This window comes from Lissotriton vulgaris, chromosome 1_1 (assembly GCF_964263255.1).
Source record: "Lissotriton vulgaris chromosome 1_1, aLisVul1.2, whole genome shotgun sequence".
In the NCBI taxonomy this organism is placed as follows: Eukaryota; Metazoa; Chordata; class Amphibia; order Caudata; family Salamandridae; genus Lissotriton; species Lissotriton vulgaris.
Window position 1 is genome coordinate 1551621411 of NC_141685.1, and position 72089 is coordinate 1551693499.

Sequence of the window (72089 nt, forward strand, 5' to 3'; positions counted from 1 at the left end):
CTTTTTCAAAATGGGGAGGACTTAGCCCACTTTCAGGGAGTCAGGAATTGATCCCTGCCCGAGGGAGGCATTGATTATCGAAGTCCAACTAGGGATAATGGATTGAGCGACAGTAGTTAGGCATTTGGAAGGGAGCGGGTCGTTGAAGTGGTTGTTCGGCCTTAAGGTAGATAGGATTTTGGAGACAGAGTCCTCGTCGTAGAGTGTGAAGTTAGTCCACTGTGCATGGTTCTTGGGTGCAGCCTGTAGGGGTAGCATGGGTGGTGGAGGAGGCGGGTCATGGGCGGTTAGAGAGAGTGGGGCGGAACTAAGTTCGTTACCTAAGTTTTTTATTTTGTCCGGAAAAAACGAGGAAAATTCCTCAGATGAAATTAGGGACTTGGGGTTTTCTTTTGATGTTTTGGCCAATTTGTTGGATTGGTGTTTGACCAGTTCGAAGAGTTTGCTGGGCCTGTTCTGAGCATTTCCCAGTTCGGCTCTGAAGAAATCTTTTTTTGAGTTGAGGATGTTCTTGTTGTATGTATTTCTGGCCTGGCGGAGAAGTTTTAGGTGAGCGGCAGAAGGGTGCTGTCTCCAAATTCTTTCGGTTTGTCGGAGAGATCTCCTCTCAATGTTGAGGGATCCAGTGAACCAGGGGTTTCTATCTTTAATTTGGGTTCTTTTTATTTTTAGAGGGGCCAGGTCATCCAGGATGGTTGACATGGTAGCAGAGGAGTGATCGTTAAGGTCACAGACCGTTGTGATATGTGAGGGAGGGGGAGGTCAGATTTGCACCTAGCCTCGAGTTCCTTGTGGTCAAGGTTCTTAGTGTCTCTGGTCCATCGTTTAGGAAGCAGCAGCTGGGGGGCCCTTGTCTTGAGGGAGCCTGGAAGTAGGAAGGTAATGGCGTGGTGGTCGGACCAGTCACCGGGGTCTATTAACATAAGCTTGACGGTTTTTTCCTTAGCAATGATCCAGTCAAGAGTAGCTCCTTTCGAGTGAGTTGGGAGTAAACAAGATTGAGTCAGGGCTTGATCGGTCAGGAAGTCTTTAATGGCGTTGACATGAGACTCCTTGGGGTCATTCCAGTGTAAGTTAAAGTCGCTGAGGAAGATGTTGTTCGCACTGGGGAAACTCTATGCTGTGAGGATTTCCAAGAGGAGGTCAGTGAAGGAGTCGTTCTTGCCTGGGGGTGGTAAAAAATGTGGAGGTTGCAAGTTAGGGTGGAATTATTGCAAATTGAGAGGACAAGGTATTCATAGGAGTCAGAGGTATTCGCCAGGATTTCAGTGACAAGAAGGTTAGAGCAATAGATGCAGGCGATGCCCCCTCCTTTCTTGTTCTGTTTTCTGTCCAGCCTCGCAATGTTGTAGTTGGGAGGAACTAGGAGGTCCAGGCATGGTGATGAGGAGTCATTAGCCATGATTCCGTTAGGATTGCTAAGTCGAGCTTACTGTTCATGATGAGAGCAGCAACATCAGCGGCGGGCTTTACTGCCGATCGGCAGTTGATTAAGAGACCAGTCAGGCAGCCGTCAGGGGGGTGTCGGGTGTCGGGGTAGACAGGAGTACAGGCGTTAGATTGCTTCTAGTCACACTTCTATTGCAGAGGGTGGCCGATCTGCAAGGATTGATAGCAACCGTGCCGATGGGGTGTTCTTCATTCATATCAGAGGAACAAAGGGTGACTGTGGCTGCATTGTGGTCCTGTAGGATGGCAAGGATTTCTTTTTAAGTGAAGTCTAGTGGATTTGGTGAGGTGAGGAGAGGGTTATAGGAGAGTGCAAGAGCTAGGGTTTCATTCTCTGAAAGGTGGCAGGTGTGCCTGCGAGGGCGAAGGTGCTTCAGGCATAGAGTTAGAGTGTGTTTGGGGAGCTCTGTAGTGGGTGGGGAAGTGGAGCTGAATTGGGGCTTCAGGCTGGCGAAGGAGAGTTCATCGAGCTGGAGGACGTTTGTTAGATCCAGGATGGAGAAGTGGATGCTCTGGATTATTTTGGTGGCTCTGGAATGCAGAGTATCGATATCCACATACGGGGGGGGCGCGGTATGGGTGCTATGAGGGTTAGAATGGGCTGTGATGGGAGCGGGCGTGATAAGGGTGCTGGGAGGGTTACAATGGGTTGAGAAGGGATCAGGCGTGATAGGGTGTGGGTTAGAATGGGCTGTGATGGGAGCAGACGTGGTATGGGTAAGCATGGGCGAATTTTGCGAATTCGCGATCTGCGAATTTGCGGATTTGCGAATTCGCGATCCGCAACATTCGCGAATTTGTGCAAATTTGCGGATTTTAGTTTTTTGCGTGTTCGCTGGGTTTTTTGCGTGTTCGTGGGGTTTTTTGCGTGTTCGCGGGGATTTTTGCATCTTCGCGAGCCGCTTGCATTGCGAAGTTACCCATGCAGTCGTTTATGGGAGAGGGAGAGAGAGATAGATAGATAGAGAGAGAAAGAGAGGGAAAGAGAGAGGGAGAGAGAGAACGAGAGAAAGAAAGAGAGGCCGGATCTCTGAAGGGCCAGATTCCTGAGTTGCCCCTACAGAACATACAGCTTTTGATTTTTAGCAAAATGCATATGAAAATTGTGTTGTAAAGGTCTCTTTTAGTTTAACCCCTCCTGACAACTCAAAATGGGTGTATTTGCCATCCTCTCCCTTTTTCCTGTTTTTTATATCTGTAAGTGCTCCCTGATGAGGTTTAATTCCTTGGACAGGTGCCTCGTTGCCTACTTGTAACTATTCTCTGACCCTGCTTCAAGAGTCAGAGCAGGGTCAGAGAATAGTTGCAAGTAGGCAACGAGGCGCCAGGAAGCAATTAGCAGCAGGTGTCCAAGTTGAAGTTAATTTGTTTGTAACCCTTTTGTAAAAGGTTACAAAGAAATTAGGTTCAACTTTTGCACCTGCTGCTGTAACCCTTGCTTGGCTGAAAATTCGTCCCTGCTGATTCGCGGATTTTACCGCGATTTCGCGAGATTCGCGGATCGCGAAATCGCGGAAAATCCGCAAATTCGCCCGCGAAACTGATTTTACGCCCACCCTTAGGTATGGGTACTAGGAGGGTTAGGATGGGCTGTGAGGGGAGCAGGTGCGATAGGTGTGCTAGTAGGGATAAGATGGGCTGTATTGGGATCAGTAGGTGGGGTGAATTGTGGGCTAGCAGGGTTAGCTTGACCTGCATCGTAGGACCATGGAGAATTACCAGTCTCAAAGTCTGAGAGGAGAGTTAGGCAGGCGGAGACCAGGGGTTTCTGGACGATTGCGTTAGCAGGGCCGATAGATGAGCTGAGGAGGTTAGGGTGTACTGTAGAAGAGACCTCCGATATTATAGGGGGAGAGGGATGGGAGGGGGGTAGGGGTTTCCGGGCTGAAGTGTTGGTAGGGCTAGTAAAGGGACTGGAGGGGTTGGGAGGAGTAGCGTTGGAGAACCTTTGAGAGGTGGTTAGTGGGTGGTTAGATATACGAGGCGGGCAGGTCATAATGTTGTCGCAGTGGGTGTAGGTCGCCCTGCTAGTGTCATGCACATGGTTTCTGAGAACGGTAAAGAGTTCTGCAAATGTATTGAGGTTTTTGGTTGAGGCTTAGACCAGTATGATGCCGCTTTTGTAGAGGGTGATGGTGAGGTCATCTTGCAGGTTTGCAGAAGGCGCTATTGAGAGTTTAGTACCGTAGGGAATTTTCCTGGTTGAGCGAACATTAAGGAGGTGTTCAAGGGTATTGCGCCAAGTGGGGGTTCTTCTGGAGTAGAAAACAAGGTCATTGATGACTGTGCCGTTGTCTGCACTGAAGCGTAGGTCAGAGATCAGAGTCTCCGGGTGGTTTTTCATGGTGAGGTGCTTGAAGTTTTTTGCAGCTCTTTTGGAGTGGGTAGGGGGGTAAACTAGGGTGCATGTGTTTTCTCCAGTAGCAGTCAGGCCAGGACTGACCGTGTTGACACGAGTTGGGTACTGAGGCGCGACCTGGGTTGGAATCAAAAGAAACCTTTGTGTCCTTAGGGTTGGAATAGTAACTTTGAGAGGTAATAGTTAGGCCAGGTTGAAGGGAGACGAGATTCCTGGAGCTTTCCACGTACCAACAGGTTGCAGGGAGACGAGATTCCTGGAGCTTTCCACGGCCTCCAATTTTTTTTTTCTCTCAGTGCCACTTAAAGATGGCCGCCACCTGAGCGAGTATCACTGCTGAAACAGCCTGGTTGGGTACAGCAGTGGACCCTTGTTTATTTCTGTAGATCTGTCCTCTTACCAATAGGATTTCAATGTGCTGCCATTTTCCAAAGTGTAGTGACGGGGCAGCCAGAGGGCAAGTTGAGAACAACAAAGTGGCAGAGGCAATAAAAATTGTTGTTTTGGCAAAGTATGGACGCAGTTATACAGAGTAAGGCTGTTAAGGCAGGCACACGTATTGCAGCCTCAAATCTTGATCTTGCTGCTTTCAGTGCAGGCGTGGGGTGGGCTTTGTCTTGAGCCAGGAACCTGTGTTGACTTTGCAGTTCTCCATCACCGCGGCTCGGTCCGATTAGTGCCCTGGCTCTGATTGCCCCTGATGCCCCGAGTGCAATTGACATGCGAGCGCTATACAGGGAGGGGGGGGGGTGGCAGCGAGAACCAGATCCCCCAGCTGTGCAAGTAAATATTGCCTGGCTCCGTTTTCTTTGCTACGTTCCGCACTCTGAAGCGACGCGGCAAGTCAGCCTCGCAGCGCCTCGCCCGTATTCGGGTTCGTCACAACGTTGAGGTTGAGGTTAAAGCACTTCACCCGGGTGATTCGGTCAGAGAACCGAGGGTGGCCTGCAGCGGGGCAGCGGGGGAGGGTAGGACTCGACTCACCAGAATCACCAGATCAGGATAGGCGTCCTCGATTGGTCCAATCAGCAGCACAGCCCCCAGTCCTTGTCCGCAGGATACGTTGCTCGATGGGCACCGGTCGTCAGCAGCATCCAGTGGGCTCGTGGAAAGGGATCGACATCCCGTTTGGAGAACCGAGGTAGGAGTGGTCTCTTGGGCTGTTCGGTGCGGTCCTGTGGGGGCCAAGTTTGCAGATGTTGATGTATGGCAGCGGGGCGAGGGAGATCGCATGAGCAGCCGGGTTATAACGAGGATTATTACCAAAAAGGTGATCCCTTAAACCAGAGCTCAGTGGAGGAGCTCCCCGTCTCCGGCGCCATCTTGGCGCCATCTTGGGGATTTTATGAAAATTAGACACCCAGGGGAGTCCAGGTAGGTGTGACATGCATGGATCACCCAATGTTTTCCTACCCAGAAACCCCTGCAAACCTCAAATTTTGCTGAAAAATCCCATTTTCTCACATTTTTGTGTTGGAAAGTTATGGGATCCCTGGTCTGACACAAATTTCCTAAAACTCGGCATTCCCCCAGGTCGCCGCATAAAAATGGTACCTCACTTGTGTGGGTGGGCCAAGTACCCATGGCAGGGAAGGGCCCAAAACTCATTGTGGAAACATCAAAATGATCTATCACAAAACGACCTGGCATTGCAAAAGGGGGCACATGCTTTTTTGATCCTGGCTTTGGGGTCAACTAGGAAAACCTGAAACCCTCACTTTTATGCAAACTAGACACACGGTGGCGTCCAGGAAGGTGTAACTTGCGTTGATGCCACTATGATTTCCTGCAAAGATTCCCCTGCAAACCTCAAACGTAGATGAAAAAAATCAAATTTTTTTCACGTTTCTGTGCGAGAAAGTTGTGGGATCAGTGGGCTAACACAAATTTCCTACCACCCAGCATTCCCCCAGGTCTCCCAATAAAAATGGTACCTCACTTGTATGGATGTGCCAAGTACCCGTGACAGGAAATGTCCCAAAACGCAACCTGAACATATCCCATTTTGCCACTTAAAACTGACCTTTTTTTTGCAATATGCCTATCTGTGGACTTTGGACTCTAGCTCAGCCGGCACCTAGGGAAGTTTGTCTCCTGGTCTGTATTTCCCCATGGGAATCCTGAGGGAAGATTCTCACTACCTTCCCGGAACCGGGGCAGAGGCAGCGATAGATAAAATTGAGTGTATGAATAATCCCATTATTAATCTGCGCAACGCAACTCCAGCAATGCTCAGGGGACTGGCCATACCTAACGTTGCTGCGCCACTCCTTACACCTGCTTCATGCAGGCATAAGGTTTCGTCACAGCGGCCTCTGAAAAGTAACCCAGTGAAATCTTGTAGATTTCACTGCATCACTTTTACGAGGTTTCTTAGGACGGAGTGCCCAACCTGCATACATGAAACCTGACACAGGTTTAATGTGGCGCATCTCCCTATATGCATCATGTTGTAAATAAGTTGCAAGGTGGTGCATGGTTTATGCTGCCGCTGTGTAACAGAAGTGACACAACAGCAGCGTAAATTTGATGCAAGGGGCTTGTAAATCTGCCCCTCTTTGTTTTGTACTGTTACGTAACACAGGTAAGGTCTTGTGGATTTAAATGTTTATATTTGTAACACTCTGTGCCCATTCCATATTGTGTAACAATTGTTGTTTGTTCACTCATTGTATATATGAATTCAATGGGCATTGGGCAAGTGTAAGCACTTATTGTCTATGAATGTTAATATACCTCCTGTTTCCTTAACCGTCTCTGGTGTTAATGATTCTAAATGTATATCAATTTGTCTACATTTATTTGTGTAGATAACAAGCCAAATGGGTGGGAAGCCTGAGTTTAATAAGGAACGAATTCATTTAGAATCGAAAAACTTACAGAACCAATTGTTGCTCATACTGCAAGCTCCCTTGCAGCAGACACTACTGGTAAATAAACACAAACTAAATCAAAAACGTTGAAAACTGGCAAACACATAAAACAATGACAACATGCAGATTGAGTGAAGGACTAAAGGCCTTTTAAAGATGTTGCTACTAAAGCGCATTGGGGCCAGGGAACTCCAAAACCACACATAGCAGTCGATTCTGATCTTGTTCGGAAAGCATTCCGACCACATCGGCTCCGGAATGCTTTCCGGATGTCTCGTATTGGGGGAGTCAGACCAAGGGAGCAATGACAAATCCAAATGCCTACGGATGTGGTTCAGTCGGGCTCCCCATGACTTCAACAGGGTCAGGGTCAAATCAGGGTCTCCAGATGACATTTGTCCACCCTATATCATGAAGGCGGTAGCACAGGCTATTCCTCATAGCATCCTTCCGCTTTTAAATAAATCTCTGGAACAAGGGGCGGTGCCAAGCAACTTCAAGAAAGCGCTCCTAATCCCCTTGATCAAGAAACCCGGACTGGACCTCTTCGACCCCTCCAGCTACAGACCTATTTCTTTGCTGCCTTTTTTGTCAAAAATACTGGAGGCATATGTCTCGAGCTGCTTATCAAAGTTCATTGAGGGTACAGACTATCTAGAACCCAATCAGGCAGGGTTTCGTCCCTGCCACTCCACAGAGACGGTGATTCTAGCAGTCCAGAACACCTCGTACTCCAACGCAGACAGGGACATTCACCAGGCACTCGTACTGCTGGACTTGTCGGCCGCGTTCATCGCGGTGGACCATGTTATCTTGGTCAACCGTGTCGAGCAGGCTGGCCTCAGGGGGCCCGCCCTTGTCTGGTTGAGGTCCTTCATCTCAAACCGTACCCAAGCAGTAAGACTGGGAACTTACACTGCCCCCAAGAGAATCTCTTTGTGTGGTGTGCCTCAGGGCTCGTCCCTATCCCCGCTTCTTTTTAATTTGTATTTGCGCCCCCTGCTTTACTCTTTAAGAGATTACAAGGTCAAAATTTTTAACTACGCCGATGACCTGCAATTGGTGTTTCCTCTGAACTCTCCTGAGGCAGTATCAGAATTCCAACAGGTCATGTGCCATATACAGAGATGGATGAACCTAAATCACTTGAAGCTTAACCCAGGCAAGACAGAGTTGGTCCTGCCTGACAAAAGCGAAATCAGCTGGGGCCCACACTTCTGGCCTTCTGACCTGGGAGTCCCCCCGACCAAATCCAATACTGTTAAGAGCCTCGGGGTCACCCTCTGCAGTGACTTATCCCTCAAAACTCAGATTGAAACGGTCGTATCTTCCAGCTTCTTCCAGCTACGGAAGATTAAGAAAATCTCCCATGTGCTGACTCATTCTGCCTTTATTCTAGCAGTGACTGCTCTAGTTTTATCTCGCCTCGACTATTCCAACAGTCTTTATCTGGGTCTTCCTGTGGGCCAATTGAAGAGGCTTCAATACGTTCAAAACCAGGCTGCTAGACTCATCCTTAATTTACCTAAATGGCACTCTATCAGATGTGGAATGGCCGAACTCCATTGGCTACCTATAGATCAAAGGGTCTTATTTAAAACGGGCTGCATTGTATTTAAGGCTTTACAAGGGAAAGGCCCGAAATTCATCACCAACATGCTGTGTAAACACAATCCGTCACGTAACCTCAGATCTGCACACAAAAATCTGCTGACTATCCCCTCAGTCAAGAGGAAACGCCAAGGGGGCAGCTCTTTCCAATACTTGGCTGCATCCTTATGGAACTCCTTGCCTTCTTCTCTGAGACACAGTGACAATCTGCTTACATTCAGACATGCCTTTAAGACCCTGCTATTTAGACAGGCATACCCGTAGACTGGCTTCTCTCTGGTCATTCTGTGTTGTGTTTCCAAAAGATTTAGTAGCGCCAAGAAGCCCATGGGCGTACGTGCGCTGTATAAATAAAAATGTAACATAACATAACATAACAGGAGCCTGTGTTCCAAACGCAAACACAGACTCCCATTAAAGAAAGGGGTAGTTGGGGAAAATTGTGCACCCTGGGGCGGGCACCCCATGGTGCTTGCTACATTGTGCATGGTTGGAAAGGGTACCCCCATGGGCTATTTCAGAGGGCCGCAGGTGAAGGGGGGCCTGCTAAGGGTCTCCAAAGACTGATTCATGCAGCTGATTAGTTCCGGTCAAAGCGAATCAGAAAGGCTGCCTGAATCGGTCATTGTACCACTGGTTCGGAAACAAAGTCCATAAAGTTGTACGAATCAGATCCGTAAAGGCTCATCCTGTCTGGATGTCTTCCAGAACCGATTTGATAAGCCCTAACAGTTTCCAGGCATCATACTCGGTCATTCGGGACTAGGAACGAGCCAGCCTGAAACAAGGGCCCCAGAACAGATTCAGCAAACCCGAACCCGATTTGAAGCCCTTCCGAAGGACATCGGAATCGACCCCTTAGTATGAGTACAAGGAAAAGAACAGCAGTTCAACAAGCTGACTGCTACATATTTACACCAAATAACAACAAAGCATTCTTTCTGGACCAAGAACTACCTTTCTGCTAAACTTGGTGTAATTCCATTCAGCGGATCAGGCTGTAGTTGTGTCTAAAATCTCAATGGGAATTAACATGGTAAACACACCATTCTTGACCCTCCCCTTTTTCTTGGCACTCACTTCACTGATCGCCCAGAAATTGTCTAAGCACAGCTAAAATTAGCAAGGCACTTTTTTGGGGAAGAGTCTTTGAAGATTCATCAAACGGCACCAAAGATAAAGGCAAGTCAAAAAATACTTTTCCTATGGGAACATGGTCCTAACTATAACTACCTACTGGTGATTGCCATTAGGTAATATATATATATATATATATATATATATATATATATATATATATATATATATATATATATATATATATATATATATATATATATGTATATAATACCTACTGGAGGTCACCAGTAGATTGTTATAGTTAGGACCTATTTTCCATTGAAAAATAATATTTTCATTTGCCAATAACTTTGGAGTCGTTTGATGAATCCTCACGAAATTTTCAAAACTAGTTTGTCACTCACTTCAGCTGCTGTCTTGCATGTTTCAGGGAGAGTTGTCAAGCAAGGGCAGAGAAAAAGTAGAGGTCAGAAATGCATTTTCCTTGTGTTAATTTCCATAGGGACTTAAGACATGGCTACAGCCCAAATTGCTGAATGGAATGAAATTTGGCAGAAAGGTAGATGTTGGTTCAGGGAAGTGCCTTTTTGTGATTTGGTGTAAATCTGTTCAGTAGTTGCAGAGTTAGTAAAAGAAATTCCAAATTGTATATATAGGGATGTGGAAGATCCGCGACTCCTCCTGATCTTGTGCTGAAATCTGATTGGCTGCCACTTCTAACCAGGAAGTGTTGGCAGCCATCTTGGGCCTCAGTTTAAGCCAACTCCCAGAAAAATCTTTTAAAAAAGGAAAACAGGGCAGTGTAGAAATAACTTGACCCTCTAGACCTCTTGAGTGGGGGGCACAGAGAGACACCTCAGGGTAAAAAAGAATGTAAAAATACATTTTTGGTGGGAGTCATACTGGATCCTTGCAAAAACAGAAGCATGGGCTCCCGGGCTTCAGTAATATTGAGCCCCCAGGTGGGCTAGGTCCCGGGGGCATGTGCAATGTATGTAGGTGAGCGGAGCGCCGGGCTGTCCTTCTAGGGCTTATAAAGCCCCAAGGACAGCCACCTTCCCGGTGCATCATTTTTAATGTATTCAGGGGTTGCTCGCTCAGCAACCCAGCGCTCTGGGGACTGCCACCTCCCCAGGGCAAATCTGCAGTAAATGCTGGGTGGCCTGCACATCCCCCTGCAGCCACGGGAGTGCCACCTCCCTGGGGCATGAAAAGATATGTTTGCGGGCTGGCCCGCTGGTCGTGCCTGGGACCAGACTCTGGCATCTCCCCAGGGCTAAATGTAAAATTAATGCAGGGGGCAAAATGGCTCCCTCAGCCCCAGGGATCATAACGTACCGGAGCAAAGTCATGTAATGGAGGGGGCCACATGGCCCCCCTCCTTGAGTCATAGATGGCACTGGGGACTGCTACCCCCCTGGGCCATCTCCAGCAAAATCTCAGGGGTGGGCTTTATTGCTCCTGCCAGGTCACCACAGAAAATGCTCTACTTCCAGCAAGCAAAAGCATTGAAAATGCTCTCACTTGCTCAAAGCAGAATTGCTTCAAGACAGATGAAGCTCCATGTTCAGAAGCTCGCTATATCTGAAAGAAATGCTGACTTACGCAGGATGCAGGGTGCTGGTAGCAAGGGTCTTTGGGGGCCAAGGACCCCTCCTGTTACCGCCAGTAAGTCCCACACAGCATAATTGCTGAGAGCTGGTCTCCACTACTCTGCAAACACAACTACTGGTAAAAAAAACATAGAAACGCACTTAAAAAAACAAATGTTACTGGGATGTTTATTTAGGAAATTGAATTTGAAAAGCCTTGGAATTTACTGAAAAAAACAAAGGTTACAAGGATGTTACAATTAGGAAATAGAATTCAAAAATCTTAGAATTTCACTGAAAAAAGGTTACTCAGATTTTACTAGTACAAAACTATAGAAATTCAGCAACTAACTATAACTTACGGCCCGCAAAACATAAAAAACAGAAAAGGGGGCAGCCTCCTGAGGTGCCACAGGGACCCCCCTAGGGCTAAATAAGCATTTTTGTATCCCTCCAACATTTTTTTTAAACTCTAAGCTTAGTTAATAACCAGCCCCCGGGTGGGCCAGGTCATGAGAGCATTTGCATAAGAAAGGAGGGGGTGCACGGGCCCCACTTCCTGGAGCGTATTAATGCACTGGGCACCACCACATCTCAATGGCTTCCTTATTTAAAAATGGTGGTTTCTTGGACCCCCGTCCCCGGAGACCACCACATGCCGGGGGTAATTGATTTTTATGGTGGGGCCTCTCTGACACCTTCACAGGCTCCGGCAACTACCACCTCCCCGGGGCCATGATGAATTTATATTGGGGCCTCGGAGACCATCACCTCCCCGGGGCCATCTTTTTTTTAACAATTTGGGAGGGGGCCAAGCTGCCCCCTCCCAGGCTGTTCTCAGCCCTTGGGACTGCCACCTCCCTTCGGTCAGACGGTATACATTTTGAAAGGAGGAAGCTAGTTGCCCCCCTCCTGGAGCCATTGATGGCCCTGGTGACTGCCACCCCCCGGGCCAGCTCCTGCTATGTCCCAGGGGGCCTACCCCTGGGAAATGGATGTTTGCTATGGCTTGGTGGGCTCTCCCACTTTTCTTTTATTGAGCCCCCCAGGGGGGCCAGGTCCTGAGGGAATGCATCCAATAATGTTTTAAACAAGAGGGGGGTCGCACAGACCCCCCTGGTCCCCTGGGACTGCTACCTCCCTGGGGCTATTGTAATATAGATCCGGGGGCCCTTGCAGACCCCCATGCCATGTGGACCACCACCTTCCTGGGGCTATTTAATTTCACAATTGGAGGCTTCATGGAACCCCCGGAGTACTGCCACCTCCCCGGGGCAAAATTCTATTTTTGAAAATTAGAGTGGGGCATGCGGCCCCCCTCTTGACCATTCTTGGCCATAGGGACCATCACCTTCCTGATGAAGGCCCTACTGCAACAAAGGAAGGGGGCTTGTGTGGCGTCCCTTGTGGAGCCCTGGGGACCAACACCCCCCTTTGCTGGCTGCTGCTTTGTCCTGGGATGCCCACCCCAGCAATTAGATGTTTGCTGTGGCTTGGCAGGAGCTTTACTGCTTCTACCAAGTCACAGCAAATGCTCTGCTTCCAGCATGCAAGAACTGACAAAATAGTATACTCTTGCTTGCTGGAAGTGGAGCATTCATCTGGTTCTCTGCCCACTGTCAAGTGAACAGGGAAACCGACAAATCGCTTTCAGACACAGAGAGCGGCATGTTTAGCAGCTCCTTGTGTATGAAAGCAATGCCGGCTCCCGCAGGAGGCTGAAAGCTAGCAGGAAACGTGGGGGCCTTCAGTCTCCCCTCGCTGCCCAGAGAAATATGGCAAGGTGCTGGTAGATGGTGTACCCAGGGACAAAATCAGCCTAGGGAGAGGACCACGTGACTCCCTCCCCTATAAAAACAAAATAAAATTGAAGACTGGGCTCTGAGGGATAGGGCCCCTGGGGTCAAAATCAGCTGGGGAAAGGGTGTCACGTGGCCCCATTCCCCTGAGGGGGTTCTTTCTTGTCATCTGCTGCTGAAACCAGAGATCATATTCTAAACTTTTAAAAACTAGAAGTATGTAAATTGCCTTGAAACCTTACCCGTTTGGCCCTGCCCCATATACATTAGCGGTAGGCAACATCTTCCCACCCTTTCCCACTGATTTTGGAGACACATTACTCATACCTCGGAATACGATCACATCCCCACCAAACAAAGAAGCAGTTACTTCTGCAAAGTACAAATCATCCAAATGTATTTTCTCTGCCGTACAACTTTGCAAAGTTATCTGGTGAAGACCATGTTGGAAAAATCCTATTGGCAAAGTTACAGACACACAAGGTCACTAGAGACATTTTCTCTCGTCCTTTACGCAGCTGTAGTCTAGGAGACACACTATACATTTACCCAATGAGGTAGAACTTACTAATTAGCCAGCAGACTGTACTTCACTTGAGTTTAGGTGTTGCACAAAACTGCAGACTCTTCTAATATAAATATGCAGCCAGGATTCATTCTGGCACAATGCTCATTTTATTGAAATTAAACCTCAACAAATGACAGTTAGGAAATACATTTTTTAAAAACATAGAAATTCACTGAGTTTAAAGGAATGTTATGGTTAGGAAATAGCATTTAAAAAAACGTAGAAATTCAATGAAAAAACATAGGTTTCAGGGACGTTTTAGTTAGTAATTAGCATTTAAAAAACCTTAGAAATTCATTGAAAACACCATAGGTTTCAGAGACATTATAGTTAGTTGTACATTTCACTCATACAAAACCAGGGAAATTTGGCTGTTATAGTTAGTTGAGCTAACTATAATTCGCACCCCCACAATGACATCACTGATGACATCTGAAATGACATCACTGATGAAAAAGGTTACTGGGATGTTATAGTTAGGATAAAGACTTTTAAAAAAACTTAGAAATTCAGTGAAATGCCAAATCTTATAGGGATCTTATAGTTAGGCTGACATTTCACTCATACAAAACAAGAGAAATTTAGCAGTTATAATTTCCTGAGCTAACTATAACTTACACCCCCTCAATGCACAGCTTATAACCTCACATATTATGTCACTCATGACATGGTTCGTGACATCACTGATGACCTAATGGATGACATATCAAATGGCATCACTGATGACATCATCCACAGAACTACAGACACACCCACTTATATCCTATACAATATCACACACACCTTCTCCCACGCAACCACTGACATAGCCATTCATAGACCCAACAAACACTCATACATCTAATCACAAATCCACTGACACATCAACTCACCCTCAAAGCCACTAATGCAACCTACTTACTGACCAAGATGCCCACTCACATCCAGTCATGTAGAGATACAGACACCCATAGCACACCTACCTACTCTCCTTTACAGGCAGTCACATAGCCACTCACTTATCTATATAGTTAATCACACACACACACACACACACACTCACTTACTCATACATATACTAACACATGTACTCAATCACCTATACAGTCACTGAGACAAGCACATCAACTCCCATACAACCTCACTCAGTCACTTATTCACCCATACTGCACTCACACACCAATTCACTCATACTTACAGCCTCTCACACATGGTATACATCCATTCAGTAGTTTCGGAGATATTTAAAGACTTTTCCAGTCCTATATCTGGGATCTGCGACCCCTCTCAATCTCATGCTGAGATCTGATTGGCTACCCACACTTCAAACCAGGAATTTTTTGCAGCTAACTTGTGACTCAACTCAACCGTGTCACAGAAAAAACATTAAAAAAAGAAAGGGGGAAATGTAGAAACACCCTCTCCTCCTTGGCCTCTTGGGGGCTGGCCAAAAAAGTATTTCTTATTACATTTTGGGCAGGAGTCATGCTGACTCTGCAACTCCTGCCAAATTCTTTTTTTTAAATCAAGCACAGGCTCCCCTACTTCGTTAAATATAGGCCCCATGAGGACCAGGTCCTGGGGCAGTTTTTATAGTATTGTGGGGGGTGCCCATGCAGCACCCCCACACCCTGGGGATCAACACCTCCCTAGGGTAAACATCTGTAAAGTGATGCGGGGGTCCGCACCCCTCCTGCAGCCCCAGGGACTGCCGCCTTCTGGGGCTAAATATTAAATAAGTGTGGGGTGGCCTGTGTGGCCTCCCCAGCAGCCTCGGAGGTCACCACTTCCCTGGTACTAATGTAATGGGGGCCCCATGCACTCCTCTGCCCTGGACCGCCACCTCCTCAGGGATTTTTATTTTTTATGTGGGCCTCATAGACCCACCGGGCCCTGGGGACAACCACCTCCCAGGGCAAAGAGTTTTTTTAACAAATGGGAGGGGGGCCATATGGTTCCCATCCGGAGCTGTTTTCATCTCCGGGAACTGTCACCTCCTGGTGGCAGGATCTTAGTCAAGGAAGGAGTGCGGCCAGTCAAACCCCCTCTCCTGGAGCCATACATGGCCCTAAGGACTGCCACCCCCAAGGCCAGCTCCTGCAATTTCATGGGTTGCCCACTTTTGGGACATTGCTGTTTGCTGTGGCTTGACAGGAGCACCGCTCCTACCAGCCATAGCAAACAGTGCTCTGCTTTGACCAAGCAAGAGCATTTTGCTCTTGCTGGCTCAAAGCAGAGCACACTTTGCTTTTACACACAGGGAGCTGCATGCTAGCAGCTCCCTTTGTGTAAAAGAAAAGTCTGCTCCTGCAGGAAGCGGGGAGCTGTAGGGACCGTGGGGGCCTTGAGGCACCCCATTGACCCAATCTTTAAAAAATGGGTATGAGTGGCTGTATGGGTGAGTGAATGGTTGTGTAAGTGGCTGTACAAGTGAGTGAGTGGGTGTGTGAGTAGCTCTATGCAGGAGTAAGTGGGTGTGTGAGTACTGGTATAGTTGTGTGAATGGGTTATGCGGGAATGTGAGTGGGTGTACAAGAAGTTGTATGGGGTGTAAGTTGGTGTGTGAGTGGTTCTGTGGATGATATAATCAGTGATGTCATTTCGAAGTCATCCGTGATGTCACTGACCATGTCAGGAGAGATAAAATATATGAGGTAATAAGCAGTGCATTGCGAGGATATAAGTAATATTTAGCTTAGAAAACTATAACTACTGAATGTATATGGTTCTGTGAGTGTCAAATCTGAACCTAATTGCAACATTATTGCAACCTTTATTTTTTTCTGTGAATTTCTAAGGTTTATAAAATGCTATTTCCTAACTATAATGTCCCTGTAACCTTTGATTTTTTAAGTGAATGTCTCAGGTTTTGTATTGTTATTTCCTAACAATAACACTCCTGTAGCCTTAGTTTGTTTTGTGTGAATTCTGAAGGTTTATATTTTTGTATTTCCTAATGGTAACCTCTGTGAGTAGGTGTGGGAGTGGCTGCATAGGTCAGTGAGTGGGTGTGTGATTGGCTGTATGGGTGTGTGAGTTGCTGTATGAGTCTGTAAGTGGGTATGTGAGTAGATGTATGGGTCAGTGCCTGGGTGTGTGAGTGGCTGAATTGGACTGTGAGTCAGTGCGTGAGTGTCTGTGTGGATCGATGAGTATCTCTTTGGATCTGAGAATAGGTGTTTGATTGCTGATGTTATTTTGTGACTGGGTGTGTGAGTATGGGGTCTTTGTGAGTGGGTGTCTCAGTGACTGTGTGAGTCTGTGAGTGCATCTGTAAATCTGTGAGTGTGTGGGTGAATTCCTGTATGGGTCCATCACTGGGTGTGTGAATGTTTGAGTGGGTCTGTGAGTGGGTGTGAGAGTGTCTGAGTTGGTCTGTGAGTTGGTGGGTGAGTGACTGAGTGGGTCCGTGAGTAGTTATCTGAGTGTCTGTGTGGGTCTGTGAGTGGGTGTGTGAGTGTCTGTGTAGGTCTCTGAGCTGATATGTGAGTGTCTGTGTGGGTCTGTGAGTGGGTGTGTGAGTGCCTACATAGGTATGTGAGTAAAAGGGTCTGTGAGCCGGTGTGAGAGAGTCTGAGTGGGTCTGCAAGTGGATGTGTGACTGAGTGGGTCTGTGAGTGGGCACATAAGTGTCTGGGTGGGTCTGTGAGTATGTGCATACGTATCTGAGTGGGTCTGTGAGTGGTTGCATAAGTGTCTGATTTGATCTGTCAACAAGTGCACATGTCTCTGAGTGGGCCTATGAGTGAGTATGTGAATGTCTAAATGGCTCCCTAAATAGGTATGTGAATATCTGAATATCTGAGTGTGTCTCTAAGTGGGTGCATTGGTATCTGAGTGGGTGTGTGAGAGGGTCTGTGAGCGTCTGTATTGATGTGTGACCAGATGCACGAGTGTCTGAGTGGGTGAACAAGTGGGTGCATGAGTCCTTGAGTAGATCTGTGAGAGAATGCATAAATGTCTGTGTGGGTCTTTGAGTGGGTGCATGAGTCTTTGACAGGGAGCGTGAGAGTCTCTGTGGGTCTGTGAGTATGTGCATGAGTATCTGAGTGGGTCTGTGTGTGTCCATTAGTGTCTGACTGGATGACTGAATGTGTATGTGTCTCAGTGGGTCTGTGAATATGTACAAGAGGCTCTGAGTGTGTCTGTGAGTAGGAGTGTCTGAGTGGGTTTGTGAGAGGGTATGTGGGTGAGTGAGTCACAGAATGGGTGTGTAAGTGGGTGCATAAGTATCTGAATGGGTCTGGGAGAAAATGCATTAGTGTCTGAGTGGGTCTGTGAGTGGGTGCATGAGTGTCTGATTGGGTCTATGAGAAGGTGTGTGGGTTGCTGAGTGGGTCTGTGGGAGTGGGTCTGTGAGTAGGTATGAGAGTGGGAGTGGGTCTGTGAGTGAGTACATTAGTATCTGAGTGAGTGTATGTATGTATATATTGTTTTAAATTTTCAGCAGAATTTGCGAATCAACTGAAACATTATATGTGGACGGCCACGCTGAGCATTGCGATGGATTCGCAAATGCCGCATATTGGTAAAAAAACATTTTGAACATCTTGTTCACATAGGGGGTCACTGAAAGACCCCTTTTTTCCTCCTATGGAGTCAGGGTACCGTCTACCACTTTACAGTTTAATGTGTGCTTCCAGGCACGGTTCACTGATATGTAAAATGGCAGCAGCAACTTTTTACTCATATTGCAGTGAGTTAATCATGTCATTGCTGTAGGCACGTGGATTAGCAAAGCACTGCATAAGGTTGTTGACATATTCGCGCCTCTAGCTATACTAATTTATTTTCCCATTAATAGCTCAAAAAGTACTGATTGGATTTACACGAAGTAACAAAAGGGGCTTTTTTTAGACCAAGAGCTATCTTTCTGCCAAATTTGGTGTAATTCTGTTCAACGAGTAGGGCTGTAGTCGTGTCTGAAATTCCTATGGAAAATTGCATAGGGAAAATGTGTTTTAGGAACCACCCTTTTCTCTCTGCCCCCACTTGACAAATCGCCACAAAACCTACATCCCAGCAGCTGATCTGAGTGTCATATACACAACAGAAAATGAGAGAAGGGTCTAAGGGCAGATTTAACGACTGACCAGGTACACGCCCCAAACACAATATCATGACACCAAATTGTACCTAGGAGTCAAAAAGAATAAGTCATTCAACATGGATCACAAGACCAATACCATACAGATAACACCAGTGGGAACACACCATGCAAGCTGGTATACAATGCTGGCCAAGTCAAGGCTCAAGAGCATGTGGAGAAAGTTCCCATCAGAAGCCACACTGTACCGCCCTCTTTCTCATCATTTGGGTTCTCCTTACCCAGGAGACAAAACGGCCGGTCTGATGTTACCGTGACCGATATAGATGTGAAAAGTGGGTAGTATATGTTATTCAAATGTTGAGGTGGCTACTGAAAAAAAGCAGTGTGTGGTGATAGGAGTGAAATAGTGGAGGGTTTTGTTAAAATTAGGTGAATCGGGTAGAAAAACAATTTTTATTAGTATCTCCCAATCCCTAAGGTTAAAAGGCAAGTGCAAGTGCGGGTTTGAAATAATAACCGTACTTGATAGTGGTCAACATGTTTCTGCATTAAGAGAAAAGAGTTTCAAATGCATTCTTCAGGACCTGTTGTTTTAGAACTACTGCTTTACGTGAATAATAATAAAAAAAGATATCACCTGAGAGTCCCAGGTTGTGTGCTCAACCATATACTGTTACCGCATCGTACCACACGGCATTGGATCCAACAGAAAGACAAACAAACAAGAAAAATAAAAGAACATGAGTGTATCATATTCCCGCGGTTTGTTTGGAATATTTTATCAAATAGAACCTCAGTGCAATGACACCACATTCACACATACCGGAAAATGAATTCCAATATAGACACTCACCCATACGTGGTGGTTGAGGAGCTTCACCCCACCTGGCTGCGGCTCAGGTATGAGGAGTACCGCTCTAGAAATGAGTTTTTAAAAAATTGAGTTTAAAAGGAGAAGGAGGCAATCATGGCTCAGTATAATCCATCAAATGGTACATGGATTGCTTATGAGTAACCCTGCTTATACTGATCCTGTAGAATCAGATATTTGACTATTAACTCAGTTAAAGTCTCAATGTTTTGTATAATATAGTATAGTTCATTGTATATGTAAAGTGTCACGGTAGTCCAGTAATGCCTCAAGACGTCTGTCTTGTAGTTTCACAAAGAAAGAAAGACAACGTATGGAAACGTTATATTGACGATATCCTGGTGGTTTGGCGAGGCACGGAAGAAGATCTCGTGTCGTTCCATGGATGGTTGAACAGCAGGAACGTATACCTTAAATTCACCATTGAATACAGTCGGACGTCACTGGTGTTTCTTGACCTGATGATTCACGCAACTCCGAACGGCCTTGAATCTGAACTCTATCGTAAGCCGATGGCCAGGAATGCCCTTCTGAGATACGATAGTTGTCACCCTCGGGCATTAAGAGATAACTTACCTTTCGGCCAGTTTCTCAGAGTGCAAAGGAACTGTTCCAGCAAAGAGGCCTTTAAGATCCACTCGCGAAATCTAGAACAACAACTCAGTGAGAAAAACTACCCAAAGAAAATTATTCGTCAGTCCAAAAAGAGGGCATCTAACAACAACAGAGAATCTCTACTTGAGATACATCCTCCCAAAGAAAATACCAACCGTAACGTCTTTGTAAATACATTTAACAGCAGATCCAATCAAGTACAAAGGATCATAAAAAAACATTGGTCGATCTTGAAAACTGGGGGTGATGATATCCCTTTACCACTCTTTGCCTTTAAAAGAGGACAAAATCTCAAGGACCAGTTAGTCCACACACGCCCACGGAACAAAGAACCAAGACAAGTGGGCACGTTGTGGGACCTGCCACCTGTCGTAGGCCACCATCCCTGCGGGGCTTGCTCAGTATGTCCCCAGACTTACAAATCAACCAGCATAGACATAGGGACAAACAGACCATGGACACAAACTAGGTTCACCAACTGTAACAACAGTAACTTTATTTATTTGATAACATGTCCGTGCCAACTTCGATAGGTTGGCATGACGACTAGAAAAATAAGGACGCGAATACAAGAACACAAGAGTACAGTACGGTGTCGCAAACAGGCTACTCGCCTAACTGCACATTTTTTGGAGAAAGGACATGGCCCCGACGAATTCTGTTGGACCGTCTTAGAACAACCACAGATTCCCGAATTCTGCACTGACATTAGTCGCTTTCAAAATTGAACAGAAATGGGTCTACAGACTGAACAGTGATAAGGAGGGACTCAATGAGCCGATACCTTGGATGTCCCTCTAAATTACCATGATACACTGTCCAGCATATAGACCCAATAGACTTGCTCCTGCCTTTGGCCTTTGGTTTTCGCCTTTAAATTACATACACTGAATACTAACTAATTGAACAACCTATTATTGAGGCTTTGGACATATTAGACGGCGTTAATACACTATATATTATGGTGGATAATAAATTCCAATGAATGAGTCCTATTAGTCCCATTAAAATCTCTGTTTGTCCTAAAACAATAATTTTTCTACACATAATAATGTGCCTCCCTATAATTCATTATAAGTGGTTAGAAAACGAAAAAGTAATTACAACAGGCTTAACGTTACGTTTTTCAACACACAGAACAGGTTTATTGTTTGGTTTTTACACAAACCACGGCGAAACGTCCTTTGAACTACAATTCCCGGCATTCCTAGAGTCACGTGACCATAGCCGATCACGTGACTCTATCGTCCGAAAGCGGACGCATAAACACGTCTCCATTCAGACAACCGGTGCCCCCCCAGACAGTTCGGACGACTGTCAGGAGACACCGACGGTCAGGTAAGCCGGCTGCCCTGTATCCGCGTGCCTAAACACGCTAGCGCGCGAACTGCTTGGCAGACGACTTTCGTCAACTGTACTCTATGGAGACGGCAACATAAACGCATAGGCAACGTAGCACAAGCGTGTTGGCTTGCATACCTGTAGACTTTGAACCGAGCATATTGCAAAATGTGCCGAATAAGCCAGGGATTCATGTTTTTGTGTATATGTGTCCAGTGGGTTGTCTTTCTTTCTTTGTGAAACTACAAGACGGACGTATTGAGGCATTACTGGACTACCGTGACACTTTACATATACAATGAACTATACTATATTATACAAAACATTGAGACTTTAACTGAGTTAATAGTCAAATATCTGATTCTACAGGATCAGTATAAGCAGGGTTACTCATAAGCAATCCATGTACCATTCGATGGATTATACTGAGCCATGATTGCCTCCTTCTCCTTTTAAACTCAATTTTTTAAAAACTCATTTCTAGAGCGGTACTCCTCATACCTGAGCCGCAGCCAGGTGGGGTGAAGCTCCTCAACCACCAAGTATGGGTGAGTGTCTATATTGGAATTCATTTTCCGGTATGTGTGAATGTGGTGTCATTGCACTGAGGTTCTATTTGATAAAATATTCCAAACAAACCGCGGGAATATGATACACTCATGTTCTTTTATTTTTCTTGTTTGTTTGTCTTTCTGTTGGATCCAATGCCGTGTGGTACGATGCGGTAACAGTATATGGTTGAGCACACAACCTGGGACTCTCAGGTGATATCTTTTTTTATTATTATTCACGTAAAGCAGTAGTTCTAAAACAACAGGTCCTGAAGAATGCATTTGAAACTCTTTTCTCTTAATGCAGAAACATGTTGACCACTATCAAGTACGGTTATTATTTCAAACCCGCACTTGCACTTGCCTTTTAACCTTAGGGATTGGGAGATACTAATAAAAATTGTTTTTCTACCCGATTCACCTAATTTTAACAAAACCCTCCACTATTTCACTCCTATCACCACACACTGCTTTTTTTCAGTAGCCACCTCAACATTTGAATAACATATACTACCCACTTTTCACATCTATATCGGTCACGGTAACATCAGACCGGCCGTTTTGTCTCCTGGGTAAGGAGAACCCAAATGATGAGAAAGAGGGCGGTACAGTGTGGCTTCTGATGGGAACTTTCTCCACATGCTCTTGAGCCTTGACTTGGCCAGCATTGTATACCAGCTTGCATGGTGTGTTCCCACTGGTGTTATCTGTATGGTATTGGTCTTGTGATCCATGTTGAATGACTTATTCTTTTTGACTCCTAGGTACAATTTGGTGTCATGATCTGAGTGTCATACCAATGTTGAAAGATTTGTGAAGATTCTTCAAACTGTGCCAAAGTTATTGACAAAACACAAAATACTTTTTCTATGGAAACTAGGACCTAACAATAACTACCTTCTGGTGAACTCCAGTAGGTAAATTATATATATGTATATTGGTACTTCAGTTTGCTCCTTTTGTTCTCCCTCTTCCTCAGGTAGTTGGAGCCCTGATGCCAGTGGAGCACGCTGGACGTAATGCTCAATATTTCCATAAAATAAGCGCTCACTCTGGGGATTTGTCAACCAGCTGTTAGTTTATTTCCAGTTACGTGTTTAAACTGCCCCGCAGTCTTGATCACACGCTGGATTATGAGTCAAGCGTGCAATATATACAGGGAAAAAGAAGTCAAAAGGGGACAAAAAAAATTCCTTCCCCTTAGTCAATACAAATGGCATCCATGTTTGAGTGACAGGATATACCTTGCAAAATTGATTTCTAACAATAGGTAGTCCAGTTACTGGTTTATATTTCATTCATACATGTGTGTATATACCGTATAGTCACTACTCTTTGCATATTCCTGTGTCTATTTCACTTTCTTAGATTTAGCAGGAAATCTTTTAACACAGTGATTATGGTGGCCATTACTAAGAAGTAGGGGTAGGCACAAAATACGTTCCGCTCGCGGATTTTGCGGATTTTCGGCAATTTTGCAATCTGCAAATCTCGCAAAATTGCCGAAAAATTCGCAAATCCGCTCACGGGCTGATTTTGGTCAGTTGAGCACAAACCGGTGGTGTCTTCTCGGATAAATATGAAGGGCAGGGTTCATTCTGGCATGATGCTCCTGTCACAAAAATCAAACCTCAACAGGAAGCACTTACAGATATAAATAAAGCCGGTGCGCGAGTTGAAGCTCAAATTCAGAAACGCATTCTCGAGGCAGGGCAGGTGCGCCTTCTCCCCATATCTACCGTCGAAAATTTGCTGTGATACTGGATGGAGGCCTTTGCATCCTTGACTTTCACTAGCGCAATCCCCGTGCAGTTCCTGTGACTAGGAGCTTCTTTCTCCTCATTTGCTGCTCTGATCGGTCTCTGACATTTTGTACACACAAGAGGCATGTGAAGCCCGCCCGTTTGGCCCGCCCACACACTCGCGGTGTTCACCATCTTCCCGCCATTTACCCACTATGATGGACAGCTCACTCAAGGGACCCCTGCGCCCTTTGGTGCGATGGCATAGTAACACACACATGGTCACTGTAGACAACTCTTCTGGCACTTTACGCAGCTATAGTGTAGGAAAGGCACTATACATTTACCCAACGAGGTAGCACTCACTGATTAGCCAGTAGAAAGTATTCAGTCTCCACAGTATTTCATCAGCCCAAAAACAATCGTGAGCTTTGTCGAGGCTGGGCAGGTGCGCTTTCTCCCCATATCTACAGTCGAAAATTAGCTGTGATGCTGGATGGAGGCCTTTGCATCCTTGACTTTCACGAGCGCAATCCCTGTGCAGTTCCTGTGACTAGGAGCTTATTTCTCCTCATCTGCTGCTCTGATCGGTCTCTGACCTTTTATACACACAAGAGGCATGTAAACTCGCATAGAAGGCCCGCCCGTTTGGCCCCACCCACACACTTGCGGTGTGCACAGTCTTCCTGCCATTTACCCACCATGATGGACAGCTCACTCAAGGGACCCCTGCGCCCTTTGGCGCGATGGCATAGTAACACACACATGGTCACTGGAGACAACTCTTCTGGCACTTTACGCAGCTGTAGTGTAGGAAAAGCACTATACATTTACCCAACGAGGTAGCACTTAGTGATAATCCAATAGAAAGCACTCAGTCTCCACAGTATTCCATCAGGACCAAAACAATTGTGAGCTTTGCAGAGGCTGGGCAGGTGTGCTTTCTCCCCATATCTACAGTTGAAAATTAGCTGTGATGCTGGATGGAGGCCTTTGCATCCTTGACTTTCATGAGCGCAATCCCCGTGCAGTTCCTGTGACTAGGATCCTATTTCTCCTCATCTGCTGCTCTGATCGGTCTCTGACTGTTTATACACACAAGAGGCATGTGAACTCGCATAGAAGGCCCACCCGTTTGGACCTGCCCACACACTCGCGGTGTGCACCGTCTTCTCGCCAATTACCCACTATGATGGACAGCTCACTCAAAGGACCCCTGCGCCCTTTGGCGCGATGGCATAGTAACACACACATGGTCACTTTAGATAACTCTTCTGGCCCTTTCGCAGCTGCAGTGTTGGAAAAGCACTATACATTTACCCAACGAGCTAGCACTTACTTTTTGCCAGTAGAAACATTAATTTGTGCAAATCCGCGAGTTTGCGGATTTTTCGCGAACTCGCTGATTTATTGGGCAATTCCGCGCGAATATGCAGACCGCAAATCCGCAAAATTCGCCCATGCTTACTAAGAAGTTAAAAGCGAGTGGTGTTGCTCCTCCTCAATGTAATATTAACTCTGGAATTATTTTCGAAATATGTATTCCCAGTTATTGCCGGGAATCGCAGTACTGATATCACTGAGTGAATGGACCCATACATCCATGAAAGGCTTAGACAGACAGATCGAGTTCACCAAGAAATGCGTACTCTTAAACACGATACTTCAGCTGAGGCAAAGGAGAAACTAGAGCCACATTTCGGCGAGGGCTAAGAAAATATTTCGAGGGCTAATTCTTCAGGCAATCAGCAGAGTGAAGATGCAGGGGCTCTATGAAGGGGTGAAAGAACAACAAGGCCTTGTTAACTAAATGGTCTTTTAAAGACCTGGAAAGTACTCGGTGCGGCTGCAGTAAGATTGACGTCAGACCACAACAGCTCCTCTCACCCCCATGTGAGCCAGGCAGGCGGCCTGGTGTTGCTCTGGCACTGCGGGTGTCCAATGTCAGAAGAAGTTGTAATGCAACTGGTGCTCATATAAAGCACTTTGATACCTCCGGCTCTTGTTGGCGCTATATAAAACACTCCCCCCTAAAAATATAATACTAATATATGCCAGATTTTCATGATAGCTATTTAGCCAAATAATCACGCATCAATTATAAATGGAACATACTGGGGTGCCAGAAAGCATCACTGTGGCACAGAGCAACTCCTGTCAGCACTCCTACTTACAAGTGGCGACCTGATGCATGTACGTCTTCCAGTCCTCGCCTACACAGAATACCCGGCACTTTTCTAAAGCGTTAAAATTAGTTACATGCATTTCTTTGTGTTTTTTTAATTTTAAGCAGCAGAGAAGCTTGTTATTAAGCATTAGAGTGGTTCACACTTCCTGGCTCTGTAAGATCATCTGTTTTACTTCCAGTGTTTTTGTGTATTTTAATTTCAAAACCCAAACAGGACAAACTGTTGCAGTCGTATAGTTGAGTCACATGCAGGGCCCAATCTTCTTCACGAACTGCGTTCCCTCTGTTGTTATTCGAGGAACGGAGCTTGTTCATATAGTTCCAGAACTGGGACAGATTTTTGCCCCTTAGCAGTGCGAACATTTTTAGCCACTCATTCTGATCTTTTAGTCTCTTAGCATCCCATGATGATTTTTTGAAGGCCTTGCGCAGTAAGGCCATGTTGTTGGCGGAGTGCTCAGTGCCATTCAATTTATGCAGGCGCACAGCCCTCCTTAGGGCTTTTCTTTGAGTGGCTAGCACTGGGTCGAAGGTCCGCTTCGGACGTAGCCCGTGGGGTCTATGATGAGCCTCGGGACCCGTTAAGAGGTCTTGTAATTTGCTGATAGCGTTATCCCACCGGTGATGTAGATATGTGATAGCATTGTGCTTGAAATTTGGAGTTTCTCCCGTAAGCCAAGTACCCAGCCTTGGCAGAACCCAATGTGTCCCATTTGATTCTTCTGACTAAGGTGTGGAGTTCGACCTGCATTGAGAGCCCCACCACAGTTATTTTAGCGGCGGTTGGCACTAGCAGGTGCATTGTTACCGTTAACAGGTTATGATCGCTCTCGTGACGATGGGGAATTTCCATCCGGATTAATTTATTTCCCAGAAATGGTGATAGGAAAATATAATCAATAGTTGAGATGTTCTTAAATGTTGGTAAAAAATGAGCCGCAGGGTTCTGTTCCAATATTATTTGCTTTGCTGAGCGTAGATTGTAATTAATTAGAAATGTAAACATGGCTTCTCGCTCTTTGGTTTTGATGGCTGGACAGGCGTTGGTTACCAGGGGCCAGATGTAGGTAATTCATATTTACCGACTCTTAAATACCGAATTTTACCGATTCGGTATTTAAGAGTCGGTAAATATGTAGGGGGAGATGTAGGTATTACAGATTCTGTAAATACCGAATCGTTAAGATTCAGTATTTACCGAATCTGTAAATACCGAATCGGTGTTGCCCATTGATTCCTATGGGCCTTAAAGCCCATAGGAATCAATGGGCAATACTGATTCTGTAATTACAGAATCGGTAAATACCGAATTTTGCAAGGGTGCAGGGGGTGTCACTTTGACACCCTCTGGCACCCCAAAAATAGGCATGTGCGCCATGTGGCACACAGACATGCCCTAAGGGCATGTCTGTCTGTCACATGGCTAGGTGTGCATGCACACATGCGCATGCACATCTGAATTCGGTATTTTAACACCCAATTGGATTGGGTGGTAAAATACCGAATTTGCAGGGCCTTTGGGACTCAGAAGAGTCCCACCTACATCTGGGAATTACCGAATCGGTAAAAATACCAATTCGGTATTTTACAGATTCTGTAAATTTACCGATTCGGTAAATTTACAGAATCTGTAAAATCTGGCCCCCTACATCTCAAGATGCCAAATACCGGTCGGAAACGGCCAAATTCGGCCGTTTCCGATCGGGATTTGCCACCTACATCGGGTCTTTGATGTTGAAATCCCCTAATAGCAGTACCTCTGTGGATGCAAATTCCAATAGAAGATCTTCCAGATGTTTAATCAGTAGATCGGTTGCAGTTGCTTATGTGGTTTTCGCTGTATTATGGTAGCAGTTGATTAGGAATATGGAGAAGGCCCTGCCAGAAGGTGAAAGGCCGGTATTTAATACAGTCGGCCCTGTCATTAAGTTCCGAAGGATGGGGGTAGCCGCTATCTTACACCTGTGTTGATGAAAATAGAGAGGCCCCCGGAAGGCCTTCCATGGGAGTTGGCCTGAGTAGCTGGTTGAAAAAGTTCATAGTAGCCGAAGAGAGGCGTTGGAGCTAGAGACCAAGTCTCCTGAAGACAAATGATGTCACTTTTGTTCAGATATTCCACGGCTGATTTAGAGGCAATCGTTGACTTTAGCCCAGCCACATTCCAGGACATGATAGTCAGGTTAGAATCAGACCAGTTGGCTTCCCCGTTAGGAGGAGCACTGCTGGGCACGTGCAGTTGCAGGCTCTGGATCATGATGCCAGTAGCGGCTATCAGTAGTGTGGAGGACAGGGCGGCTCGGTTTGCAGCTTACCAGGCGATGGTTGTTGTTACATGAGATGTTTATGAAATTATCCACTTTCGTCGCTGCTGGGAGCCAGACATGAGTTGCACCCCGGGACCACTTCAGAACGCTAATGTGCTGCCTCGCAGGGGCCACCAGAAGGAGAACGTGGAGATATTTTTGTTGTATAGGCACCCTAATTTCTATGCCCCAGTTTTCAAATAGGCTTGCTTCCCCGAGGATTGCATCCCTTATAGATTCCTGGGACCACGTTGTTATGGTGGCCTCTAAACCCCCTTTGCCTGGTATTGCGGAAAACTTGACCGATGTAAGGTTCGAAGAATTGACCCCGGACAGCGCTGGAACGTTGTTGAATAGCGGGATAAGGTTGTTTCTATTGAGGATGTCATGTGGGCCCTTATGAACGTAGTGAGGTAAAAAAACAAGTTCAGCATCATTTTACGGACTTTGAAGGTTCTGACTCCTGGTTGGTTCGCTTGAAGATGCAAGCGCCTTCAATTGTTGGGGTCATGCTTCAGATGAATAATTGTTCCCCCCCTCTTGACTTTTTCACTCCCGGGACATATATAAATTGGGGCTGTGAAAGCCTCTGCATTTGTATAGAAGAGTCCCCGCAGGCTTTGGTTGGAACCTCTGGCAGATAGCACGCAGAACAGCCCGTCGCTACAACCTCTGTTGCAATTTGGAAGTCTCCTTTCGATACTTTTGCCATTCCCTGGCCTTTGATTGGGCTGTTCCGTGCGTCTGGCATTGCTGCTGAGGGCTGTGCAGTATTGTTCTGGCTGCCAAGGCCTAGGTCATAGGTGGCTATTCCTTTAGTTTTATGTGGCAGAGATCCATACGTTGCCGTTGTGGAGTGTAGTTCGATGACTCCTAAAACCGGGGGTGTTCCCACAGGCGCTCCCAGTTTCAATAGCCCCGGTTTATCTGTGGTATCCTTGCTGCCCACTTGAATCATGCTTGTCCCGGTAGTTTTCGTTGTGGGTTTTGAAGCCAGATTGAAAATGGGAAAATAAGGAAGGACCCTAGGTTTGATAGCTGGCGTACTAAGAGCCGCTGGCCCATCAAGCCCCACTCTCCTTTTCGCTAAGCATTGTTTTTTGGATTGTTTTTTCAATTTCTTTCTCTCCCTCCTTGACAACGGAGGTTTCATCGGGAGATTGGAGGACGTGTGGATCATGTTTTTGTGGGCTGTGTTAGTGGGGTTGGGCCGCGGGATCGCTAGTTGCGTCGGCGTCAGGCTGCTGATGTCGGTGCGTTCTGGGCCCACTTTGGGGTTTCCTGGGCTTGTCCCCAATGACAAACAAGCCGAGCTATTAAGAACTGGTTCAAAAGATGGGGAGATAATTTTTCCCCCTGATGGTAAGCCAACCAATATAGCAGTGTGTAAGGGCTCCTCCGAGGAGAATGAAATTTGAAGCACTTGAGTGAGTTTCACTGTCCCTTTCCATTGATGTTACTCTTCACACTATCCAAGAGTGCTCCCAGGATTTCTGGGAGAGATGAGAGTTTATTAATTAGTGGAGAGCATGAACTGAAATTCAAGTTATCCAGTGGCCCTGCAGATCTTTCAAGAAAGCTTAGCCTGGAGCCAAGGTCAGACTGAAGCCAAAGTTTGAATTAGGTCAATCTAAAGTTCCATTTTCTGAGATTGCCATAGCATGACTGTGGCGATTGCGTCTTGCTTTACATGAAGGGATGTCAGCGAGACCGAGATAGAATTTATAGATCCCTGGGAAGCAAACACAGGTGGCTCTTGATCCTCTTGCACAATACTAGAAGAGTTGGAATGCGAACTGAGTCCTGGTGTGTGAGCAAAGGATTCTTCGATATGGGCTTCTAAAGAAGCCAGGAATCGATTAGATGACAGGGGACTTTAATACTTTAGGCTCCTTTTTAAAGATAGAGGGTCCTTCTGACTGATTTGGAGATCACCTGAGCCTGTGCTGCGTTGTGGTGAGGGCTTCGGTGTTAAGTCTTCCACTTTGCAGTTGTCAGAATCTTTTAAAGGTGTAGACAGCACGCTGCTGTAGACTTGGGCTTGGACTTGTAACTTGGTCATAGTATTTATTACAGTGGTGTTTGTAGAGTCTGAGCCCGAGACTGGTTCAGATAGATTCCCCAGGCCAGTAGAGAAGGCACTTGGTGAAGCAATGGAGCTGTCCTGGATCGTGATGGCGTCGTCCTGGGAAAACGTACGCAACTGGTGGGTCTCATGTGAGACAAGGGCTTTGGGCGAGGATGGGTGAAGATTTTCCGAAAGTGAGCTTTTAAAGTGAACAGGGTTGGAAGAGGAATGGTTATCATGAACCAGGATATCTGCGTTTATGTCCGCGTCATGCTGTGATGTTGAGATGGGGGGAGAGCCTATTTGAAGAGCAGTGTTGCCGAAAAAGTCACTAGTCCGAGGTTGCATCAGTGGGCCACCTGAGTGAGGCATTTTGTCCTGGGGTGGCGGCAACTGCTGCTGCTGGGCGGCCCCGGGGGAGACGGCACGTAGAACAGTGCCCTTTCTCCAAGGTAATTTCCTAAGCGGCTTGGAAGTCTCCATAGTGATCCCGCGGATATTGCAACTTTTTGGAGGCGGAGCTTGCACACTCCCTGGTCCCCTCCAGGAATAATGGCGGCCCAAGAGTAATGGGGAAAGAACTACAGGGACTAAAATCCACCAGAAGATAGGGCTGCAACAGCCCAAGAACGGATTCGTCAAGGTTGCTGACAGCGGTGTGGGTAGAAAATTGCCAGTTGCCGCACCTTACCGGGCCTGCAGCCAGTCCTGACCGCCCAGGTAGATGCCCACTCTCTGATGGAAAGGAAGTTTTATTAAATAGATGTGTGAAATGTTACCAGTTATCCATGGAAAACATGGCTACTCGTTGCCAAATAGATCCGGGTTACCCAGTACCCACTCGTCAGGCCCATACTCAGACTCTACCCACAGCACCATGTAACAAGTACAGTAACGGAGAATTAAGGGCCGATAATTATACATCCCTTTATCCTGTTGTAATGACAGCCCCACTTTGTATTTCACATACCCAGTTACTCCCGGAAAAAGACAGTTTGCAAATGGCAGAGTATAAAAATCTGCAAGGCTCCCCCCCCTAAATTACAGGTGCAGATTCAGCAAGGTTGTCCACTACTCGGTATAGACAAGCACCAGATACAAATATTCTGGACCTTCCCCCAGCAGTAACTCCATACACCGAGGCTTCCTAGGCTTCTGATAGGAGGGGTAGTATCATGGCACACATTACGGAATAAATACCAAAATGGGTTTAACTGAAAAGATCTTTGCCGAGCTTAAAATGGCCAGATGAGTAGGCTGGATAGGGAGAGGACGTAAGACCCTATCCGGAGACTGTGTGGTTTAAACTTTTAACACCCAGCAGCTCGTACATTCCCTTTTATCAGGAGCAGGCAACCACGTCATCACAGAGCAAGGCATTAATCGAGTCCCATTGGGATATTTGTATCAGCCTAACGGTATAAACAACGACGAGAATTTGGCTAATAGGCACTTTTCAGCTAATCAAGTCCCTGCTTATAATATCCCAAATCATAATCGTTTTGATATTCTACCTTGCCTGGATGAATTGGACTGACTGCAGCTAGATGATATTAGATGGGCACCGATGGAGAACAATTGCCAAAATTACATTTATACATCACACAAGTTAAACAAGTCAACTTACCTAGTAGCCCTGTTATTAATCAATATTCCAATATTCAGTAAATACCATAGAGGCAATAGATAATCCACCAAATGCCAGAGATATAGAGACAGCGAGTGACCACTGGTGCTGTCAGTGAGCACGACTTCTGTGTGAAAGGAGATACTGGGCCTGGCTGAGCTGTAGGCGGCTGTGCTAAGCAAGGAACGGAGGAGGAGCAGAGCTGGGGAAAGAGCCTGGGACCCGCAAGAGTGCCTGTAGCCTGAAGCTGTCTTGCAGCCTGTCAGAAGCCGTCCAGCCGCCCCAGTGACCGGTAGTCCTCCTGCCACCGCACTTCCACCGAAGAGGCCGCCGAGTGGAGGACTAGTACCATCCCCAGGAGGCAGTGCGGCGCCACGTCACCTTGCGCGCCCGGAGGCGCCATAAATCAAGCAGCACACCGGGGAGCATGTGAGTCCTTTCTTCTTGCCTGCCTGCAGAGTGCCTGTAGCCTGAAGCTGTCTTGCCGCCTGTCAGAAGCTGTCCAGCCGCCTCAGTGACCGGTAGTCCTCCCGCCGCCACACTTCCACCGAAGCGGCCGCCGAGTGGAGGACTACCATCCCCAGGAGGCAGTGCGGCGCCACGTCACCTTGCGCGCCCGGAGGCGCCATAAATCAAGCGGCACACCGGGGAACGTGTGTGTCCTTTCTTCTTGCCTGCCTGCAGAGTCCCTATAGCCTGAAGCTGTCTTGCCGCCAGTCAGAAGCCGTCCAGCCGCCCCAGTGACCGGTAGTCCTCCCACCGCCGCACTTCCACCGAAGCGGCCGCCGAGTGGAGGACTACCATCCCCAGGAGGCAGTGCGGCGCCACGTCACCTTGCGTGCCCGGAGGCGCCATAAATCAAGCAGCACATCCGCGTCGCGGGAGCGCGCTGCATCGCCCGGGGCCGTTCGGGGGCCGAAGGAGGCTGGGCTGGGCCACCCCTCTTGTCCCTCGGCTGCCCCTACACCGCTGGACCTCATCTCTCTATAAAGTAAGAACTGACTACACTGCTTTGCGGGTTTACTATCTCCTATTAACCCTATGTCAGTCATCATGCCCCCCTCTAAAACAGCTAAACCACCCAAAACCAACATACAATCCCTGACTGCTATAGACCGTATTTTACAAAGGACTATTGGAGTAGTGACACCCGCTATCGAGCACACCGAAAGATGCTTGTCGCTACCCATAGGCTCATTGCCCCCACTTTCCATAATTAATTTGTCGGATACCACTAACAATTCTCAGGATTCTTATCTTCTACCATCATTTGTATCCCTCCCATGCATTCCACCTACTCCACCGTGACACATGTACAACTCCTTCAAAAGGATACTAGCATCATGGAACTCCCTTCCCTGCACTCCACGGCGCTTTCTCCCTTACTGGATAATGACATCAGTGCCTCTGTAGGGGTAGTCAACAAGGTTACGTCCCCCCTACACCAACTTGTTGTTCAAGACGAGGAGGGAGATATCAGCATCCCTCTTCAGTTACGTGAACAGATCTCCGAATCCTACTATAGACTTACCAGAAAACGAGGCTCCATCAGAAGGGGCTTCGTCATTATTGACACAACCACTCACTCTCTCACCTATAATGACTAAGAGCCAGGTTTTCCCCCAGAAAGAGGAAACGAGGGGTGGACCCATTCCAAGGTAGAAGCGCTAAATCCAGGAAGAAAACAGATACTAAACCCGGGAATGTCAAGAATACCCAAAAAGAATCTACATTAAATGAGCCAAACACCCTAAATAAACCCACAGTACAACCCCCTCTAATAAAAGAACTGGTAGGGAACTTCGAGCATTTGATCAAATCTTTAATTCTACCGATAGTACATAGGTTAAAAAACATCTCTGAAAAGCTAGGTGAATTAGAGAATACAGCTCAAACCAATGTAGAACTCACTAGAGAACTTATTAAACAGACATCCAAGAACACAGTATGTAGGAAATCTACTATTCCTCCAGCTCCCCAGGATAAAGTCATTAGATCGGAGGGTAAAACAACGAAAGGACAAAATAACTCTAAATCTACCTGTGATAAAACCGTTATGGCACAACCCTCACAGTCAGACCTAGCCCCAAAAAAACGTATACCTTTACCTCAAACCCAACAAGGCCCAAGAAACACAGGGGATAAAAGCACTAAGGTAGATGCCGCAAACAAAGACTCTAATAAAAACAAAACAGACTGTCATGGGGCCAAAAATAATCCTAATTCCACAACTGGAAAAAATAATTCTATGGCCCAAAATAGGCCAGAAACCAGAATGCGGCGCGAGATTCAAATCACGCTCCCTCCTGAATCAGCTCCATTTGTCACTGTGCTGACAGGGGTCCCGAGTTACTTCCAACCCAATACAAGGACTACGGGAGCCTCAAAAACAAAACAATGTATTGGCTAAAAAGGAATAGACCCCTTCCCCCAAATATCAACGGAGAGATCTTACATGTAAGAATGGCCAAATGGCTGTGTGTCAGACCAAAGGACATCAGTGGAGATGTTATAATCATCAACTTTAGAGACTACAGAGTAATGAACCATCTAAACGAGCGGTACCAGGAAAAGGAGAACTTAGGTATACAGCTACAGCAATTAAATTACTTCTACCCTAGGACACTGATACTTCCCAAACACCAACAGGAGTCACAACATCAGAGACACCATGAGGCCTATCACTATTAACACACCTTAACAAATAGACATCACGCTCTCCTAGGCTTCGAAGGTGTAGATTGACGTACCCAGGGATTCTCTTCCAAGGTAACCTCCCACTTCCAATTACATTCTCTAGGTGACCAACCACCAGTTCACCCTAAACCGGGAGTCTCTATGAGAAATGTAATGGAGCCACTCACCCAAACCACCAATACTGACCCACCTCAAAACCTCCCAAATAGCTTGACACTCCCGCCAAGGACTGAAACCCCGGGCTCTGTTATCACATGGAATGTGGCGGGTCTAGCTGGTAAAATTGAAGATACCCATTGGCAGTCAATAACAACAACCCATTCTATCATTGCCGTCCAGGAAACATGGGCAACCGAAGCACTCCATCTTTTGGGTTATAAAACATTCTTTACACCAGCCATACCCAGTAGAAAAGGCAGACCGAAGGGAGGATTATCCCTGTACATATCAATCACTACTGGTCCGACCGTCATAAAAAGCTACCTGGATAATAACTATTACCAAATTCTAATTTCCACTTGGGGTCTCCAAAAAAATGTAATCATAATAAACTTTTATAACAACATCCCACCACCAGAAGTAGAAAAGGTAATTAAAAAACTTTCCAGTACTCTCAATTCCATCGAAGAATCCCTAACTGGGGATATGAAAATTATTTCGGTAGGTGATTTTAACTGCTCCATATGCCCTATGAGCTTAAAAGGGGTCTGTGGCTTAGAGGGAGAAGACCATAGGGCGACACACCATCACTTCTGCCACACAAAGATTGGTGATTTAATGAATAATATAATGGAAGATTACTCCCTGGCTTTCATTAATGAGCTCTGTAATCCGCCTAAAACATTTACCCCAACCTTCAATGGCAGAGGAGCAAAATCAATTATCGACTTTGCTCTATTTTCAACCCGGTATGCTACCCAGGTAACTAATTGGCTGACCCTTAATACAGCTATGAGTGACCACTACCCTATCTCGGTCACTTATAACTTTGACCTTAATAGCCGACCTCGAACTCTTTACACTCACTATGATCTTAATCCGACCCTTGGGCAAAAAAATGGGTTTACAATTAAATGGGAGAAAGTAATCCCAGAAAACTTTACAAAAAGTCTGGTGAGTTCTACCCTTAACAATATTAATGTTTGCTTGTCCTTAAAAGAAGATTGATTCTCTGTTCTTAGATCCTTTGGTAACATTTGCTCTTGTATTAAAAAGCTCCTGATAAGAACCCCTGGTAATACCACTAAGGGTTCCCCGGGCTGGTTTGACGGAAATTGTACAAGGGCACTTACTGCTCTCAAACACATCCTGCACGCCAATTCGTTCACTAGAACACAGATTAGATCCGCTAGACAGAGTTATCGCTCCGCTTTAACTTCCAGAAAAAAAGATCTTAAAATTAAAGCCTGGGCCACTTTGCATGCGGCTTGCGAAAAAAAGGACAACGTTGCCTTTTGGAAGGCCGTAAAGGCACCATTCTATCAAGAGCATTTGGGCCTCTCCATAGACAATGCAATTTCAGCACAGGAATGGGTGCAACATTTTCAGGCCCTTTATAGTATCTCCGCTTCCCTAGAAGGTTCCATTCATTTAAGACCTCCAACTGAAAATTCGGGAAGCACCTATCCAATAGACATCCATTTTGAATTAGAAGACGTTCAAAAAGCTCTAAAGGAAAGTTCAGCGGCTAAAGCTCCTGGACCCGATAGTGTGCCAATTGATGTTTTTAAACATTTTCCTGACCTCTGGGCCCCAATACTTACAAATGTACTTAATTCCTCTAATCAAATTGGTTTTATAAAGACCTGGCAAGAGGCAGTCCTGGTTCCCATATATAAACAAGCATTAGAAATGCAATAGGTCTCGCAGCATTAGAGTTAGTGCTTTTAGAATTGTTAATGGTTTTTTTTGTAAATCTTTAGCATGAGGTTGAGGGTGAGTGAGGGTGAGTGAGGGTGAGTGAGGGTGAGGGTGAGTGAGGGTGAGTGAGGGTGAGGGTGAGTGAGGGTGGGTGAGTGTGAGTGGGGGTGAGTGTGGGTGAGTGTGGGTGAGGGTGAGGGATTGAGGGTGAGGGGTTGAGGGTGAGTGAGGGTGAGGGGTTGAGGGTGAATGAGGGTGAGTTATGGTGAGGGGTTGAGGGTGAATGAGGGTGAGGGAGGGTGAGGGGTTGAGGGTGAGGGGTTGAGGGTGAGTGGGGGTGAGTGAGGGTGAGGGGTTGAGGGTGAGTGAGGGTGAAGGTGAGTGAGGGTGAAGGTGAGTGAGGGTGAAGGTGAGTGAGGGTGAGGGTGAGTGAGGGTGAGTGTGGGTGAGTGTGGGTGAGTGTGGGTGAGTGAGGGTGAGGGATTGAGGGTGAGGGGTTGAGGGTGGGTGAGGGGTTGAGGGTGAGTGAGGGTGAGGTGTTGAGGGTGAGTGAGGGTGAGGTGTTGAGGGTGAGTGAGGGTGAGGGTGAGGGGTTGAGGGTGAGTGAGGGTGAGGGTAGGTGAGGGGTTGAGGGTGAGGGGTTGAGGGTGAGGGGTTGAGGGTGAGTGAGGGTGAGGGGTTGAGGGTGAGTGAGGGTGAGGGGTTGAGGGGGAGGGGTTGAGGGTGGGTGAGGGGTTGAGGGTGAGGGGTTGAGGGTGAGGGGTTGAGGGGTTGAGGGTGAGTGAGGGGTTGAGGGTGAGTGAGGGGTTGAGGGGGAGGGGTCGAGGGGGAGGGGTTGAGGGTGAGTGAGGGTGAGTGAGTGAGAGTGAGGGGTTGAGGGTGAGTGAGTGAGGGTGAGGGGTTGAGGGTGAGGGGTTGAGGGTGAGGGAGGTTGAGGGTGGTTGAGTGAGGATGAGTGAGAGTGAGGGTTAGTGAGGGGTTGAGGGTGAGGGGTTGAGGGTGAGTGAGTGAGGGTGAGGGGTTGAGGGTGAGTGAGGGTGAGGGTGAGGGGTTGAGGGTGAGTGAGGATGAGTGAGGATGAGTGAGGGTGAGTGAGAGTGAGGGTGAGTGAGGGGTTGAGGGTGAGGGGTTGAGGGTGAGGGTGAGTGAGGGGTTGAGGGTGAGTGAGGGTGAGTGAGGGTGAGGGTGAGGGGTTGAGGGGGAGGGGTTGAGGGGGAGGGGTCGAGGGGGAGGGGTTGAGGGTGAGTGAGGGTGAGTGAGTGAGGGTGAGGGGTTGAGGGTGAGTGAGTGAGGGTGAGGGGTTGAGGGTGGGTGAGTGAGGGTGAGGGTTTGAGGGTGAGGGGTGTCCCCAAACAGAAAGTTCCAAACTTTGCCATTGGCATATTCTAAACCTCACTCTTAAACATTACATACCAACAGTCACTATGCAATGCTGAACAAACCCGGCAATTGGTGAAAACGGCCAACTTTCAAAATCTAGAAAAGTTAATGCCCTGTAACAATTTTGTAAAACCCCGGTCAAAATCGCCCAGAAAACAACCCTGAATAAAAAATAAAACTGACAACTAAATAGATTCCTACTTGCCTCCCTACTGGGTCCATAGACTGACACCAAAGGACATCATCAAGAATCAAGAGGATGTTGAGCGTCGTTCCCGATACTCTTTCAAAAAAAATTGCGAATAAACGTGAAAGGCTTTCACGGCCGGCCGGTCGTGAAACTGAAAGCATGGCCGGCCGGCCGTGAAAGCCTTTGATGTAATCAACACACCCCACACACCTCCTTTGTAGTACAAATTGGAGCCTCTGGAGGGGTCTTCCTGCCTCGCTCTCTCGCACCCAGCCAGGCCCAGCCCTTTAATATTCAAGGGTCCAGACACTGCAGGAAGGAGCACGCAAGGCTGATGCAGACCCCCTAGGCAGGGCTTGTGAAAGAAACCAAACAATGACCTCTCCTGGTTCACATGCAAACCCATCCCGCGAAGAATTTGGAGCATTTCTTGCCATGGAATCCGAGGCCACTCAACATGAAAGGAGGGCTTGGGGACTATTCAGTAGAATGAGCAACGCTGACCCTCTTAAAGCACAAAGCAATTGAATTATAGTTTTATTGCACTGGTTAGAGGAAAGTAACTCGGCATGCTTTCGACAAAGATGTACAAATCTGCATCACAAATGTTTCCGAGCCAGGGAAGGACAGTACAGCAGAATGGAGCATCTTCTTGGGTTCCCACAGCAAAATACTACAACATCCGTTTATAGCTGGAAACGGTATGCTCGGCCCATCATACTCCCGGGGTCGATAAAACGCGTACCATTTCTTCGGTGAAAATAAACATTTGTTACATGGCGCCAAGAAACCCCCGAGTGCGCTTAAGCTTTACAGATACAATTTATTTACACAAGAAAGAGTATTTTGGCGAAGGAAAGAACGAAATACAGAAAATATAAAGACAGTGAGATCAAAATGAGAAAGAAAGCGAAATAAAGACGTGCAACCAGACAATGAAAGAAAAAGAGAAACGGCAAGGTGAAAGGCTTTCACGGCCAACACACCCCACACACCTCCTTTGTAGTACAAATTGGAGCCTCTGGAGGGGTCTTCCTGCCTCGCTCTCTCGCACCCAGTCTTCTACGTGATAACGTCACCTTGCTGTGGAGACACTATTAATTGGGGCTTTTTACACTGTGACTCTTTTACTGTGGCCTTTGAAACACTTATCTTAAATTTCAAAATTTGGTCCAATTAGCAGACAGGCAAAGACGGCACATCGGAAGTAATGTCGCTACTGGACCGGATACACGGGCCCGTTTCATTGCACAAACCCGAGTTATTTCTGCGGAACAAGGTTGCCCTGGGTAGACCGCATTACACTGACGATACACTGCTTATATTGCCTCGCTTGTGGAGTGGGGTTGGTTCGTAGGCCTCTGCTTTGAACTTTACAAGACTTTTAGCAAGGTGTTAAACTCTAGTTTTCCCAGGTCCCTTTTCCTAATTGTGTCACTTGCCTATACATTAGTAGTGCAGCGGTATTCAAGAGGGCATGTGTGAACTCTAAATCCGATATTGCGGTTTTGGAATTGTTGAGAGGTTGGGGGACGTTAGAAGAAGACCTTCGTTTAGTGTCCACAAACGGAATTCGACGGAATCATTGTGTTTACGTAGCTTTGCTCTTTTAATATGCGAAGCATTATGTTTAGCCAAGCATGGAAGCGACTCCAAAACACTCGCCTGCAATACAGACCACGGACAAACATTGTGTTACCTTCTGTTCTGTGTGTCTGCGGTGTGTAATGCGTATTCAGGAAGACTGGTACACAGATCCCGGCTTATTTGCTGAAAAACAGGATATGATCGTGGTACACGGTGGGCCGTTAGCAAGGGGTGCTTGATAGCTCACAGGAAAAAACAAGCTTCTCAGCAGTGGCCGCAGGCTGCCAGTGGGAGGGAACGAGCGAGCATATGGCGAGCGGCGGGGGAGTCTGGTGCGAGGCGCGGGGGGGGATTGAGCACACAAAATAGGCTTGCAGACGGCGTTAGACGGAAGGAAGAGAGGGGAGGGGGAGGAGAAATGCGACACGGCGGGAGGGGGCGGAGCGGGTAAACAAAGACGGACGTGCACGCGCACGCGCTTTTAAGGTCAATGCGCATGCGCATAAGCTCAATTCGCATGCGCATTGACCTTAAAAGTCACGGGCACTGCAAGGAATCGCCACGATTCCTTGCAGTGTAGATAAAGAGTGGATAAGTCGCAATAGTCTCGCTTGCTCGATGCGCATGCGCATCGACAGGCGAGACCTAAAAAGGCGATAGAAATGACCCTATCTGCTACCGGCCTATCTCGCTTTTAGATGGCTTACGGCAGGCAGGATCATTCTTACTCGAATTCAGGAATGGATCGACAAAAATTATATTCTATCCCCATTACAATACGGATTTAGGCGAGGGAAGGGAACGATAGAACAAGGTCTAAATCTTGCCCTCATTACCTCAAAATATATACATGTTAAAAAAACAATCTATATGTAACCTACGTAGACCTTAGCTCTGCGTTTGATTGCGTAAGGCATGATACTTTGTGGCAAACCTTAGGGGATATTGGGCTAGACAACAGGATCCTTAATTTTATTAAAGAACTTTATTTTGGGGCAGGTGCCCGTGTGAGATACGGCAAAAAAGGAGAATGTTCAGATTTTTTCCCCATCCATAGAGGAGTAAGACAGGGGTGCATTCTTGCACCCCTGCTTTTTAATTTATATATAAACGATGTGGGCTCTTTCCTAGTACAACACTATAATGACTATCCAGTAATCAAGGGAAAACCCATACCCATACTCCTCTACGCCGATGATGCGGCAATTTTATCGCAGGCTAAGAGGGGATTACAAGATTCTGTAGATACATTCTCACACTACATGAGTAAAAGGGGGCTTCACATAAACCTGGTGGATACTTTTTGTTACCTAGGTGTACATTTTGACAGACGAGGCACCTGGAGACCCGCGTTCAAAGCGAGAGCCCTAGCGTTCACTAAAGCAACAGGAGCACTCTTAAATTTCGCAAAAAAGATAGGATCAAGGCCACCTAGGGAGCACCTCCAAATTTATAAATCAAAATGCGTCTCCATAGGATCCTACGGAGCAGGCCTATGGGGGTTACATCCTCTGGAAACAATCCAACGAATAGAGAACAAATTCCTACGATATCTGCTGGCAATGCCCAATAGCACATCTACATACGTGCTCCATGCTGAGCTTGCTATACAACATATCTCGGATATCATAAAGGTGGCACCAATTTTACTCTGGCATAACATCTGGACCAATGCTGCCACAACACTAAACAGAACTGTAATAGAGGATTGCTTGTTGTGTGAAGGGGTAAAAAACATTACATGGTTCACCTACATAAAGAGGACTGTATCTGAAATTGGTCACCCGCAATACTTCTCAAACCCAACTACAATGGATTTTGTTTCCCAATCCAGTCTAAAAAAACATTTGGTGGAACACCTTGAAATGAATAGATGGAACAAATAGAGGTGCAAGATATCAGTTATTAATCATGACGATGTTACATTGCACAGAAACATCCAGCTGTATCTTGTTGTAGACCAACCCTTTTTCTTCCGTAGGCTACTAACATGTTTTCGATTTGAAACATTTTTTAGATTAATAACGCTTCCAAGGTGTAACGATTGGTCCAAAGATAAAATTATCTGTCCCTGTGATGAGATGTCAACCCAATCTAACATCCATTGTATTCTATATTGCACTTTATACGCATACCCAAGGCGACAAATATTAAGACCTCTTTTGCTATTGTGGGGAATAAGAAAGTCACAAGAGGCATACAACAAATTAAGGACTTTGGAAGATCACTACACTAATAACACTGTAATTATGTATTTAAGAGCAATAATGAGACTAAGACGGACCATCATATTTGAATAACTGCTGTTCCCTTGATAATTTAACCTTATCAATCATTATTTTTAACCTACATGCCCCTACTGAAATCTTATGCTCATTTTTTAAGATACCAGTTAACATGGATTTTATTATCGGTCTTCTGTTTTTAATTTATAATTGTACTTATGATGAATTTTAATGATTGTGATTGTTGTATATGCTTTTATGAATTGTTTTTACACTTCAAATAAAGCTTTTTGAACTGAACTGAACTGAACTGAGTGACCACTCCTTTTTCCCCAATACAATCTGCTGACCTAACACCGTCCTATGTGAGGGAAAATACGGAACCAGTTAATACATGCAAGAGGAAGGGTACTTGTCAGGCCATGTTTGGGAACTTGGCAGCTTAAAAGCTAAGGTGACTAACCAGATGGGGATGGATTTTGTTGGGAAATATGATATAATTAGCATTTTGTGGGGCCGTGTCGGGCAGGCAGGCCTCAGAGGTACTGCCCTGAGCTGGGTGGAATCATTTTTGTCTGACCGAACTCAAGCAGTGAGACTGGGCACCTTCACAGCCCCTAGAATTAAGAACGACTGTGGTGTCCCTCAGGGCTCTTCCCTGTCTCCCCTTTTATTTAATTTATACTTGCGTCCCCTTTTGTACTCCTTGAGGAAATTCAAAGTGTGGATCTTTAACTACGCAGATGATCTGCAATTGATTTTCCCCCTAGGGTCGCCGGATGCTGTCACTGAGTTTAGGGAGGTCATGGCTCATATCCAGAGATGGATGGGCCTTAACCACCTAAAACTTAACCCAGGCAAGACTGAACTGATCTTGCCTGGGAAGAGCGAACTCAGCTGGGGACCTCAATTTTGGCCTCCAGAGATGGGAAATCCCCCCTCCAAATCCCGCACGGTCAAGAGCCTTGGAGTCACCTTTAGTGAAGACCTCTCCTTGAAAAGTCAGGTAGGGTCAGTTGTTTCCGCATGCTTCTTTCAGCTGCGCAAGATTAGAAAGATTGCCCATTTCCTAACCCATTCTGCCCTGATACAGGTGACCATCGCCCTTGTGCTGTCTAGGCTGGACTACTCAAATAGTTTATATTTGGGCCTTCCAGCCGGGCAGCTCAAGAGGCTGCAGCTGGTTCAAAAATCAGGCGGCCAGGCTGATCTGTGGGCTTCCTAAATGGCAGTCCATCAGGCCAGGCCTGGCAGATCTGCATTGGTTGCCGGTAGCCCAGAGGGCGGCTTTTAAAACCGGCTGCATTATCTTTAGGGCATTACAAGGCAAGGGCCCCAAATTTATCATCAACTTGCTTGCCAGATACGTCCCCTCTCGCAACCTCCGTTCTGGTCACAAAAGCTTGCTCATGGTGCCGGTTGTTAGGAAACAACGTCAGGGCGGCAGCTCCTTTCATTTTCTTGCTGCCTCCCTCTGGAACTCCTTGCCAGCTTCTTTAAGGTCACACGAGGATATTCTAGCCTTTAGACTAGCCTTTAAGACCTGGCTTTTTAGGGAAGCCTATCCTTAGATGTTCTAAGTTGTCCTCCTGTTGTTGTGTTGTGCTTCTGAAAACTTCCTACAGCGCCATGAAGCCTACGGGCGTACGTGCGCTTTATAAGTTAAATTTAACATAACATAACATAACATTCAAGAAATATGGGCGGTTGAGCCGATACATATAAATGGCTACAAAACATTGCACATGGCAGCAATAACTTTAACTCATGGGGGAGCTAAGGGAGGTATATGCACATATGTTTCAAATCTTATAATTTTAAGTAGGATTGTTTCGAATGCCAAAAGTAGGTACTTCCAGTCCTTCACGATAGAGGTCGCTAAATCATTCAGAATTGTTCTGATAAACTACTTTAATAATATTCCCCATGATAGGATGGAGGGGGAACTCAAGAAACTATGTTATTGCCTACAAAGCATTCAGACCACCCCGACAAGAGAGGCAGAGGCATTTACCATTTGGGGAGGAGAGTTTAACTCGGCCTTATGCCCACACGTGGAAAAGGGTGTTTGTGGGATTTTGTTAGAGAAAGACTTGGGTTTGTCACACTTCCATCATACGCCTCTTGAAGACTTTTTAAATGAAATAATTTTTCCAGCGGATTTGGAATTGGCAAACAAGCTATGTACACCACCAACTTCATTTAGTCCTACTTTTAACGGTCAAGGTACCTTTTCAATTATTGATATTATTTTAGTATCAAACAGACACTCGTCCAGAGTTTATGACTTCCGCACTCACTCGATTTCTTTGAGTGATCATTTCCCTCTGAGTATAGGTTTAACCATATCTAGCAACATGATAAATATAAGAGATAGCCAAACTCACATTGTGGATAATACAACCTTGGGCAGGCTAAATGGGTATGCACTCAGATGGGAAAAATGGGATCTTGTCACGTTCACCAGAAAGGTTACGGTACACTGCAAGGATGCTACTCAAGCGTGTCTCCATGAGTCCACCCCCCTTAGCGAAATTATAAAAAGTTTTAGCATAATCTCAGAGTATATTAAAAAAGCTCTCTTTTTTAATATTAATTAAAAAAACACACAAAAAAGGATGCTTCGACTCCAAGTGCACTAAGACCTACACAAAATTAAAATATGCCTTACATAACATAAATAAAAATCGAGATCAAATTAGAAAGGCCAGAAAAGATTATCAGTGTGCAATGAAGGAACGGAAAGATGCCTTAAAAGGCGAGGCTTGGCATGCCTTACGTATAGCTACAGAAATAGCGACTCTTCTGCTTTTTGGAGAGCAATTAACGCACCCTTCTTGGCTAATAAAGAATCGGCCAAGCTGGAGATAGTTATTACCGAGGCTGAATGGGTAGATCACTTTACTAAGTTTTATAGTGAACCAGCGGGCTACGTAGCCGAGAAAATTATCTTAACAGATGAACCAGAGCTAGCGCTAATCGGGCTAGACCTACGTTTCGAACTGTCAGAAGTTAATTGAGCTATTGAGTCAAGTATAGGAGGGAAAGCCCCCGGTCCTGACAGTATCCCTGTGGATCTTTTTAAAGCTAATATTCCATTATGGGGGCCGTTTTTAACTCAAGGCTTTAATGCAAGCTGCTCGACCTACTTCCCATCATCATGGGCAGAGTCGACATTGGTACCAATATTTAAACAAGCATTGGAAATGCAATAGGTCTTGGATTTTTTTGAGTTAGAGCTAATGGAATTGTAAATGGCAATGTCTTTTAACAGTGGTTTTTTGAGTGTATGCATGTGGTGTGTAGTGGAATTATGTGTGTTGGATTGGAATATTAGGAATGGTGGTATGCTGTGCTTTAGATGAATATGTTTAAAAGTAAAGGGCACCATATTGCAATTGCTACAATAGTTAATTGTGGATGCGTTAACAATTGATGTGTGCACTGGTGGGTGGTGGTGTGTGTGCCTGTTGAAATTGTGCACTGTTGGCTGCTGGTCTGTGCGCCTAGTAAAAGCATGCACTGACGACTGGTGTTGTGTGTGACTGGTAAAAGTGAGCAGTGACGGCTGGTGGTGTGTGTGTGTGTGTGTTTGATGAAAGCATGCACTGACATTTGGTGTTGTGTGCGTGGTGAAAGCCTGTACTAATGCCCTGGTGGTGTTTGTGCTTGATGAAAGCGTACATTGATGGCTGGTGGTGTTTGCGCTTGGTGAAAGGGTGCACTGACGGCTGGTGGTGTGTGGTTGTGTGTTGTTGTGTGTGTAGTTGTGAGTGTGTGGTGGTGAGTCTGTGGGGGTGAGTGTGTAGTGGTGAGTGTGTGGTGGTGAGTGGTGATGAGTGTGTGCTGGTGAGAGGCTGGTGTGTGTGATGTGGGTGAGTGTGGTGTGTGTGTGTGGTGTATGTGGTGTGGTGTTTTGTGTGTGGTCTTATGTATGTGTGTGGTCGACTTAGTTTGAGTGTTTGTCTCCTGCACACTCACACAGTGCCCCTACACACTCATACACTGCTCTACCTGCACACTCACACTGTTGACCCTGCATAGTCACACACTGTTCATTCTGCACACTCACACACTGTGCACCCTGCACACTTACACACTGTTCACCCTGCACACTCACACACTGCTCACCCTACATACTCACACACTGCTCACCCAACACACACACTGCTCACCCTGCACACACACACTGCTCACCCTGCACACTCCCACACTGCTCACACTACACGCTCACACAATGTTCACCCAGCACACTCACACACTGCTCACCCTACACACTCACGCAAAATTCACCCTGCACGCTCACACACTACTCCCTGCATACTCACACACTGCTCACCCTGCACACTTACACACTGCTTACCCTACACACTCAGACACTGCTCACCCTACGTAATGCGAAAAGACGTAGCTCTGCCCTTTGAGTTTATATGTGTAGAGAGAGGTCTGTGTGTGGTGGATAATTCTCCCATACCGTTTGTAAAGTGCTCGGTGTGTGCTCCAGGCACCCGCGGTGTTCCTTTGCTTCCCCCACACACAGCCCCTCTCACGATAGAGGTTTTCTCCTCCTGAGCTCAGGGCCCAGCAGTTGTGTATCCGCCCAGAGGGCCAGAGCCGTGGGAGCTGTTTGTTTCCTGGTTTCCAACAAGTGAGGGAGAGAGAGTCCTTGCTAAGAGCACGCGGTTCGCGCTGAGAAGCCACCCAGTAAACACCGAGCCGGGCAGCCTGGAGGGACCTTGCAGACTTGAGATAATGGATGCAATGTTATGGAATGATATATTTACTTCTTAAGCGCGCGTTTACGCGAGGGTGTCTTGGCGGTAACTTGAAATGAGCTAGAACCACTAGTGCTCATCATGCGGTCATACAGAGGCGCTACCTTTAAGGTTGGACAGCCCTGAAATATCCTGATCACACACCTTGTGGTGTCTGGGGGGAGTAGGGATATCCCTATAGTACATCCCAGTCCAGAATGCTGTACACAAAGCTACACATAGATTTACAACTACATATTGCAACTCTTGGATAGATGTCATGTGCATGCACTTGAATTTGCTGATAATTTGTTGAAACAAAAGTAGCAATTTATAATAGGTCATTTTCACATAAAGCACTATATTGTGGAACAATTACGAACTTTCCTTATATTGGTCTGGGTGTCATTTTAAAACAAAGGCTGGGCATTTCGCGCCAAACTGCTTAGGTCTGTAACCACAAGGGGCCGTCGCGTGCAGTTTCTGGAAAGCTGTGGTTTGTGCCTAACACGCACGGTGTGGCTCTGTGCAGTGTATACACCTGTGCTGTGCACCACGTGTACATCAGCTGAGTCGACCATTAGCTGCAGGTGCCTTCTCTAAGGGTCTGCACGCCACTGCAGCCACGCATTGCTGCAGTGCCTGTCCCCACCCCGACCTCTTCACCACCATGCAGTGCTACAGTGAAATATATAAAGAAAGGACCCAGGGGGGGCGCAGGCGGGCTCAAGCCGCGCAGAACTGCCAGACAGGCCGCACACGAAACAAGGAAATTTCAGAGTTCTGTTCACTTGCTCTCATGTATCTTTTAGGTTTAAAGCATTTTATTAAAACATAAAAAAACATGGGGAAGGGAAGTAGGAGGTCAAGTTTACATACAGTGCAAAAAGAGATATGTTGCAGCAATTCTGGCGGAAAGTGGGGAGGTCGGTAGTCCCGGAGGGGAAAAGAGGCATATGCTACAAGGCAATAAGGTAGTGCGAAAAACCCTCCAAAAGTCCCCGACCTCCCAATCAGAGCTAAGCATGAGTAGCGTCCCGCAACACAGCGAAAACAACACAGTCCCTCTAAGCCCCCCGTCCCCAGAAAAGAAAAAAGAAGAAAACAATACCCCAACATCCCCGTCCAATAGCCCGTTGTAGAAACATTCACCCCAAGCCGCCTACCCCCAACCCCCAGTCCCCCCGATCCCATCCCTCTTAATCCGCTGGAGCCTCCGGCGGCGTCAGCCTAAGAAGGCGCAGGTACCTCGGACATGTGAGCTCACGAAATTCCGTGGACAGCAGTGCCAAGAAAGGGTGCCAGAGCTCCTCGAACTGGTCTACATTTCCAGCCACAGTGAGCGACATCTTCTCCATACCCAGTACTTGCCAGAGTCTATGTAACCAGCCAGTGATAGAGGGGGCAGTGGGGGTGCGCCAGTGTACAAGGATATTTTGAACCGCTGAGCCTAGCGCAATAGCAATCTGCCTACCCCTGCGGGACTTCAGCGGGTACATCAAGTCGTTGGGAAGGCCTAGCAGGACGTATGCTGGGAAGCGCGGGAGCTCCACCTCAAAGTGCCTGTCCACCTCATCTAAGACCTCCTTCCAATAAGCAGACAGCACCGGGCACCCCCAGAGAATGTGCGATAAAGTACCCTCCTGTCCGCAGCCTCGCCAGCAACCCTTGTCGGTGAGTTTGTGCATCTCGTAGAGCCTCTCCGGGGTGTAATACCAGTAGGTGGACACCTTGGTGAAGGTCTCCGTCAGCCCAGTGTGATACGCAGAGTGCCTCGCCCGATATGCGATCTTGTCCCACTCCTTGTGGCTCAGGGTTCTGCCCAGCTCCCTGTGCCAACGCTCCCTCCCCGGGTTGTGGTAATGAAACGGCGGGGGTTGGAGAAATTTATACAGATCGGTGATAAGCTTGGCATCCGAGGTCCGAGTCACCAGCCACCGCTCGTAAGGTGTGATTTGACGGGCTGCGACGTCGCGCACTTGGGGCTGGAGAGCCCAATGACGGACCTGCATATAACGCAGTCTGTCCACCTCCGTCAGACCAAATTCCTGTCGGAGTTGTAGGAAAGGGAGCACGCCCTCTGGCCCGTAAATCTGAAAGAGCACCCTGCAACCCGCACTCACCCAGTGAGAAAAAGCTCCCGGTTCTAGGCCCGGAGTAAAGTCTGGGTTACCAACTATGGGTGTAAACGGTGATGGGAAAGTGGTTAGTTCGCGGAGCTCACAAACCGCGTCCCACACTCGCAGTGGGACCTGGGTGACAAAGGAGGCGTAGAGATTAGCCGGGCGATGTGCGCGCCGCAGGAATGGAACCTCTTGAAGGGTGCGACCTGCAACCGCCTGGTCTTGGAAAAGCCAGTGCTTGTCCGACTCCCACCTGCTCCATTCCACCAAATACCGGAGTTGCGCCGCTTGAAAATACTTCCGGAGGTCCGGAACACCGAGACCCCCCGCCTCCGGGGCAAGCGTGGAAAGAACCCGCTTCATCCGAGGCTTGCGGCCCTGCCACACGAAACGGGAGATGTCAGCCTGCGCTTGCTGTATCCAACCCACAGGGGGCTGGAGAGGTAGAGCGCGAAAAAGATACAAGATCTGAGGCAGTACCGTCATCTTCACCGCTGCGATACGACCCAGCCACGAGAGCAGGCCCTTGCCCCATCGGCCGAGTTCCTTCTTAATCTTCTTGCTAAGGGAAGAATAGTTGGCTTCGACCATTTCAGGCAGCGAAGGTGCAAGCAGGATCCCCAGGTACGGCACCGTGGAAGAGGACCACTGCATAGGGAAAAGACGCTGGAGGTCTCGCCTGGTGTCCGCGGAGAGCGACACATCCAGGGCAGCCGATTTGGACATGTTCATTTTAAAGCCGGCCACGCGTGCAAAGGCGTTCAGTTCCTGGACACAAGCAGGGAGCGACCGCTTGGGGTCATCCAGGGTCAGCAGGACATCGTCCGCATATAGGCTGACAGTATGGGTGTACTGACCCATCTTAACCCCAATAGCGTCCGGATTGTCGCGGATCCTCTGGGCGAACGGCTCCATATAGAGGGCGAACAAGAGCGGTGAGAGGGGGCAGCCCTGTCTCGTACCACGCTCAATGGCAAAACTACTAGAGCTGTGTCCGTTGACCCGCACCGATGCCGACGGTCTCTTATAACAATTGAAGACCATGGTGCGGAACTTCTCGCCGATCCCCAGTTTCCCGAGAACCAGCTCAAGGTACGGCCAATGAACCCTATCAAAGGCCTTCTCCGCATCGACCGACAGTAACATCCGTTCCCCCGGGACGCGTGAGGCCTTTTCTAACACGTGCGTCACCCTCTTAGTGTTGTCGACTGTCTGCCTACCGGGCACAAACCCAGCCTGGTCCGCCTCCACCAGGCCCGGTAGGTGCAGGCCAAGTCTGGCCGCCAGGATCCCCGTGTAGAGCTTAAGGTCCACATTCAGAAGCGAAATAGGCCGATATGAACCGCACAGGGTCCGATCCTTCCCGGGCTTCGGAATAACCGACACCGTCGCGGAAAGGAGGTCCGGCGGGATAGCCCCCGGCTCAGAGAAGGAGTTGAACAGGCGAGCCAGGATAGGCGCCACAGTGGAGCAGAAGGTCTTGTAGAACAAGGCTGTGTAGCCATCCGGGCCTGGGGCCTTACCGTGCTTCAATCGTGCAATAGCGGAGATGACTTCCTCCACATGGATGTCCCTCTCTAGGTGGTCCGCCTGGGCGGGCTCCAGAGCCGGGAGGGTCATAGACTCCAGATAGGCCTCAGCTTCTCCCGGTGGGGAGGGTTCCGCGGCGTATAACGCCTCGTAAAAGCTACGGAAGGAATCCGCCACGTCCACGTCACCGGTAACCGGAACCCCATCTGCACCCACTAGCTCCTTCACCACATTGCGTCGCTGCGCAGCTCTGAGCCGATGGGCCAGGAGCTTACCGCATCTGTCCCCGCCCGTATAAAAGGCATGCTTCAGACGCAACGCTGCGTATTCCGCCCGATCTAGATCTAGCGCAGAGAGGAGTTTCCTCGCCGCTTTCAGCTGCCTCCAAACTCGAGGAGCTCCCGTTCGGCGGTGAACCTGCTCAAGTTCCCTGACTTGCGCCGTCAGTTCATCCCTCTTACATTGCCGCTCTCTGTTCTCCGCCGAGGAAATGGAGATAAATTCCCCCCTGAGGACCGCTTTCAAGGCTGCCCATTGCGTCGCTAGAGACGTGTCGGAGTTGCTATTGTGGACCAGATACTCCTGAATGACCTCCCCCACTCGCTTCACCACCGACTTCTTATGTAGAAGAGTATCCCGAAGCCGCCACATCCCTCTGGAGGGGGGGGCTGCCGGCCAAGCAAAGACTCCGGACACTGGTGCATGATCGGACAGGGACAAAACCCCTGTCTGCTGCCGTGGCGGCCGAGCGAAGCGGTCCGCTCACCAAGAGATAGTCCAACCGCGAATAAGTGCGGTGCGCATGGGAGAAGTATGAATAGTCCCGATCGGTGGGGTGCATAGTGCGCCAGAGGTCATGCAGATCCATCTCTGCAATCCGGTCTTGCACCGCTCGGGAAAGCTCCCCCGTCTGCGGGAAGCGTTGGGCAGACCTATCCATAGCTGAGTCGAAGACCATATTTAGGTCTCCCCCCAAGACAACATGGCGATCGGGCGAGGCAGTGACGTCCACCAACACTGATTCCAGGAAACGATCCTGGTGGTCATTTGGGCTGTAAACGGAGCCAACCGTGAAGGCGATACCCCCAAGCCGCATGCGATACACTAAGAGCCTCCCCTTCTGCTCGGCATATTTGTACAATACCTCGCCCCTGAAGGAGCTGGCTAAAAGAATGGCTACACCCGCAGTCTTGGTCGCCGCCGAAGAGAAGAATTGGGTGGGGAACTTGGCGGAGCGCAGCCTGTGACAATCTTTGGAAAGTAAATGAGTTTCCTGCAAAAGGCAAATGTCTGCTTGCGTCCCCTCTAGCAGGGAAAGGATCGCCCTACGCTTCACAGGGTTGTTCAGACCCTTAACATTAAGGGTCACCACCTTCAAGGACGGCATCGCTCCCAGGGGATCGAAGCGCTATGCAGCAAGCGAGGGATCAGTGGAGGGGGCGCGCGGGGCAGGAGTCAGGGAAGGCCAGGACCGGCCTCACGTGTGTTTGGGCATTATCAGACTGGACCCCACCAACAACAAAACAACTCTTACACCCTCCCAAAACCAACCCATGGCAACTAGCCAAAACCACGAACAAATAAAAACACCCCATTGTCTCAGTCCAGCCCAAACGGGCAAGTCTGTAGAAAACAATCAAGTGGACGTTCAGCCACTCACAACCAACCGTTCCCTCCCAACCCCCAGCCCCAACCCAGCATCGTAGAAGCTAAGCATCTCTCCCCCCGGAGTGAAATCAGGCCGTCAAGGCCACGCTGTCGGAGGCAGGCAAGTTCCTGGCCGCCGTTCTCAGGGCTTCCTCCATATCTGCCCTGATGGTAGGGGAATCAGGGCGGCTCACAGTCGCTGACGATCTTCTCCTCGTCGATCTCCTCCGATTCCGTCTCTCCGAGCGCCTCCACGTGGGCGTCGCTCCGTCCTCCTCCGTGGCCGTGAGTCCCAACACCCCACAGATGTCCTGGAGGGAGCGCAGCTGGTGTAGCACTCCGTTCCATCGAAAGATGAGGCGGAAGGGGTGACCCCAGGAGTAGGGCGTCTCGTGCTCCCGCAGAAAGTCTGTAGCAATCCGGAAGGACCTGCGCTTCTGCAGCGTGATGGCGGACAGGTCCTGATAGAGCGCCACAGGCCGCTCTCTGAAAGTGAAAGGCTGCTTCCTGCGGGCCTCCGCCATGATGCGCTCCTTCAAGGGGAAATCCGGCAGGAACGCCAGGATGTACGGTGGGGGTGCTGAAGACTGGCGCTGTCGGCCCACTCTGTGCGCTCTGTCTATGCGGATCGGGAATTCTGCGTCCTCTCCCAGAATCTCCCGGAACAAGTCCTGTAGATAGGCCACCAGGTCCGTCCCCTCGTCCGCTGATGGGACACCCCGCACCCGGATGTTGTTCCGTCTGGACCTGTTCTCGAGGTCTTCAGAGTGGGCCTGGAGCTCGACACACTGTTCTCGGAGACGGAGAACGTCCTGCTGGAGATGGACTATCTCCTCGTCACGGCGCTGGGCCGGCGTTTCCACCGTGTCAACGCGCTCACCAAGGCCCTCTACCTCCTTGCGCACTTCTCGCACCTCGCTGGCCACCTCCTTCTTTAGCGTTTGGAAGTCGTCCTTGAGGGAGCTAAATAAGTCCTCCATAAAGGACCTCGTGACCGGTGGTTCGCCGCCGGTTGCGTCTGCCGAGGCCCGGGAGGACCCCGGCGACGGCTGCGTCCTGTCCCTTAGCTGCTGGGCCCTGCTGAGCATGTCCGGCAGAGTACGATCGCCCCTTCTCGAGCCTCCTCTCCCAGTCATCGTGGCCACTGCAATGGGCAAGGTTCAGGGCCGGCCGCTGTAGATGCGTTCAGTCGCCTGCGGGCACCAGATGTGAGACCCCGCCGAGGACAAGGGTGCTGCGTCACAAGCGACAAAATGGCGGCTCTGGCCGGGGCGAGACAATCGTTGTACCGACCAAGGTGGCAATCAGGGGGGCCAAAGTCAGGGTCTTTCAGAAGCGCACCCCTTGGGCGATCAGGACATGAGCCAATGCGAAAGTGGGCACCTGCCCGCCAAAGGCACGGGTGGAGGTCGCCAGCTCCAGCTCCTCAGGGAGAAGATGGCGGCAGGGCGGGGCCCAACAGAGCGGCCGGTGCTGGCGAGACCGTCGGCGACCTCAGGGGCACCATAAGCAAGGAAAGTCCACAGCCAATGTCTCACAGTTCCGCCAGTGGGTTCGCCCAGGTCGGCCGCCGTTTAGATGCCTCCGTCCCTCTCCGCCAGGTCCGGGGCCCACGCCGTGCCATGCACCGTTGTCGGTAGCGAGGGGCCAAAGTGCCAAAGTGCCAGCTAAGGTCCAGGGCCTGTTGCGCGTCGGTGATACCGGTCACGTAGGCTTCGGCCGGGGAGTGCTGTTATTCTCCGGAGCACGTCGGGACCGAACACTCGGGATTACCAGCTTTCAGCACCAGGCCCAGCCGAGGCGCCTGGACAGCACTGCAATACGCTCCGCCTCCCAGGCTCTCCTCCGTGCTCCGAACTTTAAGCAAGCTTTCGGGGTACTTCCCCCGGGGCGATAGGAGTCAAAGTAGTATCAATAGGTGCGCCAGGAACTCCGACACATTCCTCTCACCCGCAAAGCAGCCGCGGGGGGAGAGAAGCGCTGAAATCGGGGCTCGAGCTGAGCCGGGCCGGAGGAGCTACGGGAGGAAGCGTCCGCTCACCCCGCCATCTTGGCCACGCCCCTCATGTATCTTTTCAAAAGTTTTGAAAGTTGATATTGCATTGTTAGGCCCCGGAGTATGAAAATGAGCTGAGCAGCCCTCCCCTCATCTCACTTTTATAAATTAAGAGAATGCAGCAGTCGCTGCCTTGGCCCCACGGACACTGATTGCGAGTGCGACATAATTACTCAATAGTAATTTCCGACTATGTGTTACATTTTCATGCAGTTCAAATCGGTGTTTCACGCACACACTCAATTATGATCATCATTGCAAATTTATTGTCCATTATATTATTATTATTGCTGAAGAGATCAACAAAAAAAGTATAAAAAACTGCTGACAATCATAACATTAAATTTGGAAGCATAGACTGGTTCAGACTTCTTTACACTGAACTTCTGTCTTAATTTTACTAAAATACCAAAACAAAGTGCCATATCCCACACCTTTTTACTGTTTTCTTTAATCTCGTACCACATTCGTGTCACAATTCGTGTGACACTGGTTGAAGTTTGTGAATTAAAAAAAATGAGTAAAAGACCGCACTCTTTTTGCGGCTTGTTCGGATGTGTCAGACTCAGTTCTATTCACATTTTACCCGCCTCCTCAGCTTGGAGTTAGAAAATGTTCCCTCGTGGAAAGTAACGCCCTTCAAAGAGCGCTTTTGAAAGGTCGCGCCTAATTCTGCTTTAACTGCTGTTGTATACAATCTAGCTGGCCCGGCTGCGGCGCTCCTTCGAAAACATTCCTGCGCACTGTCCAATCTGAGAGCGCACTAGAGCTCGAGTGATGCCAGGCGCGCGCCACTATAATTGAAGAGCAAAGAGTAGCCGGAGGCATCTGAAAAATGCACGGCGAAGAGCGGGACGGTTCATGGAGGCACGTCTGCGCTGCGAGGGGGCCTGGCCACGAGAGCACACTGCAAAGAATGGTGCACGCGCGCCCAGCATCTGTCTTCAATTACCGTGGGCCCTGACAGCTGGTAATTAAAGATATATGCCCTTCTGCTGTGCGTGTCTGCACGGAATATGCAGGAAGCAGAGCAACTCTATGGCTTATGGCCAATTGCGTGCTGGCTTGTAAAAACACAGGCAAGCGAGGCCCAATTGCCATGCAGTTGCCATAAATATCGAGCAAAAATCACCAGCTTCTCTGGAATTCGTAGGTTAGATTTTCAAAGCCCTCATAAAAGGACTCTTAAGCCACGCCCACTTCGTGGGACGTAGGCTGAACCCTAAAATGGGGATAGAGAGAACCCGATGTGCAACAGGCCAACTTCCTTATTGAACACTACAGTCAAAATTGTGGGCCGAATTATTCTAAATAGACTACATGAATGGGCTAACAATAATACTATTATTAGTGACTTACAATATGGCTTTCGCAAAGGAATGAGTACGGTGGAACAGGGACTCAATCTGTCAATCGTGTTAGGCAAGTACACTAAGGTCAAAAAGGAAAGGTTATTTTCAGCATTCGTTGAGTCAACAGAGGCTTTTGATTGCGTTCTTCACAAGAAGCTCTGGATACTTTTAGAGGGATTGGGGTGGACAAATCACTTTTACTTTTTTGAAGCAGCTCTACTCAGAGGCAAAGGCAAGAGTCCGCTATGGGGTAGGGGGGAGTGCACAAAGCCATTTGACATTAAGGGCTCCATTAGGATGTCGGGCGGATCGCCACCGCCAGGGTGGCGGTGGCAATCCGCCCGACAGAAATGTCCGCCCGCCACCCTTTCCCCCCCCGCCACATAACAATGGCGGGGGGGACCGCAATGTAGGGAAACACCGGCCGCCACTTGCGGCCGGGGCGGAAAATGATTAATATGGTGGCGGTGTCTATAAAACACCGCCAACCATATTACAATGGCACCAGTGCAATGCCTTTCCACGGCAGCAATGCTGCCACGGAAAGGCAGGCGGTGTTCACTTTGGGGGCCCCCTGTGGGCCCCCGGAGTGAAGGCCAAGGGGGGTGGCACACGGGGGGGTACCTGTGGTACCCCCCTGCATTTACATAATCAAAGCGGTAGGCACCGCGCGGTGCCTGCCGCTTTGATTATGTAAATGCTGCAAAGCATTTTTAGTATTGTGGCGGGCGGAGCACAGAGTTCCACCCGCCACAATACTAAAAATACAGGATGTGCCCGCCACTGTGGCGGGCACATCCTAATGGTGCGTGCAGGACCCCCACCCTTAGGGCGGGCGGTCCCGATTTCCGATAGGATGGCGGGCAGGCAAAGCCCGCCCGCCATCCTAATGGGGCCCTAAGAGAGGTGTGAGGCAGGGATGTGTTCTGGCACCCTTCCTCTTTACTTTGGATATAAATAATTTAGGGCAAGTATTACAGGAGGGATGCTAGGAACTACCGCTGGTGGACAAACCGCGTTAATGCATGCAGACGATGCGGTCCTTATGGCCCTCACCCCATTGGGGCTCCAACGGGTAGTTTCTAGCTTTGCCAAATTCAAGAGTGATTTGGGTCTCTCTGGTAACACTTCAAAAACGTTTATTGTGAAATGTGGGTCAGGTAGTAACAAGAGAAGAGATTTTTATATTGATTCAAAAAAGTTAGAAAGTTCAAAAACGTTTTCATATTTAGGTATTTTAGTTGATCAAGGGGGGACTTGGACACAGGCCATTAAAACGAGGAGACTATTGTTTACCAAGGCACTTACAGCCCTTTCAAATTTTAGTAGGAAATTAGGTAAAAGATCGGCAGATGAATTGCTAAAAATATACAAGCCAAACTGTGTTTCTATTGCTACGTATGTGGCCGGCGTTTGGGGACATGCCAACATTAAATCCTTGCAGGTAGCCGAGAACGCCTTTCTTAGGTTCTTGTTGACCATCCCCTCAAGTACTCCTACACATATATGTCACACAGAATTAGGTCTGCCATATCTGACGGACATTATACAAATGCATCCAGTATTACTCTGGCACCAGATGTGGACCACATAGGAAACATTGCTCAATCGACAAATAATGAAGGATAGCAGTGGGTTAGACGGGCCATGCACATTGAGTGGCTACGTTATATAAAATAATTTACATGCAATCTTGATTACCCTGAATATTACACTGGTCGCTAAAAAAGATCTTAAAACTAGCTGTTTCCGTCTGCTTGAAGCAAACAGAAACAGTTCTATTATGACTAAACCAACTGACCAGGCGCATTATCTCACCCTGATGTCAACTAGCATTCAGCCTTACTTGAGGATTGTTACAGGAGATTATGACAGATTTTTTCTAGTGCGCTTCAGATTAAACACTTTTCATAGAACAATTAGTTTCTCTGAGTTGAATGATTGGTCCAGATCTTTATGTAATTGTCCATTTAATGACACTACAGTAAACACTGCACATATTCTTTTTTGTGTAAATTCTATTCTGTGCCACGAAAGAGATGGAATTGTCCAATCCTAAAGTCCCTTGGCCTTAGACAATGTCGGCCAGCATTATTGAATCTACAATTGTTAGAGAATGTCTTTTTTATTACCTCTATTTTGGATCACTGACATAATATCGATGTCAAAAATATAGGACTACAAAAATATCGAGTAAAAAATATAAAATACAAAAATATAGAATCCCTATCTCCAAACAGGTAAGTACAAAAATATCGAATCAAAAATATCGTTGTAAAAAATATAGATAGTCAAAATATCGAATTTTTTAAATGTCTTAAAAGTAATTTAAAATTAATATAATAATAAATATAATTAACTTAAACATACTTAAAATACTTAAATAACCTTAAAATTAATAAATAATTAATGTAACTTAAAAATAATAGTAATAATTAATACATATATATATATAAACATAATATTAACAAAAAATATACAATATTTTTACCGCAGGATAGCGAGAGGGTTAAATTTACTATTACCACTCCAGTGAGGGCAACAGTAGAGAAAACATTGGATAGCTTAGGGGTAAAAAAATTTATTCCCACTCCAGAGAGTACAACAGTAGGGAAAGCGTTGGATAGCGTAGGGGTAAAAAATACTATTCCCACTCCAGAGAGTACAACAGTAGGGAAAGTGTTAGATAGCGTACACATAAAATGTACTATTCCCACTCCAGTGAGTGCAACAGTAGGGAAAGCGTTGGATAGCGGGAGGGTAAAAATTACTATTCCCACTTCAGAGAGTGCAACAGTGGGGAAAGCGTTGGATAGCATAGAGGTACAAATTACTATTCCCACTCCAATGAGTGCAACAGTAGGGAAAGCGTTGGATAGTGGGAGAGTAAAAATTACTATTCCCACTCCAGAGAGTGCAACAGTAGGGAAAGCATTGGATAGCGTAGGGGTAAAAATTACTATTCCCACTTCAGTGAGTGCAACAGTGGGAAAAGCGTTGGATAGCGGGAGAGTAAAAATTACTATTCCCACTCCAGAGAGTGCAACAGTGGGGAAAGCGTTGGATAGCGTAGGGGTAAAAACTTACTATTCCCACTCCAGTGAGTGCAACAGTAGAGAAAACGTTGGAAAGCGTAGGGGTAAAAATTACTATTCCCACTCCAGTGAGTGCAACAGTAGAGAAAACGTTGGATAGCGTAGGGGTAAAAATTACTATTCCCACTCCAGTGAGTGCAACAGTAGAGAAAACGTTGGAAAGCGTAGGGGTAAAAATTACTATTCCCACTCCAGTGAGTGCAACAGTAGAGAAAACGTTGGATAGCGTAGGGGTAAAACGTACTATTCCTACTCCAGTGAGTGCAACAGTAGGGAAAGCTTTGGATAGCGTAGGGGTAAAAATTACTATTCCCACTCTAGAGAGTGCAACAGTAGGGAAAGTAAATACTTCATATATGAATAAAAATAAATTAAATTAAATATTAATACCAATTACAAATAGTTTAATATAATTAACAATGTTATATAATATATTAACTAATCAATTAAAAATACAAATGAAAATTAATTATTAAAAAAAATTACCTACTAATACAAATTATTTACCAATTAACAATAAATTAATTAACAATTAAAACATAATTAAAAATTACAATAAAAATAACCAATAAATACATTTACAAATTTAATTATTTATAATTCAATTACTTCCCACCCTATTCCCCTATAAACCCACAACCCGCTACAAAAAATAAATTAAAACAATTAACATATTTATCAATTAATTAAAATTAATTACCAATTATATTTTAATTATTTACCTATTAATAATTAATTAACAATTAATTCAAAATAAATACCAATAAATAAATTAACATATTTCATTTATTATAATTAAATTACTTCCCATCCTATTCCCCTATAAACCCACAACCCACTACAGAATTATATTACGCAAAAATCAAATACCATAACATTAATTAATTAAAATAAATTATAAAATAAATATACACTTTCACACATATCGTAACATAAAAACACTTTAAAAAATTGATATTAACTTACTTACCTCAAATTCGATATTTGTGTTGTCTATATTCAGTCCATTCGATATTTTGTCCATTCTATATTTTGGATTCGATATTAATGCTATTCTATTCGATATTTTTGTAGTCTATATTCTGTCCATTCGATATTGTGTCCATTCTATATTTTTAATTCGATATTAATGTAACTTGATATTTAAAACTCGATATTTTGAGTGTATACCCTCTATTGTACAGTTCTTAAAAAAAAATATTTAAATGTAGGAACACCATTGTTATGAGATTATTTTATGGGTGAACAAGTAATTATATGAATTCATGTGAATACAAGGACATTTAGGATTTTATACCTTCCACCTTTGTGAGATTAAAAAAAATATTTGAGATGAAACAAAATGTATAGAGCTATTGTCTTTTATGTACTTTTATGATTATTTTAAAGTAATTGAATGAAGCTTGATTAACATTAACATTTTATTTACTCCTCCTATTCAAGAAACCCTCAGCAAACCTATAAATCCAATTACTGGCTGAGCTCCGTGCTACTCTACCCAGCAAAAGTCATGGAGAAGATGTTAAACAAATTCTTAACCACCCACCTCAACAACAATCACCACCTCAACCCCATTCATTATGGACCTATGCCCAACCACAGCGCAGAGACCACCCTCATCACCTTCATGGACAACATCCGGATGATCATGGACAAAGGGGACACTGCGATACTCATCCAATTGTACATTCATACAACTTCCGTCACAGTCTCCCGCCACATCCTTAGCCAATGACTGCATGAAGCTGGCATCCAAGAACCCACACAGAACCCACATTTGGATGAATTTTCTTCTTCCTGACAGTGCACACCCACTTAGTCAGCTCAAGCCCTCGTCACCCCAGGCACCATCAACCTCATCTACAAAGTTCCTCAAGACTCCTCACGAAGTCCCATCCTATTCAGCGTCTATAGGGTTCCTCTCACCACCATCATGAGTGCCCACGATATCAACATAATATCCTTTGCTGAAGACACCCAGCTCACACTCTCCATATTCAACAAGACGCCAAAAGCCCCGGACCAATTTCTTTGCTAGCATGACAGAAGTCGCCAAACTGATGAAAACCAACTGCCTCAAGCGCAACACAGACAAGACAGAAAAAGTAATCTTCGGCAACTACATCTCACTCTGGGACTCCATCTGGTAACATGCCAAACTCAGAATCACACCCCTCCCAACAGCCCATTCAAAGAACCTCGTAAAAGTAACTGAAACCAACTCACCATGACTGGTCAAGTAAATGCAGTCTGTATCTTCTGCTCCCTCACACTGCAGATGCTGAGGAAGATCTTTAAATGACTTCCCACAAACACTCACAGAACCGTCTCCTAAGCCCTCATTACCAGCATGCTGGACAACAGCAATGAACTCTAGGCCAGAATCAATGCTCAATTGACAAGAAGACTCCAGACCATACATAACTAAGTTGCCAGGTTCACACTCAACCTCCCAGCCCGCACTCACATCAACCCACACCTCAATGACCTCTACTGGCTCCCAATTAAACAAGCATTGGCATAGCCAATAGGTCTTGCTTTTGAGACTTTATAAGTATTTAGTTTTGCAGCACAATATCCTTGGTGCAACAACATCAACTGTTGCTTGGCTAAGCACTTATAAGGTCCCAAAGGCGAGACCGATTGGCTATTCCAATGCTTGTTTTCTATGAAGGCGATGTGAAACCACACCTAGTAACTAAAGTCTACTTTTCTCGCTCCAGTGATTGGCTGCAGTTTGCGGGAGGATAATGAGGAAATGACTCACCCAGCCCAGCCCACGCAGAAAGACTTACACCATGACAATTATAAAGAATGAAAGAATACACACCCAGAATGGCCTCAGAGAGGGACTAGTCTCTTCCAGGGTCTTTATGGCAAATGAAAACCCTTATGACACAACCCAGAGCTCAACAACTCTTCACTACCCCTAAATCCAATTTTAATGTTATTTTGCATTTTTCCTTAAAGATGTGGCCTCGAGAACTCACTCACTCCATTTCTCTAAGCTCCGGATACGAGCTCCGGGTTAGCAGCAGCCCCTCGTGGCCTCTGTTCTCTCGTGAACTTACTCACTCCATAAGTCCGAGCTCTGGGTCTGCAGCACAGCAGCCTCCCCTGGTGCCTGCTCCCTCGAGAACTCACTCACTCCACAAGTCCAAGCTCTGGGTCTGCAGCAGCCTCCCCTGTTGCCTACTCCCTCACAAACTCACTCACTCCACAAATCCGAGCTCTGGGTCTGCATCAGCCTCCCCTGGTGCCTGCTCCCTCACAAACTCACTCACTTCACAAGTCCAAGCTCTGGTTCTGCAGCAGCCTCCCCTGTTGCCTACTCCCTCACGAACTCACGAACTCCACAAGTTCAAGCTCTGGGTCTGCAGCAGCCTCCCCTGTTGCCTACTCCCTCACAAACTCACTCACTCCACAAGTCCGAGCTCTGGGTCTGCAGCACATCAGCCTCCCCTGGTGCCTGCTCCCTCGAGAACTCACTCACTCCACACGTCTAAGCTCTGGATCTGCAGCAGCCTCTCCTGGTTCCTGCTCCCTCGAGAACTCACTCACTCCACAAGTCCAAGCTCTGGGTCTGCAGCAGCCTCCCCTGTTGCCTACTCCCTCACGAACTCACTCACTCCACAAGTCCGAGCTCTGGGTCTGCAGCACATCAGCCTCCCCTGGTGCCTGCTCCCTCGAGAACTCACTCACTCCACAAGTCTGAGCTCTGGATCTGCAGCAGCCTCTCCTGGTTCCTGCTCCCTCGAGAACTCACTCACTCCACAAGTCCAAGCTCTGGGTCTGCAGCAGCCTCCCCTGTTGCCTACTCCCTCACGAACTCACTCACTCCACAAGTCCGAGCTCTGGGTCTGCAGCACATCAGCCTCCCCTGGTGCCTGCTCCCTCGAGAACTCACTCACTCCACAAGTCTGAGCTCTGGATCTGCAGAAGCCTCTCCTGGTTCCTGCTCCCTCGAGAACTCACTCACTCCACAAGTCCAAGCTCTGGGTCTGCAGCAGCCTCCCCTGTTGCCTACTCCCTCACAAACTCACTCACTCCACAAGTCCGAGCTCTGGGTCTGGAGCACATCAGCCTCCCCTGGTGCCTGCTCCCTCGAGAACTCACTCACTCCACAAGTCTGAGCTCTGGATCTGCAGCAGCCTCTCCTGGTTCCTGCTCCCTCCAGAACTCACTCACTCCACAAGTCCAAGCTCTGGTTCTGCAGCAGCCTCCCCTTTTGCCTACTCCCTCACGAACTCACTCACTCCACAAGTCCAAGCTCTGGTTCTGCAGCAGCCTCCCCTGTTGCCTACTCCCTCACGAACTCACTCACTCCACAAGTCCAAGCTCTGGGTCTGCAGAAGCCTCCCCTGTTGCCTACTCCCTCACGAACTCACTCACTCCACAAGTCTGAGCTCTGGGTCTGCAGCAGCCTCCCCTGGTTCCTGCTCCCTTGAGAACTCACTAACTCCACAAGACCGAGCTCTGGGTCTGCATCAGCCTCCCCTGGTGCCTGCTCCCTCTGGAACTCACTCACTCACTCCACAAGTCTGAGCTCGGGGCCTTGAGCAGTCTCTCCGGGGTGCCTGCTGTCTCAGGAACTCACTCATTCCACAATTGCGAGCCTCGAGTATGGAAAAAGCTCCAGGGATTCTGCTTCCTCGGAAAATCACTCACTTGAAAAGTCAAGCTCTGAGCGGCCTCCTGGGGTACTTGCTTCTTTGGGAACTCGCTCACCCCATCACACTATCAGTCCGATCTCCGGGTCTGGAACAGCCTCCCGGGGTGCCTGATCCCTCAAGATATCTCACACTCCATCAGTCCAAACTCCCGTCTGGGACAGCCTCCCGGTGCGCTTGTTTTCTCGGGAGCTCACTCACTCCAGGAATCAGAGCTCCGGGCGGGAGCAGCCACTCAGGGTGCCTGCTTCCTTGGGTACTCACCCACTCTGAGAGTGCGAGCTACGGGTCTGAGGAGCCTCCCGGGTGCCTGCTCCCCCATCTCTGGCACCAATGAGCGAGGGAGCGCCAGCAGCCGTGAATAAGAAGCCGGTCCAGCCAGGAGTGAGTCCCAGTGGCTAGTCTCAGAGTTCACCTGCGGTGGCGAGTGACAGCTCAATTGACCAGTCGGTAAGTACCTTTGACCGTGACATAGGTCTAGCGATAAACCAGTGAGCACGTTTAAGTATAACTGAGGGTGCCCCTCCAGTGGCAGCAAGTGAGTAGCAAGCCCAGAGAAGTCTGAGTTTAGTTAGCTATAACTGAGGGAGCTCCCCCAGTGGTAAGTGATGAAGAAGTCCAAAGATGAGTGTGTGACCTTAGCTATAACTGAGGGAGCTCCCCCGGTGGCGAGCAACAGGTCCAGCGAGCATCCACTGAGCACCTCTAGCTATGACTGAGGGTGCTCCTCCTGTGGTGAGTAAATGGCAGGTCCAGCAAGCATCAAGTGAGCACCTCTAGATATGACTGAGCGAACATCCTCATGTGGCGAGTGAGAAACAGATCCAGCCATGAGTGTGTGGCGACGCCAGCAATGAGTGAGTTCCTCTAGCTATGGCCTAAGAAAGAAACTCATCTCTTACAGGGTCTTTATGGCAAATTAAAGGTGGACATCTTTTATTCCCACATAAATACAACAGTTCAGGCATTAAACGAGCACGGGGAAGATATGCGCTGGACTCTAGCAAGACCAGAGGATATTTGAAGCCAAGAAAAAGGTGCGCTTTAAGGGGTTAACTACTTCCCTTTTAAAGCAGTTTTAAGGCGAATCTCATGGGGCCAGAAGTTGAACGTGTTTTAGCTGTTAATGGTAGATTGGACGGGATCTAATTTGCATAGATATTATTCATTAAACAATTCAACCATATGCTCAGAAGACAATAAAGAAAATAAATCATACTTTGAAGTTTCAACCTACAAATATTCAGTGACCTCAGAACGCTTTGTGGAATAAGCCAGCAGGGATAGATCAGAGAGTTAGGGCAGTTGCGGCGGAGACGTGCGCAGACCCCAGAAAGGATACCTCTGGCAGTGTTTCTATCACATGTGTGATGCAGAGTTTTCCTGCCCACCCGTGGACTCGGCACGAAACTTGAACTCAGAGTGTACTAGAAATGACGAGGAACAAAATTAATCTGTCTGCGGCCTTAAACATTATTGAGTAATCGAGTGAGGTGTGAACAGCGACACTCCCTAAAGTGCGGATCAGAGTGAAGTCAGACGCACGTGCGCTGCAGGGTCTGTTCTGGGATTGTGGTGGGTTTTGTGGAAGTTTGTGGCTCTAGACTGGACTGACGGACTGGACACAGGGAATGGACAGAGGGGCTGAATAAAAAGACTTCAGAAAGGGCTGACAGGACAGAGGGACAGACAGAGAAACATGGGTAGCTGACTGGAGAGGTGGACAGACAGGGACAGGACTGAGGGACTTGCAGAGAAACATGGCAGACGGACCGAAGAGACAAATTGACAGGGACAGGACAGGGAGAATGACAGGGAAACATGGCAGGTGGACGGGAGAGATAAACTGACAGGGGCAGGACAGAGGGACTAACAGAAAATCATGACAGAAGGACCGGAGGGACAGACTGACAGGGACAGGACAGTGGGACTGACAGAGAAACAAGATAGGCGGACTGAAGACATGCACTGACGGGGACTAGCCAGAGGGACAGACAGAGAAACATGACAGGCGGACTGGAGTGAATGACAAGGGCATGACAAAGGGACCGACAGAGAAGCAAATAAGGTGGACAGGAGAGATAGACTGACAGTTACAGGACAGAGGCACAGTAAAGAGGGACTGACACAGAAACATGGCAAATGGAGTGACAGACAGACGAGGACTGGCCAGAGGAACTGACAGAGAAACCTTGCAGGCAGACTGGAGAGAGGGACTGGCAGGGACAGGAGAGAGCGACCGATAGAGCAACATGACAGGTGGACTGGAGAGATGGACTGACAGGGCATGGACAAAGCACCGGACAGAGAAACATTGTAGGCGGACTGTAAAGACGGAATGACAGGGACAAGACAGAAGGACCGAGATCTACTGCATTGCAAATGCTTGTTCTGTGCTGTTATGCGGAATTGCGGTACCACATTACAGGAAATAAGTGGAATTCTAATTATAAAGGTGTCATATTTCTGATCGGGTTTGCCGGAAATAAACCTGGAGTCAAAACTTCACAGAGGGACATCTTGATGCCTCTGCCATTGTGGCAAGAAGTGACACGTTGCGCCGGTTTCTAACATTAGACAATCTGGGGCAGATTTATGATGCCCTTGCGCCGCAATTGCGTGACTTTATTTGACGCAACTGCGGCACAAACAATGCGCCCTATTTACAACGTGACGCATCTAGGAGATGCGTCACGTTGTAAAGCCCTGCACCATAAGGAGGCGTTCCTGCGCAGGGGGGGGGGCGTTCCTGCGCAGGAACGCCTCCTGAAAGTGGCTGAGTGAAATCTATGAGATTTCACTCAGTCACTTTCAGGGCAATGCTGCGTCAAAACCCTGCGCCTGCTTGAATCAGGCGTAGGTCTTGATGCAGCATTGTGTAGATGGGGCACCCCCGAGCCTTGCTGGAGCTGCGTCGCGCTTGCGACGCAACTCCAGCAATGCGCCACATTTCCGGCACAGATGCGTCACGCATCTGTGCCGTTTTTGCACCATGGTGCGCCGCATTATAAATGCGGCGCACCATGGGTGGCGTAGCTGTGGCGAACTGTGGCGCACGTTAACTGGCGCATCCCTCGGGATGCGCCAGTTAACATAAATCCGCCCCTCTGTACTTTAGAGAAAGAGAAAACATGGCGTCTGGCGCCATCTAGTTATCAGCCAGGGAAGCTGCTTTATAATGAAAATTACAGGCGTGCTCGCGTTTAAGAACAAGCGCACACGAGAGAGGAGGTGTGCCTGCGCCTCTTTCCCTTACGGGAACGAGCAGGGGTACCATATGTTTGCAAGTTAATTACTAACATATGGTGTCAAAGCTCGCTCCTGCAAGGGAATCGCCAGACGTGCACCGGTTGCCATTAAAAGCAATGCAATGCATGCATGTTTTTGGCTGAAAAGGCGCATCGATGGCTAAAGGTCTTTCTCCTATTAGCGCATGCGCGCTGCATAGATGAGACCTAAAAACAAGCACTCTTAAAACTCCTCATTCACACATACACAGCCTTTGGCCCCCATATGCCGCAACAATCGCATAAACTTCCCCTAACCTACCAGACACCTCCACTCACCCGTACTCCTACTTGCACACACTCCCTGCATGTGCTTTCTCCTAACACGCTCCTAAAGCCTGGAACAGCCTACCCCTGCAATTCAGAGCTGCCTCCTCAGTTCTTGAATTCCTCAAGAAGCTGAAGACCTACCTCTTCACTTGGCCCAGCCCTTTGCTCACCCTATACAGCTCCTGCTTCAGAACCAGAATACCCTACAAGACGAGCTGTACACTATAAAAATAACAGAACATAAAATATCCTTCCCCACAGCAGAATGTGTATCTTATTGTCTGTCATGTACCCACTCGTATGTATTCTGTTTGCCAACACGGGTAAATACTATAATAGAAAAATCAGAGAGTAAACTGATTTATAGGCCAATCATAGCCAATGCCTCTGAACATTCACTGTTTTCTCAGACAAATAGGTATACTAATTTAAAGTTACTTAACATAGAAACTTCATCTAGAAACTTCATCACTTACACATTGTGTGAGGCATGTGCAATGGAAGGTGCAGTGCGCAGGGAGGGAGTGGTCAGTAAACCGACCAGTTTTGACTTTGATCCTGGTGTCACCCTGTCCTTAGTAAGGAGCTTTGAAGGACCTCACAAAAGAGGGTACACTGGTACTTTAACCCCCAAGTAAGGGTGGCTTAGCGATCTTCATTAATGATAAGGTGCATGATGCGTATATGCAGACACTGACAGTTTGGCAGCCTTCATAAAGATAGTGTTGGATCATATGCACTCCACAGCCTTTCTTTGCACATAGGATTCAGGACCTCCAATGATAGGATGTCAACCTCACAGCTGCTACAGCATGGAAGGATCTAGGATGAAACTGGGATGATTCTCGAATATGCTTTGTGTGGAGATGGTCCAAATGTTTGCCACCTTTGCATGGTAAACCCTCCTTGTCTAATGGCATGTGTGTGTTCCTAGGTAACACAAACATGCATATATGTATCAATTTTTGACCCCTGGGGTCTTTCCCTTATAAAATGAAGGATCGTAACATAACTATGATCTCTCTGTATATGATGTTGTGCTATTTGACCAGACTCCAGTAAGTTTTCAGAGACAGTTAAATATGTTAGCATCTTATTGATACTGAAAAAACCCAGACAATGGAGTTTGGTAGAAATTAAACTCAATTTGTATGTATCCGGTATTTGTAAAGCGAGAACGAATCACTTCTACGAGTCTCAAGTCGCTGGGGGCCGTTGGGGAGATTAAGTGAGCTATTGCCCAGAGTCACATGGTGATGAGCTGAGCTGCAGCCAGCTCCCGGGATCGCACCGGGATCCCTCGTGGGCTGGAGTCAGCTGCTCTGGCCGCAGCAACACACCTCTCCCTCTCCTGGTCATTTGGTGGATGTGGACTTAAGGTGTTTAAGCACTACAAGTATCTGGGAGTGTTATTCAATAGTAATTTAGGGCCATATGTATCATCATGACCATTTGCGATTTCTAAATAGCGATTTTTTAAGGAATCGCTATTTAGAAATCGCAAAATTGTATGTATGTAGGAAATCGCTTCTTTTTAGCGATTCCTTAACATTCCTAAATTTCCCATTCATTTGTATGGGCCAGGAGGCCCATAGGAATGAAGGGGAAATTTGCGATTAGCAATTTGCTAATCGCAATTTAGGAATATTTTCAAGGGTGCAGGGGTGTCACAAGAACACCCTGCTGCACCCCTGAAAATGACATGTGTGGGCATATATGAGCGTCATATGGCACCTTTGGATTTTAAATAAATTGTTTTTTTAAAAGAATTCGCAACTTATCACCAACTAGAAGTTGGTGGTAATTTGCGAATCCTTATGGGCATTTTTGAATTAATTTTCCTTTGATACATTGCATCCTTAAGTGCAATCTCTAAATATGGAATGGCAAATTTAGCGATTCCTTATTTTGCTGCCAACATTTTTCATACATACCATTTAGCAAATTAGCATTCACAAAGGCCTTTGCGAATGCTAATTTGCTTGATACATATAGCCCCTTGGTCGGAAACTTCATGGAAAAAATGTCTAAACTTGCTCTGGAGACCAATATAGGCCTGAGGAGATTTAACATGCTTTACTGTGGTTAGCCTTTAAAACCTCTCCTGAAGGCATTCAAGCAAACACTTAAATTACGTGCTCTCTATGATTGTACAGCTGTTATCCTCGACTTTCCTGGATAATTTGGGAATTGTAATACATGACATCTGCCATTGGTGACTAGTATTGAAGGTTTAAGTTTGTAATTAGGCCTAAAGAGATTACATTTTGAAGCCGAAGCGTTTGGTCTGAAGTTTCTTAAAAGTTTGCTAAGAGGGGAGTCAAATTTAATAGCTGGACTGTGTCTTCGGGCAATTCTTGATACCAACATGACAAGGACATCAAGAAACAGCAAGTGTCAAAATTGTTTGGTATTTATGATATAATTATCTCTCCCTTAAAATTTTTAGATTATGGAATAGAGATAAAATGTAAAAGGTACATAGCAGACTTTTCTTCTTTCTTTAGTGATTTTTGTTACCTTAGTAGAAAAGCATTTTTAAAATGTATTAAGCAGACTAAAGCAAATTTGTGATGTCAAGGATTTCGAAATTCACTGTCCAATGAGTTGGGTCGTTGCTTGATTAAATGGCCAGATTGGGCCTTGCTCTGTGAAATAAATATGGATCTGTGAATGAATGGCTCCGTTGGCGTATAAAGAAAATGATAGCTAGTTGTCCTTTTAAAACTTATACCAAGCTGCGGCATTTTGTTATTGTTTTGCCCAAAGGTTTTATGCTGAGAAACAATATCATATCAGAGGAGCATGCCGAAGCATCTGGGTCAAGAAAAAAGATAAAAATTGTGAAATGAAAAAATACTTCCCATTGCAATGGATGGAGAGCAGGGGAAAATGGATTGGCCACACAAGGGGGGCGATTCCGATCTGGGTCGAAAGCTCTCCGACCGAGCAGGATCTGGAGTGTATTCCGACCGAGCCAGAGTCCTGCAGTCTGACCGAGCGAGTACGATGCAGCCTTATGCTGCGGACTTGGTTCGGTCGGACTCCCATAGAAGTCAATAGGAGCCGGTTGTACGGCGTGTTCATGGGCTCCCATTGACTGAATGGGTATGTCTCGCACAAGGGCGCCCCCTACAGTGGGTACGCATCAGTGCCATCCGCACTGTACATGCCTGTGTTGGGGGGACCCCTGTGTCCGAGTCGTAGGGCTGTGGGTGACAGGGAGTCCGACGCGGACCCCCAAAAGCAACTTCCCAGACGTTTTGCGAGCCGTACACTTCGGCTCGCACCGGCTGTCCAATGCATACATCGTACTGGCTCGGTCGTAAATCACATCCTTTGCCCGCCATGATTAGCTTACGGGCGAGACGTACAGAGCAGTTCGGACTCAGAAAAGACTCGGTCGGTGATTTTCACGTAGCTCGCATCGTACTAGCTCGCTCGTACAGCTGTACGAGTCTGGCGGAAAACACGCGTACATCTGGTAGTTTTTCCAGCCGGATCGCGTTCGGTGCCCTTCCGACCCGGATCGGAATCAGCCCCAAGGAAGGAAGACTGAAAGAGGCTGTATTGAATACTCCGCTACAAGAAAAAAAGTGGCAGGCACTATGAGGTGGTATCTCTTGCTAGAGAAAGAAGATTTTTTTTAATTCAATCAAATAAAATGCACCAAAAGCTAATGGAAATAAGCACTGGTAAAGCCTATAGCTTCACTCTTATCACTTGTGCATCGTTTTTAATTTATTTTTCTCAAATATTTGGAATATGCAAAAAAAATAATAATAAAGTAGGCACATCGGTGAGCCAACCTCGGTAATGAAATGTTATTTTTCTTGGATGGATGTGCATGTGCGATGAGCCAATATACTATCATTCACAGTACAGGGCATCCAGTGGATGTAGTGGGTTCACCTATTGCCCAATGATGTTTTCTTTAGGGGTCAGAAGCAGCAGGTAAATGACAGTTCAAAACACCAATAGATGAAGGGGACTGAAAAAATTTCTGTGTATGCATATATGTATATATTTATAGAAAATACGTTTTTGTAGAAAACATGCAGCAGCCAAGTCAATTAAAGATGTTTCCAGGACACAATTTAAAAAAAGCATGACGTTAAAATGCAAAAGGGAAACAGGGAAAAGAAGAAAAATATTAATTATGACGAAAAATATTTTCGAGGTAAAGAATTGTTAAAAGTAATGAAAACGAAGTGAAAACCGATTAGTAAGCATTTGCATTAAAAACAATCTTTATAAAGCATTGACAGGAAAATACTTAATTTGTGTATATTGGTTGGAAGATACTGTCTTATCTCTTGAAATTGCACTTTGTAGCTTTCAAACATATTTCACTTTCTTTAAACAACAAACGAATAACGTAAACCATGATATTTTAATATTTGCCCTTATTGTTAGGTATGCTATTGCCAACGTGAATAAAGAAAAGGGCCTCGGGAGACGTAGGCTAATGTAGGCGTAAGTGCAGTTGATTAATCCGAGGTCATCACAGGAATGTCTTTGACGCCCTCTTCATTATGGTATTAACTGTTCTTGAAGTGCAATGTCAAAGAGCAACCCTTCAAAATATGCCACACATTACCAGAGGGAACGAAAGAGTACAGTTAATAATACCTTTCTTGCTCCATTTTAAATGCACGTTGAAACAGCGTCTAAGTTCATAGATTAGAGTGGCTCTAAATCAATGATCTAGTAGGTTTAATGAAGGTAATTTATTTAATCGCAGTCATATTCATTCCTGAATTCATGAATCCTCACACTCTTATTCACTCGAGCAGAAGGAAGTTATGTGACTTTTAATTTTTATGAACAAGTGCAAGAAATGAAAGTCATTTCATGCTCTGGGCCTACTGATGTGGAATGTGGTTGTGGTCTATTTTGAAAGAGAGTAAGGGATGTAGGTAGGTAGGATGAGGAAAGTAGAGTGAAAAGAATAGGATCAAGAAATGTCTGCTTAATGAAATGTAGATACAGTTTAATACATAGCTTGAAATCGCACCCTAAACCAGCTGTCTTCCAATTGAGTCTATGTGCTGCCCTCTCCACTGGTACATGAACAATGCACAAGGTGGGCTTGAGGCTTTGACAAGAAGTGAGGCAGAAGAATCCCCACGTTTGGTGCGTTCTGCACAACAGTGAACATCCCATTTGGGGAGAATAAAACTCCTGGGAATTAGGATATTTTCCCAACATATCTCGCCATGAGTGGATTTGCACATCACACTGTTATACTAGGCACATGGAGATACCAACCCTGATGAAGTCCTCATGGACGAAACGCATTGGCTGCGCTGAATGGCATTTGACAAAGGAATTCATAAAATTGAATGTGGCTATCAATACACAATTTCTCACTTAATGATAGACTGAAGCTGATTGGATGATTGATATTTGAGACTTTTTGGGTGAAAAACTTTCGCTTAAAATTTTCATTACTTTAATGATACATACAAATTTTGATGTTAGTGCCACTTTTCATTTTTGTGTTGGAAAGATTTGGCTATCAGTGTGATTCCTAAGCAGTGGTGTCACTAAAAGTTGAGCACAACAAGGTGAATTCAGTAAATCTGAAATAAATATACACTAGTGCAATCCAAGACAGCCTGCTCTGCTTTTGTGGTTGTTTTCTCTCTAACAACCATAGCTGTTTGCAAATGTACTTGCCAACATTTTATTTTAAGA